The sequence below is a fragment of the Ixodes scapularis genome, unplaced genomic scaffold (assembly GCF_016920785.2).
Source record: "Ixodes scapularis isolate PalLabHiFi unplaced genomic scaffold, ASM1692078v2 PGA_scaffold4__175_contigs__length_147842914, whole genome shotgun sequence".
NCBI classification, from domain to species: Eukaryota; Metazoa; Arthropoda; class Arachnida; order Ixodida; family Ixodidae; genus Ixodes; species Ixodes scapularis.
Window position 1 is genome coordinate 84,553,285 of NW_024609879.1, and position 72,089 is coordinate 84,625,373.

General features: G+C 47.0%; 1 protein-coding gene and 2 long non-coding RNA genes across 4 annotated transcripts; all 3 read right to left on the reverse strand.

Moving 5' to 3' along the window:
* Positions 1 to 7,322: 7,322 nt before the first annotated feature.
* LOC120844520 lies at positions 7,323 to 8,820 on the reverse strand. Its single transcript, XR_005716419.1, has 3 exons — positions 8,773 to 8,820; positions 8,190 to 8,240; positions 7,323 to 7,386 (listed from the first exon to the last, which is right to left on the reverse strand). It is a non-coding gene; the product is annotated as an uncharacterized LOC120844520 (long non-coding RNA).
* A 7,882-nt stretch (positions 8,821 to 16,702) lies between these two features.
* LOC120844518 lies at positions 16,703 to 22,091 on the reverse strand. Its single transcript, XM_040216329.2, has 2 exons — positions 20,312 to 22,091; positions 16,703 to 16,835 (listed from the first exon to the last, which is right to left on the reverse strand). Exons 1-2 carry the CDS (start codon positions 20,904 to 20,906, stop codon positions 16,720 to 16,722), a joined length of 711 nt encoding a protein of 236 aa, XP_040072263.1. The 5' UTR covers positions 20,907 to 22,091; the 3' UTR covers positions 16,703 to 16,719.
* Positions 22,092 to 28,671: 6,580 nt separating this feature from the next.
* LOC115330320 lies at positions 28,672 to 31,259 on the reverse strand. Of its 2 annotated transcripts, XR_005716418.1 has the most exons (4): positions 31,239 to 31,259; positions 31,084 to 31,171; positions 29,643 to 29,718; positions 28,672 to 28,709 (listed from the first exon to the last, which is right to left on the reverse strand). It is a non-coding gene; the product is annotated as an uncharacterized LOC115330320 (long non-coding RNA). The 2 variants fall into 2 exon arrangements; XR_005716417.1 differs by lacking the exon at positions 31,239 to 31,259 and having other exon boundaries at positions 31,084 to 31,208.
* Positions 31,260 to 72,089: the final 40,830 nt, after the last annotated feature.

A 72,089-nucleotide genomic window follows, 5' to 3' on the forward strand; every position in this document is an offset into this window, starting at 1 on the left:
TATATATATATATATATATATATATATATATATATATATATATATATATATATATATATAGTGCGATTGTTAACATCAACACACTAAAAACGCGATAGATAGGCCGATGCCGTTTTCACAGAATATTTGTGGGGCTCGGTGGACATGAGACGAATAAATCAACGTCACAGTACGTTGTCTAATTAGCTTTTTTAATTGACAGTGTAATTGACCATGTTGAATTTTCAATTTTAAAGGGGCTATGAATAAACTCTAGCCCAACTGAAACAATTTGCGAAAAGGTGACGAGTTTTGGGTTATTCATAGCTATGAATAACCCAAAATAATCCGGTGTTTTTGTAATGCAGGTCTCAGCGTACTATACGCTGTTTCAGATATCTGCATTCACAGCAATCAAAAGGACAGGAGGCAAAAGAAACCACGGCTAATAATGGGGACATAAGATCCTCCACCTTGCATGGTCGCATGCAGCGCAAATCAACTTCCGAACCGCGTAAGGGAAGTGATGTTATGAATGGAAGGTCGCTCTGAAATTGGCTGGAGAAATCGGCGCCTTTATGCAACAACCTCAAGCTTTCACCGAAAGTGTTTCATGGTGTAGATTTATCTTGCAAAACTCTAAGAACATCTCAATTCACGTGAAAAGAGATTGACAATTGCAACAACGAACAACACCGTCGATCGAGATTTCCACACTGTAAAAAATCGACGTAAATTTAACGCGTCTTTCCCTCGTCAAAAAAGACGGGCACGCTCATTGTTTCAAAACACGAGGTTACCCTCATTATTTATGTGCCGCGAGAGCCGATCCTTCCAGAAAAGCCGAAATACCAGCGGTGCAAGCATGCGCTGATGAATCAAAGTAGCCTTGGCGACAAGGGAGAAATTGCTTGAGATAGTTTCGGTTTTACACTGAAAAATAAAACCGAAAGTTTAGATAAAACCTAAGATAGACTAAACGGTTTGTTAATTTTTTACGAATATAATAAAGTAACATTATTATTATTAATATATTGATTTGCATAGTTTTGTCTTAAAAAAAAGAAAAAAGAACAAAAAGAAGAGACTTTTGAAAACTGCGCAAGACCATCGCTATTGCAATCAGCTTCCGTTCGGCCGCCGTTGGAGTTCCGGAGAGTTCGAGCATCGCTTCCTTTTTACATTTTAGCCGTTTTTGCGGATATTTTAGATACCTTACTTGCGAATACCGTGTTCAATAATAGCAAGCGATTACTGAGAGCTGTGAGACACAGCGTCGCAAGTGGCGGATAGTCATGGCCGACTGGTGCAAGCGAAGGTGAGGAAGTTCCTTTTGTTTCTGCGAAGTGCGCCGCTGTTTCAAACTTTGTCTTGTACCGTATGCTTGCTAAGCTATGCTGGACTCCCACTATGCTCTACCCGGTTTTATTTCGTTATTTGAAAAGAGCGTATCTTCAAAATTTATGGCTCTCTCCGCAGAGTGAGAAAGATTCGTGTGCGGCGGAACCGAGGGCCAGCCGAGGGCCTGTCCTGGGCGCCGTCCCTACGACGGTCGCCCGACGAGGCTTTTGCGGAGCGTTCAAGTACAGTCTGACGGCAGTTCAAGCTATCACAGGTCATGCTAGTTCTCAGGTGTGGTTCCAACAGTCTCTCGTCAACGATTTGTTTCATAAAGCGTTAGCGTGAAAAACGTTACAAGAGCGAGCAGCATGATTTCTTGCCCGTGCTGATGCCTGTGCCGTAGAGACGGACGATCTCTGCGTATGCCGAAGCGGCACGCTTTCCAGGTTTGCGATTTTATGTTGTGAATAAAGTGAGTTTCTATGTCACGTTTTTTAGTCGCGGCGAAAGCCGCTACAAAAGGCAGAGCAGTTAGAAAAAGAAAAAGCATGAAAAAAATGTTAAAAGGACCTGAATATTCGATGGAGTTGAAAGACTACCAACGCACCAACTCGCCCAGTTATTCTTTGTCAAAGAATAATAGCCAATACTAATATATTAAATAAATGCCAACTTTTAATTGGTTAGAAATTTATAACTGATGCAGTACAGCCCTACCCTGCTCTAGTGCTTTTATGATATCAGATAATGTGTAAATATATAGGATAGTTCATAGCAACCATTTATGTCCGACCCTTATATTGAATATTTTCTCTAAAAGCTCGAAGTTATATAAAAAAGTACTTATCATAAATCAAGCCGCACCACTGAATATCTAATAGCGTATGACTTGTATGTGTGTTCACAGCAAAAGAAAAGGAGGCATTAAGAAAATGCCAATCATTTTGTTTGCTCTGTGTTAGAGCTTCTTTCAGGTATCAGGTTTTCAGAAACGATATTGCCCGATTTTCCTCGCCCTTTTGTCAGGATGAAGTTGTTACTGTCTTGCCTTCCTCACATAGTGGTCCTTTGAGGGAATTATGTGATGTTATATCATAGAGTGGCCATAGGCTAATTTTCTCTTCTCTTTTTACGCAGGATGTAATGGCATACCATCATCACAAAGGAGAGTGTACAGTGAGGCAGGCTCGGAAACTTGAATAAAATGATAAGTAGGATTTCAATTTCTGTCTTATCAATTACGTGAAGAACACTGACCATAATGTTTGTACGCTACACATACATACTTTCAGTTGAAAAATGCAGTGCACCTCTTCTTTATGGCTTTTCTCACACAGTTTCAGAAGATGCCGGTATGTCATTCTCACGAGGAATAGAGCTGCCAAAGATTTCCTCGTTAATTTCCTGACCAATTTTTAAGAGTGCATCTCCCGGTGGTGGCGCCTCTGCATTATCATCATCATTTGAGTTGTCAACGGCGTTTCTTAACATTTCACGAGAATGGAACTGTATAAGATGAAATTTCACAGGTTGGAATACAGCCGTTCAAAGAAACACCTTTGAAAGGTCAGCTTTTTAAATGCAGGCGGCGATTTTTCTGGTCAATTTGAGACCGTGCTCTCCATTCAAAACGCCCGACATACGCGGCGTCCCAGATAACTTGCACCATACTTAAGAAACACCGGAGGGCTCTGCAGGAGTGAAATCAACTGTCGTTAGCAAGTGTCTTGAGAAAGTGCACAGATTTTTTTAATGCGCCTGGTTATGTAAATAACTAAGATTATTGAGCTAACCTTTCGAATATTCTTTTAAGGGCCAATATGTTAATTGTAAAGTTGCCGGGCGCATTGAGAAACACCCATATAAAGTGTTTGAAACATAATACGTTTTCGTGCTTTTTTCCGGCCTTCAAAGTATGCACATTCGCAGCGCGCTCTCACGCCGTGATTGGGGAAGCGAGTTGTCACGCGGTATTTTTTTGTATTTCGCGGGCGTTTTTTTGAAGGCTAGGAAAAAGGAGCATGCAAAGCGCACCTTGTTGAAAATGGTTTAATTGGGTGTTAATGCGCTCTACAACTTTCCATTTCACACCTCGGCTTTTAAACGAAGATTTAAAAAGTTAGCTTGTTACTCTTAATTAAGTAAATAGGCGCACTAAAACAATTTCGTGCACTTTCGCAAGAGACTTTCTAACAGCGTACAGTTGGTTTCACTCCCGGAGAACGCTCCGTTTTTTTTTTTAAGTTTGGTGGAAGTTATCTGGGACACTCCGCATATATGTACTGGTAGTGTACATTTAGTACACCAAAAGCATACATGAAGTGTACTAAACGTGCACTTATAGTATGCTAAAAGTACACTCGAGGTGCACTTATGGTATACTACATATGTACTTGGGGTGTACTAAAGGTACACTATTTTGTTTCATAAAAGTGTGAAACTAGTACGATTTCAGTACATACCCTAAGTTCACTATTAGTATACTTTCAGTATACTTTCAGTATACTGATTTTGAACGACTTTTCGCTAAGGGTCCCTCGAAGAACAGACATGACGAGTCCAACTTTATTGAGACTCGTTATTGACCCGCCACTATTTTCTGACCAAAATTATTGGACGCGCATTTCGCATGAAAACAATCAGGCATTTATTCTTAAAAGAGCAACACTCGGATTTCAAGCTACTGCCCCCTTGAAGAAGTAATGTGTAAAAAGCGACGAGCACCATTCGGGCAAACGAGCACATTTTTACTATCTGGGCTGCTTGCGAAGCAAGCACGATGATGATGATTTGCGGTTCCGAATTCCCAGCACCACCGCGCAATAAAAACTGTTGCAAAACTTTTTTTTTTTTTTTTTTCTAGTCAGTCTTTTTTAGCGAATGGAACGGCCGGCTTTGCGCGCCAAGAACCTCGGGGGCCATGCCACGAGTTTCCTACCGAGATAGTTCTCCGACAGGAGGCACTACTTCTACCGAAAGAGCAGCGAAAGAGGTGGATCGTTCGGACCAATCCCATCACTGCACATGTTGAAACTATGGCTGAAAGCATCGCGCGCCGGTGAAAAAAGAAAAAAAAACAACAACAAACGAACAAAAAAAAAAAAAAACAACAACGAATAAACAACGATGCTTAGAACACAGACTTCAAGACGTGGCCCGTGTCCTTAGGTGCACTTCCGTTCGCCAGGTTGCGCTTGGCAAGGCAGCCGTATTCAAAATGGAGACTGGTCTGGATCAGGATAAGCGTGTAGGTGAACACCGCTCCTGCAACCTGCAAGCAGAAGGGCACATACCGTTTGTCCGACAGGCGCGTGTACGTATACAGGGCAAAACTCTAGACTATATATATATATATAAATGCACTTAAAATGAAGAAACGATTTCTTTGGGATACCATTATCGGCCGTGGCGGATGTTTGGGGCACGGAATCGTCCTGATGTTTACTGAACTAACTAGGGGCGCAAGCCGCCGCCCGATTCAAAAGGCTTGGCGGTTCAAAAGGCTTGGTAATCCATCCGTAATTACCTAAAATTCGTTAACCTTATAACTTTTTTTTATAGATTCGGTTTACCACATTCCAATCAGAGGTTGACAGCGCCTCTCGTCAAACTAGGCCATAGCGGCTGTTAGATATCAGGAAGTTACGCACGGGAGCGGCCCTCGCAGACCTTCAGCGTGTTTGCCGCTTGGGGCGGCTAAGAGATCCACTAACGATGACGTCATGCTCGGGCCTTGTCTCCTAGGTGGTACTGCGTAAGCCCTGCCCCCGAAGTAATGTCAGCGCCCGCGGGTGGCGAGAGACAGCGAGTTGATCTGGCAGGTGGGCAATACGTTGGGTAGATGTAGGACCAGACACCCACCACACCCAAAGCCAAGACTTTGGGTATGGTCGGTTTTATTCCACCATTGCGAAGTGAATAGACATTGGGTTCTCGCATCGGAAATATCTGCATGATGAGACGGATTAAAAGCTGAGTTAGGTGGCCTTACCGAGGGTAAAACGCTCAGCTTGAGTTTGAAGAGTCCGCCAGCAGTGAGCCGATAAGCTTCGCTGTCTAGCGACAGAACAAATGTCTGGATCTGGAAAACAACAACAACAACGAAAGGTTAAATAATTGAAAACTATCAGTTGAATCGCTATGACGAGAAGGCAAATAATAACACGTCCCTCTTTATTTCAGAAATATTTTTGTTGTCGTAGAAGTATACTTGATTGGATGCCGGCAGAACTTTCGATGAAGCATGTTTGGACAATCTACTCTTAAAAAAAAAAAAAGGGTACTGTAGTATTCTCCTTAAGGGGGGGGGGGGGGGGGGGGTAACCGACTTGCACACAGTGCAACCTTTTTTGGAAGTAACGTTACCCCCTGCAACGAGGGTGCAAACTTACCCCCTGAGTTAGGGTGTAACATTGCCTCCTTTTGGAGGTAACCTTAGTTCCTTTTGGTGTTAAAAGTGCATACTTTCAGGGTCAGCCCTTACCTCCTTTAGGGGGAACTTTAACCCTTTTGAGAGGTAAGACGACATAATTGAGGGCGCTGCTTTTACCTCCTTTACGAGGGAACTATGATCCACTTTGGGGTTAAATTTAAACGATGAGGAAAACAGCTCAGAAAACGCGGACTACGAAGAACAAACATGACAGGACAGTGCTGTCCTGTCGTGTTTGTTCTTCATAGTCCGCACTTTCCGAGCTGTTTCCCCTATCATGTATAACCGCAAACAACTGGCCCAGTTCACCACTTTATGACAGGTTAAATGTACACTTAATGGAATCACTTTTACCCTTTAAAGAATGGTGCTATGGCCCTTTGTGGGTGTGATAGCACATGCTTCAAGGGTGGGCTTTATAATAGATGAAGACGGCCTAGTTCTGAAAGTAAATGACAATGTTTTATTGTGGCTGTCACAAACAAAATGGCATCAAAATCAATGACATGACTAGACATTTTATAAAAGTTCTAAGATGAAACCACTAAGCGCAATAAAGTCATCTAGAACAACAGTTTCAGGGCTCTAGTTCGCGACAGTCAATAAAATTATCACAAAAAAGTACATAAACAATCAGCGTCTACCCGGAAAATAACAGTGAATGCTAGGAACATTGCTTAGAAAAGCGAAGCTTCACCGGGGTGAACTCAAGTGACTGAGTCTTGTACAAACCAGAATCAAAATGAACGCACTGTGATGTAACATAGATTCTGTATCACACATATTGCAAACAGCAATACAAACCAAGACAGGACTAGCAATGACTATAGTGCGTTGCAACTCAAGGACAGCAGTACACTATGCCCGTCCTATACACAGTAGTGGAATGAACGCTGGAGTAGAGGAAAGCAGACTCTGGGATTTGCTCTTCTAATGTGTAAAGAAGAAAGGGATCATATCTCCTGCTGCTAATGAGCTGCAACAAACTACCGCGAGGGCAAAAGGGGTCTAACCCACTTCAAATGAATCGCGAAAATCGGTTTTGACCATCTTGTATTTAAACCTTGCAAGCCATCAAAAATCATTTTGTATTTAAACCTTGCAAGCAGAAATCACTGTGAACATGAAACCACAACCTTCGAATGCTTTCAGGCACCGAGTATGAAGTAGACTGAAATAAATTAAGTATGCCAATGCTGCACAAAGCAAAAAGCTGTGATTTTGGAAATTACAAAAATGGAACTATAAAGCAATATCATTGACCTTTTGTAACTCTCAGAATCAACCATCCTGCCTTATGTCAGGATGGTTAATTGGAAAAAAAAAATGACAAAGAAATTCCTAAACCTGCATTAAAAAAGAAAATACTTTTTGGCATTTCTTTTACGTTTGAAAGCAATGTGTTGCACGTGACTCCACATTTGAGTGTTTCAGATCAATTAAGTACTCTAGTGCAATGAATCTGCGCCTGAACTGGTGATGGCACTCGTAGAGATGAAGTAAAGGCAGAATGCAACCAGGACTGCCTCTGCAGGCGACGCGGCTTCGAGGTCCCCTCCACTGCCACATAGCTGGGCGCTTCAGGATTAATTAGGCTTGAGCTGACAGGCCACCGGGTACATTTCACTGCCTGCCTGTAACCAAAAAAATGTGGAAATCATGTGATATGAAGTTGAAACACATCATCCCCAATTTAAAGAAACTGTGAATATTAGATTTTTCTAAAACGCATTTGGAGCATTTCATGGGCCGCTGATTCCAGCATTATAAAGCATCAACCGTACTTGCTTGGCGTGACCAGTTTAACTGTTGGCTAACCACCACTGACTAAAATTATCACATGGCGGGTGGTAATCGTAGATTAGTAAGCACTTTGTATTCACCGGTCATGTTTAAATTTGTCACCCCGATTTACTTAGGTGACTAACAATTCTTAGTCAAAGGGGTACAACTACTGTAGCAGGTTAGTATATACAAGTGCTGATTGTTGGGCAAGTGTGTATTGTACGTGAAAAAAAACATGAGTGCGCTTTAAAACAAGGACAGAGGAAGAACGTACACCACAGAGTGCTACACCACATTCGCTACTCAGCACCACAGCAGACCCACATGACCGCCAACCCTAACTGCCGAACTTCGGCAAATATGCAATTATTTCTCCCGAAGTGCTCTGCCAGATTAAAATTTAATGTATGTTTTATTTAGACGTGAGAAGAACAGCACACAAGGACGAAAACACAGAACAAGAACACGCCGAAAATACACACTCCAGCGCCTTGTGTGTCTTACTCTAATTTATTTACTCGAAGTATACCCTCAATTTTTTCTGGAAAATGAACGAACACCAACACATAAAGAAAATATAAAAATCAAGAACCTCTTTCAAGTGCCCAAAGGCGAACAAGAACATCAAAATAATATATTTGACTACGCTTACCTGCAGTTGCGTCCAAGGTAGCGGGCATCCAGTACCTTCGACGAATTCACCCTACAACGTTGACGCAGGAGGAAAGAAATATATTCAGTCAACTTCAAATAATGCAAACTTGAGCCATCTCACTCGCCTACTGAATGATGACTTTTAAAAATGCCTCATCACACGCAAAAAAAAAGTGCCAAGTCTCTCCGCCGCCAATAACTTAATGACCTTATTCAGTAATATACTATACTATTGATGTTTGCGAAGCGCACGAATAATTTCTGACTGTCGAAAGTCGAACTTCGGCAAATATGTAAATTTTTTTGCCGAAGTAATTCGCCAGATTATAATTGAATGTATGTTTTATTTAGACATGAGAAGAACAGCACACAAGGACGAAAACACAAAATAAAAGAACACCGAAAAAGACACACTCAAGCGCCTTGTGTGTCTTACTCTAATTTATTTACTCGAAGTATACCCTCAATTTTCGCTCGGAAATGAATAAACAGCACACACAAAATAAACATAAAAATCAAGAGCCCCATTTGAAGTGCACAGATGGTAAGAAAATCAAAATAAAATATTGGACTACGGTTACCTGCAGTAAACAGTGCTAAGAACTGTCACGAGATGAGTCCAAAGTAGCAGACATCCGGTACCCTCGGCGAGATCACCCTACAACGTTGCCGCAGGGCGAAAGAAATATATTCAATCAACTTCAACTAATGCAAACTTGAGCCATATCTCACTCGCCTGCTGAATGATCAAACTTTTAAAAAAGCCTGATCACACGCAAAGAAAATGCCACGACAATATAATTGCTGGTCTCGGTGCCGGTAACAACTTCATGAGCTTATTCAGTAACATACTACTATTAATGTTTGTGAAGCGCACGAATAATTAGGTCCGACATTTATATTCGGTATTTTAAGGTAACGTGACATTTCACCAAACTATTTATTAAACCTCGTTAAATTAAAAAAAAAAAAAAAAAAAAACGTTGATGAAAAAAATTAGTGTTTAACACTGACTTTTACAAATATCAACGACGTTGAGAATTAATCGCGCCGGGAAGACAACCACCACCTTATGAGATTTTCAAATATTTGATCAGATCGTCAATTTAACGCCCGACGCGACAAACCAACGGCTCTAAAAACAGAAAGCCTTCTACCCCCTCACGCCTTAAGCGCCGTTCAAAAACTTACAACCGAGTAAGACCGAGAAAAAAAAATTGGTTTGCTTTTGTATCGGTCTCTTAGCTGTTGATGAGAAATTTGGCCAGTGCGGTACAACCGCTAACCTGGGGTTTTTAACGTGCATCACGCAGTAGTGATCACACGAACACGTGCCGATACGAAACTCATCCAGCTCGAAACGGCCGGGGGTGGCGGGGACCGAACCCAGGAGGTTCCCAGCGCAAGCTTTCGCTCGTGCACGCTCCGAGCTGAGACGCGTTACCCACTCGGCCACTTCCTCCCCTAGTAAGACCGAGAGAGACCAGACCGGTTTTTAAGACTCTTACGATGTCTTAGGACTAGCTCCGCAGCATCGCATCTGGTCCTAAGACTTCGCAAGAGGCTTAAAAACTGGTCTGGTCTCTCTCGGTCTTACTCGGTTGTATGTGTGTGAACGGCGCTTTAAACGTAGGCGATCCCCGATTCAAAACGCGTCTTGTCGCCCGGCTCCAGGTTCGCCGGGCCGCCCGCTCCCCCCCTTCCTCCACCCGCACACACACACACTGGAAAAGGCTCCTGGCTACGCCACTGGTTAGCGTATGTCAACCCTCTAAATATGCGCTAGTGTAAGCGACGGTCATTCCTGTTCTTGCTCTTTATGAACTTCGATGGTCTAAACCGTGTCTGCGTTCGCGCCACACACTAATTTTATCGAACGCTCGGCGCCTTCAAACGTGCAAACATGTCCGCCAACCCTTTGTCTAAGGAAGACGGGGGTCGCCTTCCCGGAGCAGTCATAACCGACGCCAACTGCCGCCCGCGCAGAACATTTCCTTACCTGCATACGGTGCACACGACTTGGATTTTCGACTGAAGTCAATGCAGCGCTCTCGGTGACTTCGTAAGAAGAGACTGAGCCAAACAGAACAATAAAGAACGTTCTTGCAATGGGACGCCTCCGTCGAACGTTCGAGAAGAAAGACCGTTGCACTCTAAAAAAAGCCCGTGAGTCTGCTTTCCCCGCACAACACTCGGAGAGCCAATCACCGCAACTTACGGAGGCAGCTCAGCGAATGACAATGCCGAAACATATGTTTAGACCAAAAAAAAGCAGTCTGAGTTGTGACATTATGCAATGCAAGCGTGGCGTTTTGCATTGCTTAATGTCACAACTCAGACTGCGTTTTTCGGTCTAAACATATGTTTCGGCATTGTTATTCGCTAAGCTGCCTCTGTAAGTTGCAGTGATTGGCTGTCCGAGTGTTGTGCGTGAAAGTAGACGCACATACTTTTTTTAGAGTTTGTGTCGGTGGCGTCGGCGGGGAACGCGTTCGGCACCGGGCAGGAACTCTCCCACGCATGCGCGAAGAATAGCGTGCCATACGAGGAGAGCAATTAGCGAACTTGTTTGCGCCTTTCCACACCCATTCGCAGCGCCCAGGCTTTGGCAGCGCCCATAGAGTTATTATAATGTACGCTAGAGGTTCAAGTGGCGCTAGTGTGCTGACGCAAATTGAAGCAGACAGCAACCAGTCGAAAATTGACTTCCGGTAATGCATTTCTATGGGAAAAAGTGAGTGCATTTTCTCTCTGCGCTCGATCATAAGAGCAAATATCCCGAATAATTCGTACGTACTAGGTAGCTTGGAAAATTTCTCAGTCAGGCCGACGAAAGAATCGGTCAGTTACGGTGTTTTTCTTTCAAATTCATCGCATTAAAGACGGTGCTAAAACAGCTTCGTATGTGTATTTATGTGCACTGTCGGACACTGTTAGCGCGAACACGACTTCGGCGCTTTTCAGCGTGGGGGATATACGTGCCAAACGAACGAAGAACATCTGGAAATTAAGAAAGACGGCAAGAACTACGCAGTAACACTGGATCAGTAACTACACGTGCATATACGATCAAAATTAATCGAAGGCCACGTAATCTATTCCTATTTTAAATAAGTAAGTACCGTTTTATTCTTTCTGCTCTGAGCGAAGCTGCTTGTTCTACGTTCAAAATATCACTCGCACGCTCGAAATCTTTGAGAACAAGTGCCCGATAAAAGCTGCCCGGCAGAGAAAGCAATACGAAGAGACAACTTTTATAGCCCACGGACTTTATTCTCTACGTTTTAAATGTTTTTATCCGCTCATGCACGACGGGGTCATTTTTATATAGTGACAGGACTGGCATATTATCAATATATAAGCGTCATCGGATTGCTGGCGAGCCTTGAACACACTCTACATTCCTTTCGATTGTAATTTTGCTTCGAATCGTCGCTTGTTTCTACACACCTGCTGCGGAACACACGTTTGGGACTGAAATGTAGCGAAGTTAAACATCGGTCACTGATGAAGAAAAATGCGCTACCTAAAGCAATTACACTTTTACAGTGTTAATCAAGATACCTACTATTCGGTACGACCCAAATAACCAAAGTGTTCCGTGTTATTTTCCGGCGAAGAGACAAAATGCACGCGCGCTTTCCCATAGGAATACACGGGAAGGCTGGAAAAGTAGACTGGTTGCTGTCTGCTTCAATCTGCGTCACGGAAGTCGCATAGACACTAGCGCCAGTTGAACCTCTAGCGTACATTATAATAACTCTATGGCAGCGCCCAAACAGGTGCACCCTCTGGGAGGTAATACCAGTAATACTATGGTGCCTGGAACCCGTCTCCGACAGGTGTGTTTACCGCGTCTAAACAGTGGTACTTCGATTTCCGCCTGATTACGTCATAGAAGTGTCATGCTGTCGCCGGTCGCGACCCTGGTGGTGTCTCAGCAGCTGTGGTGAATGTGGCAGACGCCTGTTCTGCTGCAGGTTGCTCTTCACTTCGACAGTCCACGGGAGCTACAGCAGCAGGAAGATGGGACGCCTGGGACGCCGTGACGACAGTGACACTTATGTTCGCCTGTGCTTTTCGCCAGCATTTCTACGACCAGCCGCCAGGATCGCGACAGGCTACAGCGTGACACTCCAGCTTCTGTGACGTCATTTGTTGGTGCACTTTGGGACCACTTTTGATGTATAAGCGGGATAGGACGCTGAACACACCAGTCGGAGACGCGCTCCAGGCACCATAGTAATACTTACCTCGTCGGTGCCCCTACGCGGCGAACATCACTTCGTAGCACCGCATTCTTAGTCTGCTGCGCCTGAGGAGGTAACAAGCGGAGCGCTTCCCCCTGGCCGGGAGGAGGGTGGCACAAGTGATCTGTTACCTCCTTTTAGTCCCCTTTTTTCTAAGAGTGATGAGTGTTATCCTATATGTAGACCGTAGATTTTCCGGTTTTAACCGAAAAACGCCGATAAACATCCGCCGATGGAAAAAAAAGCAAACTTGGTTAAAACCGAAAACATAAAAGAAACACCGATTGTTGAATATTTCCGTTCTAGCAACATCCATTTTTTGCCGACATACCTTCTACGAGCGTTTGATTACTTCCGGTTCCTTAGGAAATTTTGTTTCACTGTTGTCAAACGACGACAACGAGCTGCGAGCCTGCGCAAGCATAATTATGAAACCTCCAAACTGTAGTTTTAGACATTTCAATGGCAAAATGGAGCCCATTTTTGCGAGTTTTCGGTTTCTGATGCCCATGGAGCGCCGTGTATTCAAAAACTCCGTCGGCCGCCATTTTCCCATTGAACCTTTCAGAAAATCACTTATAACTTTTGAATAAGGTATCGGATCGGGCTGAAACTTTGGCAATTAAGGAGTCCTATGCGCTGAGCAGCTCTACTCCCACAATCTTGAGTTACGGGTGGATTGGTTACCGGGGCACGCGGGTGGCTCGGGCAACGAAGCCGCACATGCACGTGCGAGTGAATGGTCGGATGTCCGCTCATGCCCGTACATCTCGGTCCCTCTCGCACTAATCGACCCCGACCACCGGGAGCAGAAGGCAGCATCCAAGATGGCAGATCACTTGGATCTCAGGGAGCAGAACCCAGCAAACCCTTCACCCTTACCAAGAGGTATACTCAAGTGCTCGTCCATAAAGCATGCACCGGTGCCGCCCTCACTGCAGACGTCCTGGCCCGATAAAGAGTCTACACCCCAAAGAGAGGGCGCCCACCTGCCACTGATGACCCAGGCAGTACGCCCATCTCCATACACCAGCCCTAGGCTGCGAACCAATGCAGTCAGCTGAAGCTTACAAGCCAGCGGTGACTGACCTGTTCTGCATGCCCTGCAGGCGTCCCTCTTGTAGCAGTCCGACCTATACTGTGGGAGTGTGCAAATCTTCCCGACGAGAGGGCATAATTTGATTTATTTTTATTAACCCCAGTTTACGTGATTACAAGAACTGGATCAATCCGAAGTGTCGTACCCGAGCAAAACAGAGGCCACTACCTCTTTGGGACTTTGCACGCTCTGCTGGTATTGAGCGAAGAATATAATTTGTTTTAGTTAGTTACTTCCTTAATTTTTCTCCTCCAGGCTGTCGAGCCATCTTTATCGTAGTAAAGTGCAACAACCATAACAACAGCAACAACATTGACAACACCACCACCAACAACAATAAAAACAACATTAAAATAACACCAACAGCAACAACAACAACAACCATGACGACGACGACAACAACAACAACAACAAGAGCAGCACAACTACCAGCAACAACAAAAACAACAACAACAACATACATCAACTAAAATAACAACACAACAACAACCAAGCATAAAAATAACCATGTATGTTTACCGCAAGTTTATAATAGTCGAAAAGAAACAAAGTACATCGATTGACTAAGCTTGCAATTGTTTCTGAAACTACTACGGGCGTCGAAGGATTATAATCAGCGATTCAGTGCTCACCTCTTTTCTTCCATTCCGAGGCACAGCTCCACTCTCAAGGTGCATTCTGACGCTCTGTTTTATTTTTTCTACCTGAAAGAAGAGGATAGAACAGTTTCGAACACCAACGCAAAGTAAAGTAAAGCCTCGAATCGTGAATTGTATCGGCGCATATTAGGCAGTTTAATTACTGCCAGGGTGTCAAAACGGAAGGTTTGTCGTTCTAATTTCAGGTTTGTTCACAAAAAAAAAGAGGTTCGTTCCGGTTTTGTTTTGGAACGAAAAAAAATCATTTGCCCGCGACAGCTTGTGTTTGTGTGCAAAAAAAAAAAAAAAAAATAATAATAATAAAAAATCTAGACACAAAAATTAAAAAGAAAACGAAACGTTCATTTTTATTAAAAAAAGTAGGTTATTCAAAAGCTCTACCAAACAAACTCTTAATGCAACCCCCCCCCCCCCCCCCAAAAAAAAAAAGAAAAACGCAAAAAAAAAAAAAAAAAAGATGCGAGAAAAAAAAAAAACGACTTCAGGCATTGAACTGCTCTGATAAAATAAACTTGAGCGCCAATAAGGCCCGCTCCACGATGACCTGTGTGAATGGTACACAAGGGGCTAATTGCGCGAAAGTGCACAGTTCCGATTAGTGTTCTTTTCGGTCTTTCCAGAATGTCAATACATTCGTGGTTTTTGGAAGGCGTGACTCCTTTTTCTAACATTTTGAGCAAGCATGGTACGTCCAGGTCACGGTGGGATGTGTTTCTTTTACCGCAGTCCAGGTGAGCCTAGCTCACTTGCCAGATGAGGGTGTGCGCCAGCCTCACTATGGTGCCTGAATCGCGTCTTCGACTGGTGTGTTTAGCGTCCTATCTCGCCCATACATCAAAAGTGGTCCCGATGTGGCAACAAATGACGCGAGTGTCATGCTGTTGCCTGTCACGATCCTGGCGGTTGACCGTAGAAATGCTGGCGAAAAGCTCGAGCGAACGCGAGTGTCGCTGTCGTCGCGGCGTCCCTTTAGGCATCCCAGGCGTCCCAACTCCGGCTGCTCGAGCTTCCGTGAACTGTCACAGTAAAAAGCGACGTGCAGCAGAACAGGCATCTGCTACATACACCACAGCTGTTGGGACGCCGCCAGGGTCGCGACCGGCGTCAGCATGACGCTTTTATGACGTCATCAGGCGGAAATCGAGGGACCACTTTTTTGGCCGCGGTAAACACACCAGTCGGGGACGCGTTCCAGGCACCATAGCCTCACCTTATCTTTTTTTCTTAATAAACAATTCAAAGGCGTCTTCTGGTCCCTCTGAGTGCCAGAAGATACTGAAGTGCCTGAACATTCCCCTTAACCAAAAAACCGATAAGAACATTTTTCCATTTCACTCCTTGTTTCCCCCTTTGTTCCCCTTCTGCCGGGATAATTATTTTCGTAAAAAAAAAATTGTTGTTTTTCGGTTTTGTTTTTGCCCCGTTCCGACAACAGTGTTGCAAGTGTTAAAAAAAAACAGAATAATACGTTTATTTTAACGTAATACGTGAGACTGGCGCGGAAAAAATGAAGAAAGTTAAGTCGAACGAAAAGACAACAGCAGGCGAACGTCTCAATCTCCTACATGTTCTCTTTTTTTTCGACTTAAAAGTTTCTGAATTTTTTCGCATCACCATCTCTGGTGTTACTTTATGATAAATTCTTCCCATTCAGAAATAACAGCGCACTCGCTGTTGTTACTGAAATATGTTAGTCGTTACTTGGTAACAAAAGGAACGCGCTACCAAAAAGAACGCGTTACCGATTTATGTTACGTCAAAATAAACTGAACGCGTTACCATTTCCGACAAGAAGTAATGCACGTTACTTTTAGTTATGAACGAAAACATTCTACTGTTTTGAGGTTAAAGATATGCATAAACGGCATATTTGAAAAAAACCTTATGTATATGCACAAACTTAACATAATTACGGTTTTGATATTGAACGTATCTGGCATCTAAGTACAAGAATTCATGTCTAAACGCCTAAAAAAAAATTAAAGTTTAATTTTCTTTTTTTAAAGTTTTGGGAAGAAGTAGAAGGAAGATGAGGTAACGGAAGTACGTTACCACTCGAAATAAGAAACGCAAGCATGTTATTCGTTATCATTTTGAAACATGTAACAAGTACGTTGCAAGGTTACCGAAAAGAGTAGCGGAACCCATTTTATCTTGTGTGCCATGATTTTTACACTTTAGAACCTAATATGTTTCATCAGCCGAATTCCACGAAGAAAACCGACACGTTCATTTGTTATGTTCCAGCGTTGCACAAATAATATAATTTATTATAGTTTAATGTATAATTTACTACGTAAATCCATAGGGCCTATTCAAAAGTATGAGGACACCAGACGGGAATCGAGCACGTGACCAGGTGAAGCGGCACGGGTGTTTGGAAAGCCGCTGCGGCAAGAGCAAACCTGCACCAAGCTATACACCTGGTTGACGACTCCGTCGGCGCTCCAGGTGGTCAAGGCCAGGTTCAGGGCGATGAAGGTGACGAAGAGGGCGTGGTGAACAGCCACCGTGACGGGGTTATTCCTGGACATCAGGTAGAAGATGGCGCAGCACAGGCAAACCCCGGCCTTGGCGAACTCCGCGAGCAAGCCCTTGTGGAACACGTCGTTGGTGGCCTCCACGATCCTGCGCAGCTGACGCAGGTCGTCCTTGGTGTCGCTCAGGAACTTGAGCCGCAAGGGGACTCTCCTTCTTCCGCCACTCACTATGAGGAGACAGGGCTGATGGAGCGTGCGGACCGTACTTAGAGCGTTTCTCTTTTAACGCTCAACGTTTCGGACAACGAAAGTCAACTCTTTTCCCTTACTTTGCCAGAGGTGGCTGTAATGAAATTACTTTTGAGAGTACTTTGTAATGTATCTCATTACGTTTTGATGAAGGTGATTTAGTAATGTAATGAATTACCCTAGTGGCGGTAATTATAATTAAAATCATAATTACTTTTTGCATATTTCACGCGTGTTTTTTTTTTTATTTGCCCGGAAATTAACAAAAATTAATACGGTTCTTGCATTTGCAAAAAAATAAGCCTTCTTTAAAAAATAACGCAAAGCAAAGAACAAATGGGGTTTTCGTTTGTGGCCGCTGGTTCGTGTGACGGTCGCGGACGTGTGCCTTTATGTGCGCGTTGCTCGAAGGCACACTAGGTCAGTCTAGAGCAGGGGTGGCCAGGCTGGCCTGGCCTAAGAGCCGCAAACAAAACCACGGAACTTCTAAGAGCCGCGGGGGGGGGGGGGGGGGGGGAGGGTGGAGGGCAAATTTAACTTTTGTTCAGAGTCTGACGGTACGTATGGGGGCACAAGGCTGTACAACTGTACGTATGGGAGCACAAGGCTGTCAAACTACAAGCTGCAGTGTGCTTTATTCTGAAATGTGGGGAAACGCGGAAAGGGGCGAAAAGGGGAGGGGGGGGGGGGGTCCCCTTACGAGCGATCCGCGAGCCGCACTTGGACCAGCAAAAAGCCGCATGCGGCTCGAGAGCCCAGGTTTGGCCACCCCTGGTCTAGAGGGTCGTACCCCAGAAGTCCTGCTGGGTCTGTGCAGCTGGGACCAACAATAGGCTTCCCCAAACATGGCTTTTCTCCCCTTGAAGATTATCTTGCCCCGAAATTCACCCAAAGAAGACACAGCGCAGATGAATAATCAATAGCAAGACAATCCGGACCCAGACACATCCGGGGATCGACAGCGTGCGCGTAGGTATTTCGGAAAAACGTGAACTTACAACACAGACAGACCCAAGGTCAGTCGGTTCGGTTTGGGAGGTCATGTTGGTTCGCCTTATCAGTCTTTGGTTTTTTCCCACTGTCTTGGTGTGGGGTTGACAATTGTTACTTTGCAAATGCTGAGCAGAGTGCGTTCGTTCTTGTTGTTTAGCTTCTCCTTCAAAATATATGAAACAGAAATTTGAAAGTAAATTCATTACATTTATGCGTTATTTTAACTGTAATTCATTATTCGGTGTAGTGGTAATTTGTAATGCAATTTAAATACATTGCAGTCATTTCCAGAAAAAAGTAATTAGTAATGTAATTTAATTGCAATAAATGAGTAATTTGGCCAACTCTGCACTTCGCCCAAGAATAAGATTCGGATACCGAGATGAAGCTAGGGATGGGTGCACAGGACCGAACCCACTACTGCGGACCGCGATTTGAGCTACCTGACCAGTGTTTTAAGTACGACAGAGTTTCTTTCGACAGACCCACCGGAAAATGTTCATTCGTGACAAAACGATTTGGCCTCCTCTGCTCTTTTCCTCGTCGCGAGCATGCGCGGGTCGGGGGTCCCTTTGCGTGTGGGTCATCAGCACGGATATTAGAAGGGTAGGAGAGGGCATGACGTCGGCCGCGTAGCCTCCACAAGCCATGCTCCCTTGACGCCTCGTTTCTTTCTCATTTTCCTCCTTACTCTCCGCACTTACCATGCCAACGTGACCACATCACGTGACCGTAGCTAGCCTTCGTCTTGCTATGGGGTACTAGAATACACCATAGTCTAGACTTCGATCTGATAAAACCTACCGGACGGAGCGCGCGCAACCCTGCAAGGAGTCCTTCTACAATCAACCGTTCATCTCACACGTGACATGTCACGCGCACCAATCGCCAGAGAGATCTGCGGTCACGCTGGGCACAAAATCGTTTAAACTTTTTATGACTAGGCTTCACCAATACTGCAACGTGCCCCCTCCTAGTACTTCTAATCCTTGGATGCTGCGCAATTTTACTGGTGAATACGCGCGCGTGTCGCAGTTGTCTCCGCTCCATGAAATAAATCCGACGCTCGCTGGAAGTGCTCCGGTCGGCGTCGGAGGTCATCGCTGAACAAAAAGGCGCACTGAGGATCAGCGTGTTCGCCGTGCCAATGAGACGCCGGAAGAAAGAGAAAGCGTTTGGCTAGTCATAGAGAAGCAAGGCAGGCTTGTTCTTGCTTCTCTGTTAATGCCCCGTTTCTTGTTGTAATCTACAAGAAGTAGGGCATTAATGTACTGGAATTTACGCTCGTGGACAGGTCCTGCAAAAAGCACCTCGTCAAGATTTCTTTCGGTGTTACCTACGGAGTGTGTGTGGTTGCTCACGTGAACAAGCGCAAAAAATAAGGACAAGAAAGTACACAGACAAGGGCGCACTCGCAACTAACTTGGTTTTAAAACAAAACAAAAAAGAAAACACTAATATATATATGGGGTGTCGCAAAAAATAATTTACAGGTTTTTTTTACCGCAAAAATAAACTAGGCATCGCCGAACGCTCATTCTCCGCCCAAGGGTAGCGCTAGAGGTCACAACCACATGCCAAAGTTTTAGCCCGATCCGATAACTTAATCAAAAGTTATAAATGATTTTCTGAAAATTTCAATGGGAAAATTGCGACCGACGGAGTTTTCTAATACATGGGGCTCTATGACACCAGAATCCAAAAACGGGCAAAAATGGGCTCCATTTTCCCATTGAAATTTTCAGAAAATCACTTACAATTTTTGAATAAGGTACCGAATCGGGCTGAAACTTTGTCATCTGGTTGTGACCTCTAGCGTTACCTTTGGGCGGAAATGAGCGTTCGGCAATGCCTAGTATAATTTTGTAATAAAAAAAAAAAAAAAGAAAAACTAATTTCATTTTTTTTTTTTGTGACACACTGTGGCAGAGCAAAGCGTCATGGCAAATTCCGGTGTAACCTTCGTAACAAAAAAGATAAAGATAGTGATGTTTCACTTATACACTTCTCGTCCTTTGCTTTAATTTCGAAAGCTTTAAGTACTAGCTCTTTAGAAACGTTATCTGGGTACCTAGCAAAAAACCTCCTGTCACTAAATGACGGGTCACAAGGGCGATGACTGTAGTGTGTACATAACCACAGTTTTTTTTTCAAATAAAGGTTAGCTGTGAGTGCGCCCTTGTCTGTCTACTTTATTGTCCCTGCATTTTTTCATGGCGTTATACGTACGTGATCATGAAGCAACTAGCCCAAATTGCTATATTAATGTGTGATTGCCTCTGGTTCCAGTGCGGCGCGTACATTGATTAAAAATATGCGTACGTTTCATGCCCTTTACACATCATGAACTAAAATACATTAAGGCTAACTCTTAAGGTTCCGTCACTCACCGATCAGTTCGAGCGCAGCATGAGCCTCCTCAGCGTACGCGTTCAGCACACGGGACATCAGGAACACTCCGGCCGGCGAAATGTGGGTCCATGCGAGCTGGAAGAGAACTCCGAGCAGCGTGAAGAGACGGCGCACGAAGTGCAGGGCAGTGGCCGTCGTGACCAGGCGCTGAAGCCGGAAGGCGTTCTGATGCAGCGTGAACGCGCACAGCAGCAGGACGATCCACGTGCAGAGGTGGTTCAGCTTCCTCCGCTGACGCAGCGGCCTCTTGAGCTCAAACGCGTCGCACATGTGGATGAGCTCGACGAGCTTCGGGGCGTGGAGCACCATGCTGATGGCCGTCGCGTTCGTCGCCAGGAAGAAACTGGCGGACAGGGCGACGTAGATGTCGCCGTCCAGGGTCGCCTTGGAGCCGTTCCTGAGGACGGACTTGAAGGAGTGGTACCAGCTGACGCCCAGGCCAAACAAGAAGTACAGGAGGTACGGAGACAGCCGTCTCGCCGTGAGTTTGGGGGTGGCTTCGGGGGATGCGAAGAGGCCCTCCACGAAGCAGCAGCCGGCCAGTCGTGTCATTCTTAGAAAACGTCTCAGCATATTGCACAGACGCAAAGCGTCGGGTCAGATGTGTTCACACTGAGCGCAGAGGGTACAGACCCGCGTGATCGAGCTGAAGAGCAAGGTTAAAAGGTCACGGTGAGCCGGAGCTTCTTAGAGGTCCTTACTCAACATAACCATATCTCAAATCTCGCGAGGGACGTGGATTTTAAACAGACAACGTCATGTGGCAACCCTCCCCGGACTTTGCTTGCTCGTGCTGCTGTTGGTTGCAACGCGGCTAGACCCAAGGGAAAGACGGTCAAGAACGGAGCGCAGCTGTCTGACGTCACAGCGCGCACGACCAATAGCGTAAAGAAGGGTAAGCCTGTGCGCTAACACTCCCCTCTCCCTCTATACTCCGCCTACGTAGGAACGGGGCTTGACTAGTCTAGTAGAAACTCCGTCTTAGTTGGTGATCGAGCAGGCACGGACGTATAGAAACGTGCTACTCGTTGGAAACGCGATGAAGAGCCGTAGCACCTTTATTAAATAGGTTGTTTTTAAGGCTGCCAATTTCTCCGAAACCACTTTTTTTTTCTATCTTTCTCTAAGTCACTTGATTTGCCCATACATCCCACGTACCGATGATTTTTTCCCTACGCTATACGAAAGAGCAGCGAAAGGGTTTAGTGCTATTCTTAACCGGAATCGATTAGGAAGCTGTCCATCATCGGCTTTGGAAATGAAAGGTTTACGCCCCCTCCAGCCGAACAGCGAGAAGGACAAGGCGTGCGCAACAAACAACACCGCCGCAAACAAGAGCAAAGATCTGATCCCTACGGTACATTATCGAACCAAAACCATGCCGACGGCTTTGTTGCGTATATTTTTGGAACTTCTTTTACTTATTACAAACTTCGTTACTACTTAAAAAAAGGTAAAAACGGAGGTGTTTGAGAAAGAGAGAGAGAGAGGGATATGGGGGCGAGACAATTTATTAAAGTTAAAATTGGGAAAGTTTAACTCAAGCTTAAGCTTACAGGAGTGACGAAAAACACAAGGGAATCGCAAAGGCACTTAGCACAGAAAAAAAAATGCTTTCTTGCAGGAAAATAGATTTTGAATTTCATGGACGTTAAATAGCAGTTTATACAAAAGATTAACACTTATCGATATTCTTTGTGCTGTAATGAATTTATGATTAAAGGGACCATGAAATGACCTTTTTACTTTTTCCAGATAACTTTTACATTAAACCGTCAGTGTTCACTGAATGCCGAACAGGCATCCGTTTTCGTCTCGGTTTATTAACTTCTACACAAAAAATAATGAAATATCGACTTTTTCTTTCTCTCCAACTGACCGCGAAACAAGCCGTGACGTACGCGGTTTCCGGAACCGGAAGTTCTCTCGGCAGTAGGAGAATGGGAGCGTTAGCGGCGTCGAGTTGGGGTGCGCCGGTAGGTTCTACTGCGCTGATGTCACCGACGTATTTTCTGAATCGGCGCCTCTCATCGCCGCATCACAGCTGAGCGAAATTCAATGCAGCGTTGCCAGATGGTGAAATCCGGCACCAGATTTGGAAAATCTGGTGAAATTGGGGGGGCTACTGGTGTTGATGTACCGGAATGGCTACACCAGACAATATCTGGCAAAAACTGGTGAAAAATCTTGAGAAATAGCTTGTCACTTGCATTAATCAATTTTACACCGTTTTGTTAGCGTTTTGTTAGTGTATTTATGTAACCTATTTATTTATGTTCCATATTCTTATGGATATCAGCGATGGATGTGCTTTATGTGTCAAGAGATTGTCCGTGCCAGTGTGACTGGACTTTGTGTGAAGTGTTATGTGACTAGATGTCATGCTTATCAGTTTTTTTCTTGAAGCTTGACTTCAAAACCTGTAATGAACTGAACTTTATCATGGTGTTGTATTTCGACTTCGTTCTTATGCGTTTCTTTTTCTTACTGCTGAGCAGATAATGTATGCTTAATTTAGACTGCGAGTGTCTTGAAGTGCAATATTATGTGGTCTTTCTGACGTGTCGGTGGCCTTCATTAATTTGAATTTTCCGTCTAAGGACTACCCAGAACCAACATCTCATAAACATGGTATATTAAAAAGTAACAATGCTGATGATGCGCCGCATGTCTGCTTTCTTCCTTTTTTATTGTGCTGCGATGCCTTATATCAATGAACCTCCTGAAAGCTACCCTTTGCGAGTGCATGCGTAAAAAAGCTGAAGGAATTGGAAATACGTAATAGACGCGATATTTTAGTGCTGGTGAAATCTGGTGAAATTTCGGCGAGAATTTGGTGCCGAAGCATCTTTCCAATCTGGCAACGCTGATTCAATGAGATATGTTGCGCTACAGCGACAGCATGGGACTAGTCCCATACGCCGGTATGCCTGTTGGCAAGTGCAGCGAGTCTTCCGGTGAAGACTCCAGAAGTCAACCCAACTGTCATTGTTGGTAAAAGGGCCGGCCCGTGTCATGCCTGATTCACATGGTGCGAATTTGCCTGCGATTTCGCAATTGCGACGCCGTTCTTGCGGCACAACGCAGTTGCGGTGCGAATTCGACTAATTCGCAACTCCGTATTTTGCCAAACTTTCCTTGCGAACGGCCGCTCTTGCGAAGGGGACGGACAGCCAATCAAACGCGGCTCGTGAAAGACGTCACGGTGGTCATAGCAACGTGGGAATCAAAAATACGAAAAATGCGTCACCTACGTCGTCGTCTTCAAAATTCGCTGCGGGGGTGGGGCGGCGGGTGTGCTTCTTCCATGTGAATATTTTTCGCCGGGGGATGTAAGCTTCAGTACGGCATTAAAACGAACTGGCGTTTGCGTACCACGAGAGGGTTGTGGTTGCTTCCTTTGTAAAATTGCAGGCGATAACAATTGACGCTTCTGTTCGATCACTTTGCGTAAGGGACTCGTGGCATAGAAGAAAGACCCTTTCTTCAAATCTTTTTGCAGATGACGCGAAGGTCTGTCTAGAAACTGAGAAACGCTGAACAGAACCTTGTTATTAAAGCCATTTGATAAAAATCGAGCTTCACATTTTTACGTATAGTGAAAATAACTAATTGATATGTAAACGCGCTGGACGCGTGCTACGCGAGCGACACGCGTGTAAAATGGCTTTAATTACAAAGTGCCGATCAGCGATTCTCAGTTTCTGGACAAACCTTCGTGTCAGATCCCCAAACAGATTTCGAGAAAGGGTCTTTCTACTAATCAATGAGTCCCCTACGCAAATGTCACACGTGCCACGCGTGACATTTGTCATAGAAATCCTGTGACAATTTGGTTTTGTGCATAGTTCGCGATTATTTCACCAACATGATTGTTTTGGCTTTTTTTTTTGCATCTGAAAACCTGTTTTTTTTACTTATGTCGTTTCCTTTATCTTCAGTGTTTTTGTCATGTTCGCAATCGCTAATATTGTTTTGAATTAAAAAAAAAAACGCTTAACATTTACGTTAGCTTGTTCATGCTGACCTGCACTGAGGAAGTACAGAATGTGTTTTGCACGTCCAGCGTGTCGTTATTTCATAAAAGTCGGCCGATAAAACGAATTCTGTGTTTTGTAAAGACCCGATTGGGCAGCGTAGGTCCAACGAAAACAGTAAAATAGCACTTTACCCTATGGGGAATCAGCCAGGACTCTGTCGATCTACTTTGGGCTATACTTGCCACAAAAAGTGTCCGCCAGTTTGTCCGTAAAAGGGGCAAAGACCACAACCCATTTTCTACAAAAAGATTGACTGATTTGCAGGCAACAGGTCCGGGGTGGAAATGAACTAGAGAGATGACATGAGGCAGGGGTGATTCAGAAATCAATTTTTTATTGCTGGCTTTAAATGTTGAAAGATAACAACTAACAAAAGACAAAAAAGATGGAATTACAAAAGAAAAAAAAAATCAAGTACAGGCTCACCTTTTTGGCAGACATCAAATATGAATAAAGAGGAACATAACACGTTGCTGGAGTCATGGGGTGCAACGGCGCCAAAAGGCAAATATTTGCATTGTGCGCCGGTGTTGCAAGGCCGCCCACTCATCTACGCACGCCACCGACGATCCGAGTACCCCTTGTCAATGGCCAGAGGAAATCGACCCCTACGTGACCCGGAAGCTACAACGCAAGGCACGACGAGAAGGAAACTCGCCGTGCCTTCTGTTATAGTTTCGTCGTAACCACATAACCCCCTACAGCCCACTCCACACTGCAGATAGGGCAGATGCTACGCTTCTTCGGCGTGTACAAACACACTCCCTCTCAACACTACACTACCTCCAGCACGTTGCGGATCTACCTGAGCCACCTAAATGCACATACTTCCGGAGACTACTAAAATAACTCTCACACACCAAGTTAAAAGGAAGCTGAAGCAGTTTTGTATTTGAGGAAACACACTTAAGTCGCCTTCATTTCACCTCCAGGATCTCGAACATCGAAATTATTTCTTTTATAATTTGGGGCATGGAGGTTGCAGAAAATCATTTTCAGAGTACCACCGAAGGCCCTCTTTCCAGGAGCGTGTCGCCATAAAAGGAGTTCTCGGAATCTTCCATCCAGCAGCGTTCACCACGGCTATGCACGCGTACTCTTGCTATTTTTTTTTTTTTTTTTTTAAGAAGGGCAGAAAAAGATGTTAACACTTGTGCCAGTACGGGGGAATACACCTGGCAAGCTAGGGATTGCATGCGCGGCCCTCGAGTGACACGAGCTTTGCGGCCGAAAGGCCATCTTATGACGCCACGACGAGTCGGGTGTTTTTCGTGTTTTCTCGCGTTAAAGGGGTACGGAAACCAAATTCTGGAGCTCATTTCTTTGTTTCAACACGACGCAGGTAGCAGCACAACCACAGAAACATAAATATTGCGCTAGAAAACGCAAGAAAACATATTTTAAAGTGAATTAAACGATAATCAAAAACCACCTGGTAGTTGGTTATGAAGCTTCAATGGAATGTCGTGACGACAACATGCCTCTGAAAGCAGCGCCGCAGCGGTATGTCCGCTCACTGGTATAGATTGCCTAGGCCTGAACGCAATACCGAGGCGTCTTGGTGGAAAGAGCCAAAACGAAGTGAGCCACCTTGGTTTCAGCTCTCGCGCGACGTGCAAACGCGTGCTTCGGTTGTTCTCAGGTTTGGTGCGCGTGTCTTTGTCGTGAAGTTTAACACACATCATTTTTCTGCGAGGTTTTTCGGCGACTTTACGACGGGATGCCGAAATATTGTGCGGCAGAGGGTTGTGGGAACAGTGTTGTTCGTTGTGAGACGTCGGCACACACGTTTCCGAAGGACGAGAAGCTCTGTTACCTGTGGAGTCGTCTCGCTCGCCCGTCCTTTCCAACGTGGGTTCCCTCGAAAAGTGATCGTCTATGCAGCGAGCATTTTCGGGATGAGGACTACATCAGGAGCCCCAGTGCCCTCCGGTATGTATGGGCCACTAACTGAACCTCTGCCATATTGCATTATCTGTCCTAGAACAACTGTTTGAACATGTGCCCAAATTGCGTGCCTTGATGCCACCGTGAACACCCATACAATACTTTGATGGTATCAACGGTTCCCAGGTGATTTTATAGTTCCTTCTTTCTTTTCTCTTTAGGGAACTCCAGTGCGGCAACTAGCACAAGGCCGTCTTTGGCATCAGCAGCAGCGTGTTGCAAGACACGGTGTGCACTGACACAGACGACGGGCATCTACAAAAATAAAGGTGGGGTCATATGGTGGAACTTGTTTTGGTTGGTATGAGAATGCCTTAAAGGAGATTACTTTACATGGGAACCTTATGTTTGTGTTTATGGCATTGCATGATGTCAGAAGGCCACGTGACATCATTGTCATATGACAACATGGTGTCATGTGACGCCTCAGTGCGACGGTCACAATTTACCGAGTTTATTTTTTTCACAAACTTCAGATAGAAAGTGCTGTTTGTTAAACACTCCATCAAGTGTTGTCACACACTTACTGCTTTTGATGGAATGTCTAAGCCAGATGATTTTTAAATGCATATCAAAAAATATTTACCATGAAAGTTATATAGATTGGCGGAAGCCAAGATACCTGTTGACTTATACATGAAGATATTACTTGAGCAATTCTAGAGATGTACTTCTAGAATTCATGGGATGTCATGAGAGTTTCTTTATTAGAAGCTTTGGCACAATTTCTGAAGTGTTCCAAGTAGCCGCCAATCCAATATTAAATTCAAATATGTGCATTTTATTGTGTAAAGGCATGTTTCTAGAGCTCCACACTGTTCACCAGTTGCCCAGGCATGCATCAAACCGCCGTCAAGGACCCGGTTCGTGCAGACGGATGTTTCGGGGACGATGGTCTGGTGTTCTTCACCGTCTCACGGAGACGATGCGCTCGACACTGATCTGGATCTCTCAGATCTGTGTCCACCAAGAGCAGAAGCGGATTCCAGCTACTGTCTGTCAGAGGACAGCTTTGCTAGGTTTGTATGCTCTTGAGCAATAACTGACCGCATCTTCATTCTTGACTGAGCCACTTGTTGAGATGATGTTTGTTTTTGCAACATAGCCCCGAGAAGGAAGCTCCGTCTTTGGTGCATGAGCGGAAGTTCATCGTCTTCGAGTCATGCCTGGACCAGCTACTGGAGACGTGTCGCTCCTGTGCTGCCCCTAACACTCACATCGACAAGACCGTCCAGGGCTCAAGCCTTCAGGTGTCTACGCTCTGTCGGAGCGGCCATACAGAGACGTGGTGCAGCCAACCTGTCATCAGGCGGAAGCCAGTTGGCAACATCCTGGTGGCTGCTGCAATCCTCTTCACGGGCTGCAGCATCAAGAAGGCCCTGCGGATGCTCAGTAGCATGGACATCGCCTGTTTCTGCTACAAGACCTTCTTTATTATTCAGAAGGCCTTTCTGCTCCCGGCAATCGAGAAGGTATATTGTTACATGAAAACCTTTCTCATCTGGTAGTTTTACCAGTTGTGGATATTAAATATTGACTGGTGACAAAAGCATGATTTATTAGCTTCCAATTTCACTAACACCCTCTTTAACATGCCCCCCCCCCCCTATCATTACAATGTTACATGCAACTTTCCGCCTGTTGAGAATAGTGCTGCAGGTTACCATGTGCCAACCCCTCTAGCAGAGATGTCATTTTTTCCTTTACCTTTTCTGCAGATTCTGCATTGCCATTTTTCTTATCGGTGACATGGGAGTATTCCAGTGCATAAGTTGTCCGGTATCCAGACTGTACTAGAAAATCGAGGTCTTATCACATGTGATGATTTTTTTTTTTAGAAAGTTGAGTTTTGCTGTGAATCGTTCCATGAAGTTAGTACAAATGTGTTTCCAGGTGCCTTTCTGTTCCTGACTGAGCAAAACGTGAAAATTAGTAAAATTTTCTGCAACAATTGGTGATCAAGTATTTGTTGGTAACAGACATGGGAAGCGCACTTGAACAGAGTTAATGGGAGGACTTGCAGCAGAACCAGACTCAGTGAGAAAGGTCAAGACGTGTTGCAAGAAGTATATTTTTCAGTACAATACGGAAACGGACCGTCTTGTATATTCGACCTGCATCACCCTGTTCTGGTTTTGTGTTGTATAATAAATGTGTGTTGATTCCAGGCCGTTTTTGTCTAGCCACATCAGTTATAGCATGATGTAAAGGAGTTCTTCATATGGCAGATACCTTTTATTTCTTGAAACCGACATAACTTCCATCGGTGGATGGGAACTCTCGTCGAATTCGTTGCACGGCGCAGCTGGGCAGTGGCACCCGGTTACCGCGCCCCAGCTTATGGTGAACCTACCAAGTGAATTGCCGGTAGGCAGTGTAGCGGTGCCTCCTAAAATGAGATGATTGCATGAAGTACCAGTCAGTTGCCAGTTCAAGAGAATATAATAGAACCTAACTGCAATTTACAAAAATTTTCTCAATATCTAGTTACATGGGAGCAATATCGATAATGCAGGAAGAAGCATACCTTTGTATTTTTTATTACTTGTCATCACCGAGGTCAATCAGTCATTGGCATTTATAAAAATTTACTTCTCGTTACGCAATTTTGTTATTTTTTCCTTGAGATATCGCACCCAACCATGCTGCAATGATGACCTGTATATGTACCAGTTGCTATCTGTATTATCTGAAATGCTATGAATACAGCGATGGACGAGCTTGAAAGCAAATTTTATTGAGTAGTAAACTCTTCATAGATTGTGCATGTTTACACATGCGTTTTATTTGGTGACAACTATTTTCTGCCATGTTGCAAAAGATAGAGTAGCTGCGATAGTGCTTTAACTGTCAAAGCTAGTTGTGCGATAGCATTTGATTGAGAATAAACACAAAGCCATGTGCTTTTGCAGCAGTGTGTAGCTGAAGCACGGTGGAAGCTACATTTGCCTCGACAATGCAGCACAAAACAGGTGATGCCGAGTACAGTGCAGGCAATACAAGTTACAGAACTCTTCTGTGGTGGTTTATCCTTTTATCTTACAAATCCAGAAAAAAATGGAGCATAAGAAAACTGGAATCATGGAATGTTGATTTCTGAAGGAGAGGCAGTATCAAGTGAGAAAATCATCTTGCTTACATCATGACTTCTGCTAGAATTACAATATACATACTCTTGTGGGCCCCTGTCTCCTGCATCAAGAGGGCAGAAGTACCGGGGCTTGAGGTACTCTAGGTCCAAGATGTCGGTGTTTAGGCAATACAGCTCGAACAAGGGGTGCTTTGTTACACAAGGCACCCCCTGGTCACTGCACATACGCACCACATTGTGCAACTCCCTGCAGCACACCGACTCCTCGACTGTCTGCATTGGTCTGCAGACGCTGCCACAGGAGCACCTGTTAGTACAAAGAGATTTGTTTTTCTATTTATTCACCCTTAATATTCTCGAGACCTACAAAGTGTGTGGTATGTACAAATATGTTCGTGAAAAAGTACTAAATTCGCACAACCTTCACAACGTGTGTTCTTTACATCTTTGGTTGGCAAGCACTCACAGTAGATTACATTCCTTCAGGGAAGATTAGTAGCCGAGCATGTTGAACGGAACATGAAATCGCAGAACCAGCTGGGGATGCTGGGCTCTGTCCATCCCTCTCCTGTTCGATCTCGATGAGCATCGTACCGCCGTGTACCGTTACTACATGACATATTGCACTGACGCAATGTCTCGGCTACAGTGTGAAGCACTGTTGCTGCACTACGGCAGGCAGTCTTCAGCGATAAGTGTGAGCGAAGATGCTACCAGAGCGAGCGCGATGCTTTGAGCGGGACCGCTGCGCACGCGCGAAGGGGAAACGTCGTGCAAAACCACCTCGGGCTTGTAGCATGGTAGCACTGGTTACGTACGCACTTGCGGTGGAGCACCCGGGCAGATTGTGTTGCTACATCACGAAAATAAAAAACGCGAAATACGAGGACAAGTGGAAGACTACACAGGACAAGGGTTTGTCCTGTCTAGTCTTCCACTTCTCCTTGTCTTTCGCGCTTTTTTATTTTTGTGATGTTTACCCAACTAGGCCAACAAATTATTTCGCTAAAGATGTTGCCTGCACGATCCCGCCCACGCGCGGGGAAAGCTCTTTCGAAGGCCACACGCGCTTTTTGGTTCGAAACTTGCGTTTTTATACATCTTTCAGTCCTTCTATAAAAGCGTTTCGCGGCACATTCATTGCCGTGTTCGTGCGTACGTACACTTTTGGATAGCCGCCGTTGCAAGCGTACTTTAGCTACTGATCTTTGTTAACGCGAGCGCTCCTTCGACAAAACCACGTTTCGCAAGCTTACCAACAGAAGTTACACGCTAATACAACGACCTGGTTTAGACAGCGTACTTTCATCATTCATGACAGCGCGGCTAGCGCGCTGTCATTAAATCGTCTCGCTGCTTTATTACACGTGCGCGCGCGAATGCATTCGCGGACTCTTCTGTGACTAGGCTCACCTAGTGTGCCTCAATGTCCTTCTGTTTAGGGTGATGCCACCCTTTGTAGTACCCGATGCCGACAGCACGCGCTCACGGGTAAAATACAAAGAAATCGACGAAAACAAAACGTCGCCGGAGCACAGTCAGCGCCACGAGCGCGTGCAAGGACACGTTCTTTCACGCGCTTCTGAACAAAAAGTAAAAATAAAAGTGTGAGACAAAATGGCCAGATGTCTCCACCCTAAGCAAAGCGCACATGAAGGCACCCTAGGCTCACCAATTCGCCGTGCCGACGCGCCGGGCTGCTGGTGGATGTGGGCTGCCTGGCCAGCCTGGCGTTTCCGGAGAGTCGGACGACTCCTCGTCTGTTGCGGACGACGATGCCGAAGGATCGTACAGATATGGCTCTGAGCCGAATCGCTTTTCCCCCACCATAGCCACTAGCGATCTGTTGATGTCTTCGTCTTCGCTAATGTCATCGTACCCACTGACGCTGCCACCACTCTCGTCATGTAGACACGCCATCGCACACTCAAGGCAGTTGAAGCAGCTCTGACACCTCCGCCCCTCCGCGCCTCTGCTGCCTCTGCTGGCCCCGCGATATCTACAGCCCTTGGGTACTTCGACAAAGCGAGATTGTAACGCGTTGACGCCTCCAAGTGGCAAAACTCGTCACTACGGTACGCTTGGTCGTCCGAGGCATGATGACGTCAAGACGTCTGCCGGATCTCCCGAGATGCATCGCGCTCCTCCATGGCTGATTTTGAAGCGCTCGCCAAAATCGCGGCATTTAGAGCATAAAATATAGCCATCTGCTCAAAATACGACCGTGCGATTATTCATTACAGGCTTAGCTGATCATATTGAACTCATTTCTTGATGTTTTCTCTATATTTCAAGTTTCGATTCCGTATCCCTTTAAGTTACATCTTCGGGGAAAACGAACGCGATATTCATATCAACGGGATAAAACTACGCTAGAATCAAGCTCTATCTCTTTTTTTTTTTTAAAGAAGTGTTCCGGCTTCCCTTTAAGGACTGCGCCTCAGCTCAGGATCTTGCAGAACGTGCACTGAAAACACTCGTCCCACTTATCCAACCAAGGATCTCAGAGGACTGTGTCACTCCTCCACGGGCGGCAGAGTATAAATTACGTCCACCCCTAGTTAAGCACATTAATAGCGTACATGAACAGGGAGAGTCCCTAATTTCATCCCCCTCCAGTAGCACCGGTCTTGGTACAATACAAATGTTTCACTTTCTCTGTTCAAAGTCCTAGTGGGCCTCACACGGAAGCCGTCTCTCACCAGAGCGCCCGTTCAAAAGTAGCGAACTCGCAGCGGCAGAATATTGTTGTAATGGTGGCCTCAGCTCCCTGTTCCACCGGAAATAGGTCAGACGATCCTCACACACAAACACTTGAAAACTTCGTGATTTGTCACCATACCGCTGACACTACTTAGGATTTCAGTCCAGCGCGGTTCCTTTGCCATGACACTGCAGCTTCCTTTACCAAGTACCTGCGGTACAGGTCTCTCACTGCGGTGGCCACTATGTTGCATTTTCGGACAGATTGGTCGACGTGCCGCGATCTCAGCCTCGGTAGGTGGAGCAACGCGTTTGTCTGTTGAGAGACCTCCTTGCGCCACTGGCCATCAACGATGTTGCCGAAGTGGTCGACTTCAATCAGCATTGGCATTTAGCATGTGCAACTTGTCGTCTTGTAGGTAGTTGTGCAGTACACAAGCTGCGCGGACGACTCCAGTGGCGTGGTCTGGGAGGAGGTCGATTGGCCTGCGGAAGATGCAAAATCTAGTAGCCAAAATTTCGAATGCGTTCTGGACGCACCTTCTGGAAATGGGACAAAGACAACACTGTGATTTTTGTTATTATAATGCAAGTGCAACAATTCTAAAGGTTACCTCGCTCTACACAGTCGATAGTTGAATATTTTTAGATAATCGCTGAGGTATCAACCAGGACAGGGCCTCAGAAAGTCCGACCTCAGTTGAAATGCCTCGTCTCCAACGAAGACGGACGCGGCGATAACATGGGAAGATGGCAGCAGATTTGGTGGTGGACAATTCAAGGCAGCTTGACTGAGGTACTGTCCTATCCTTGGTGCCTTGAAGACGCCACCATCACTTTGGTGGCCATACGCTCCAGCGTCTGTGGCCATAAACCTCGACTTGCTGTCCACGACGGCCATCAGCACTACAGAGTAGGTTACCCTGAAAAGCCGAATGTTACGTCACTTCATGCACTCTTCCAAAACATGATATGTGTTAAAGTAAATTTGTAGACCCATAAACAGCACCTTGTAGTTATAGTACAGGCTTCGAGAATCGGCAAGATATGTCCGTGCTTTCCGTCAACGTTCCCCACACAATGAGGAAAATTCCGCCCTGTCTCAAAGCCCTTGGCAATTTCCCTTGGTCTGTGATTCTTGATGGGAGCTAGAAGTACAGCACAAAGTGCATACATGGTTTCACGTTGTTATTTAAAAGCCGTTTATGTAATCTTTACCTATAGTAATACTGGTAATAAATGCATCCTCAAATATGAGAAATACTTGTTGACGCTTAACAATTGCGAATACTTTTGTAACTGGATCTGAAAAGCTGTGTGTCTGTTTTTTTGTTTTTTTTTCTCCCTCGCTCCTTTTTTTCTACGTTCAGCTGGAAACTTTCAGAAGCATGTTTAGCCAACTAGCCCAGCTCCAGGCACACACCACTTACTTTTGTAAGCTATCATATTATGCCCAAGTCAGGCCGGTGCCAGACTGCTTATACAAAAGGCAAAAAACAGTCTGCCGACATCGATCGAACGCGACTCATTGACGCATCTGTGTTTCATAAGCCGCGTGCCAGGCTGCTCCTTTCATTGGTTGCCGTGCGACATCAAAAAGCAGGGATGCTGCGGTGCCTCAAATTACTATTTGTCTGCAAACATAATTCGTAGGATGCGTAATGTGTGACCCCGTCTTTCGAAGGTGGCGCAGTAATAGCATTGGGGCCCTCAACATCCTCAGGTCTGCAGCCCTCTCTTTCCAAGTTCGTCCCTATAATCATAAATCAATGGCTCTCTTTCTTGACAGTACAGCTTTCAACATGATTCATTTAGATATTTCGGCTGCGAATAGTTAGGAGCAGCTGCAAAGGACGAGTTAGCTGCAGTGATTTGTACGCCCGACTCCCATAATTATCTCCAGGTGGGGTGTGACACCCCCCCCCCCCCCCCCCCCCCCCAGGATGTCTTAAGCAATATATATAAACCTAAAGCCAGCCCCTTCTAACACCCCCTTATTTATCTCCAGGTTGGGGGCGACACCCCTCAGAATTTCTTGACCAATGCATCTAGACCTAAGGCCACCCCCTCCCAACAGCCCCCCCCCCCCCCCCCCCCCACCCCCCGAATAATTACAACACCCCCTGATTTAGAATTCTGGATGATTCCGTGGTTTGGTCGTGTGTAGAAAGAGTACACCACCGGGGCAGGGGGGGGGGGGGGGGGAAACCTGAATTCATCAATTTCCCAAGACCACCACTGTGAGTCTTGTTGTTCGTCATGATCTACATCTTTAAAGGCGGTATTTAGGGGACGCCGTATTGGCGCGCATTGTTCGTAGCTAGAGCTCAAAAAGAACTGCTACGTACTGCTGGCAAAGATAAACAATCTTGACGGTGTGAAATATACGTTGCAGAAGCGTTGTGCAAATTCACTAACAGCACGTGCTCTCGGCAGCAACCGGCGAAAGCTATGGCCCCCAGTGAATACCACACGACCGGAATACCACCTCCATTTTCAAGTGTTTTTTTCATTACGAGACACCAGCGACTCTTTCACAGCATGCATGCGACACTAAGGATACGGTTGGTTTTGGATGAGGCGCGTTTTTATTGGCTGTCTTTTCGTACCGTCGCAGCGGCGCTGGTGACGTCTCGAAGGATGTTTGACAATTGACGCAGCTCCGATTATTTCATAATCGCATTGAACCTGCCTGTTTGCCGCAACAGCGCCGTCGCAACTGCGAAATCGCAACTAAAATCGCTCCATGTGAAACCGTCCTCTTTTCCACAAGTTACCAAAAACGAAATCAAATTTCTTTGCTTACCTTCATGTGTTTTGGGCGAAGCACCTTTCATATATGCGGACGTCTCTCATGCACGATGGATGCCCCTGTTGACACTCCAACCTTGAATTGCAGTGCAAGATCCTGCATTGACGTTGCCGATGACAGGTACCTGAATAAAAACAAAACATTACTGTGTACATCAATGTGTGGAAGCCGAGAAACTAGTAATGAGTTCGCCATATAAACCAGTTTAATTTCACCTCGTATTCACTCCAAACAGTTAAGTTTAAAGAGAATACCATTTTACCTCAAAGTGATAGCAAGCCGCACCCGCGACGAAACGGGCTCTCTGACGACATATTGCTTCGTAAGCTTTGTTTCCAGGCGAGTGTGGAGTCTTTCAAAGGCGTTCCGCATTATATATCCGGTAATATCTTCGAAACTGCTCCGGGTCGCTGTGCAGCATAAAAAGGGTCTGCAGAGAAAAAGTATTCCAGAAACCTGTTCGCAAAAAAGCACAAGTCGACTTACCAATGAGTAAAACTCCGATTCTTTGGCTCTGTTTCGCCAGCACGGCCTGACCCGCCATCACCGCGGGCTGCCGTCTAGGAGCGGGAGTTTTTTTTCCGCAGAAGTAGGTATTCCTTTTTACAGAGCAGTCTGAACTCGTCGTCATCAGCGGCCATCATGCTCTATGAAAGTCAAGACGCGCTGCTACTTGCCACCTTTCAATATGGAACATCGTCCACGCGACGAAGCCACCGGGACAACTGTTCGCCTTGCGCGACATGCCAAGCAACGGAACAACTAGCTTGCTCAAGCAGTTATGAGCTGTGACTCTCCCGGTGTCCTTGTCGCGTTCGTCGTACTCGTTGTTTTCGTCGTTTTCGTTGATGCGAATGCAATCGATGCAAACGTCTGAATCGGCCCTAAATATAAGTATACGGCGTACTTTTTACCAGAAGCTAATAAATAAATCTGAAAATTTTATAATTTTGTTAAATATCGAAATTAGTATCGTCAAACGAATTCAAGGGTTCCAACCATGTGCTTCGCAAGTGCGAAAAATCGCATATGTTCTCAATCAATGTGAAAGGAAACGCGAAATTTCGCATGTGCGGTTCATCGCTTCACCGATTTCGCAGGAGAAAATCGCACCATGTGAATCGGGCTTTAAGCCAGATTCACATGGTGCGATTTTCTCCTGCGAAATCGGTGAAGCGATGAACCGCACATGCGAAATTTCGCGTTTCCTTTCACATTGATTGAGAACATATGCGATTTTTCGCACTTGCGAAGCACATGGTTGGAACCCTTGAATTCGTTTGACGATACTAATTTCGATATTTAACAAAATTATAAAATTTTCAGATTTATTTATTAGCTTCTGGTAAAAAGTACGCCGTATACTTATATTTAGGGCCGATTCAGACGTTTGCATCGATTGCATTCGCATCAACGAAAACGACGAAAACAACGAGTACGACGAACGCGACAAGGACACCGGGAGAGTCACAGCTCATAACTGCTTGAGCAAGCTAGTTGTTGCGTTGCTTGGCATGTCGCGCAAAGCGAACAGTTGTCCCGGTGGCTTCGTCACGTGGACGATGTTCCATATTGTAAGATGGCAAGTAGCAGCGCGTCTTGACTTTCATAGAGCATGATGGCCGCTGATGACGACGAGTTCCGACTGCTCTGTAAAAAGGAATACCTACTTCTGCGGAAAAAAAAAACTCCTGCTCCTAGACGGCAGCCCGCGGTGATGGCGGGTCAGGCCGTGCTGGCAAAACAGAGCCAAAGAATCGGAGTTTTACTCATTGGTAAGTCGACTTGTGCTTTTCTGCGAGCAGGTTTCTGGAATACTTTTTCTCTGCAGACCCTTTTTATGCTGCACAGCGACCCGGAGCAGTTTCGAAGATATTACCGGATAATGCGGAACGCCTTTGAAAGACTCCACACTCGCCTGGAAACAAAGCTTACGAAGCAATACGTCGTCAGAGAGCCCATTTCGTCGCGGGTGCGGCTTGCTATCACTTTGAGGTGAAATGGTATTCTCTTTAAACTTCACTGTTTGGAGTGAATACGAGGTGCAATTAAACTGGTTTATATGGCGAACTCATTACTAGTTTCTCGGCTTCCAGACATTGATGTACACAGTAATGTTTTGTTTTTATTCAGGTACCTGTCATCGGCAACGTCAATGCAGGATCTTGCACTGCAATTCAAGGTTTGAGTGTCAACAGGGGCATCCATCGTGCATGAGAGATGTCCGCATATATGAAAGGTGCTTCGCCCAAAACACGTGAAGGTAAGCAAAGAAATCTGATTTCGTTTTTGGTAACTTGTGGAAAAGAGGACGGTTTCACATGGAGCGATTTTAGTTGCGATTTCGCAGTTGCGACGGCGCTGTTGCGGCAAACAGGCAGGTTCAATGCGATTATGAAATAATCGGAGCTGCGTCAATTGTCAAACATCCTTCGAGACGTCACCAGCGCCGCTGCGACGGTACGAAAAGACAGCCAATAAAAACGCGCCTCATCCAAAACCAACTGTATCCTTAGTGTCGCATGCATGCTGTGAAAGAGTCGCTGGCGTCTCGTAATGAAAAAAAACACTTGAAAATGGAGGTGGTATTCCGGTCGTGTGGTATTCACTGGGGGCCATAGCTTGCGCCGGTTGCTGTTGAGAGCACGTGCTGTTAGTGAATTTGCACAACGCTTCTGCAACGTATATTCCACACCGTCAAGATTGTTTATCTTTGCCAGCAGTACGTAGCAGTTCTTTTTGAGCTCTAGCTGCGAACAATGCGCGCCTGTACAGCGTCCACTAAATACCGCCTTTAAAGATGTAGATCATGACGAGCAACAAGACTCACAGTGGTAATCTTGGGAAATTGATGAATTCAAGTTCCCCCCCCCCCCCCCCCCCCCCCCCTGCCCCGGTGTACTCTTTCTACACGCTACCAAACCACGGAATCATCCAGATTTCTAAATCAGGGGGTGTTGCAATTATTCGGGGGGGGGGGGGGGGGGCTGTTGGGAGGGGGTGGCCTTAGGTCTAGATGCATTGGTCAAGAAATTCTGAGGGGTGTCGCCCCCAACCTGGAGATAAATAAGGGGGTGTTAGAAGGGGCCGGCTTTAGGTTTATATACATTGCTTAAGACATCCTGGGGGGGGGGGGGGGGGGTGTCACACCCCACCTGGGGATAATTATGGGAGTCGGGTGTACAAATCACTGCAGCAAACTCGTCCTTTGCAGCTGCTCCTAACTATTCGCAGCCGAAATATCTAAATGAATCATGTTGAAAGCTGTACTATCAAAAATGGCTTCTCAAGAAGTTTACACAACAGAGAGCCATTGATTTATGATTCTAGGGACGAACTTGGGAAGAGAGGGCTGCAGACCTGAGGATGTTGAGGGCCCCAATGCTATTACTGCGCCACCTTGGAAAGACGGGGTCACAGATTACGCATCCTACGAATACAGTTTGCAGACAAATAGTAATTTGAGGCACCGCAGCATCCCTGTTTTTTTATGTCGCACGGCAACCAATGAAAGGAGCAGCCTGGCACGCAGCTTATGAAACACAGATGCGTCAGTGAGTCGCGTTCGATCGATGTCTGCAGACTGTTTTTTGTCTTTTGTATAAGCAGTCTGACACCGGCCTGACTTGGGCATAATATGATAGCTTACAAAAGTAAGTGGTGTGTGCCTGGAGCTGGGCTAGTTGGCTAAACATGCTTCTGAAAGTTTCCAGCTGAACGTAGAAAAAAAGGAGCGAGGGAGAAAAAAAAACAGACACACAGCTTTTCAGATCCAGTTACAAAAGTATTCGCAATCGTTAAGCGTCAACAAATATTTCTCATATTTGAGGATGCATTTATTACCAGTATTACTATAGGTAAAGATTACATGAGCGGCATTTAAATAACAACGTAAAACTATGTGTGAACTTCGTGCTGTACTTCTAGCTCCCATCAAGAATCACAGACCAAGGAAAATTGCTAAGGGCTTTGAGACAGGGCGGAATTTTCCACGTTGTGAGGGGAACGTTGACGGAAAACACGGACAGATCGAAGCCCTTGCCGATTCTTGAAGCCTGTACTATAACTACAAGGTGCTGTTTATAGGTCTACAAATTTACTTTAACACATATCATGTTTTGGAAGAGTGCATGAGGTGACGTAACATTCGGCTTTTCTGGGTAACCTTCTCTGTAGTGCTGATGGCCGTCGTGGACAGCAAGTCGAGGTTTATGGCCACAGACGCTGGAGCGTATGGCCACCGAAGTGATGGTGGCGTCTTCAAGGCATCAAGGATAGGACAGTGCCTCAGTCAAACTGCCTTGAATTGTCCACCACCAAATCTGCTGCCATCTTCCCATGTTATCGCCGCGTCCGTCTTCGTTGGAGACGAGGCATCTCAACTGAGGTCGGACTTTCTGAGGCCCTGTCCTGGTTGATACCTCAGCGATTATCTAAAAATATTCAACCATCGACTGTGTAGAGCGAGGTAACCTTTAGAATTGTTGCACTTGCATTATAATAACAAAAATCACAGTGTTGTCTTTGTCCCATTCCAGAAGGTGCGTCCAGAACGCATTCGAAATTTTGGCTACTAGATTTTGCATCTTCCGCAGGCCAATCGACCTCCTTCCAGACCACGCCACTGGAGTCGTCCGCGCAGCTTGTGTACTGCACAACTACCTACAATACGAAAAGTTGCACATGCTAAATGCCAATGCTGATTGAAGTTGACCACTTCGGCAACATCGTTGATGGCCAGTGGCGCAAGGAGGTCCCTCAACAGACAAACGCGTTGCTCACCTACCGAGGCTGAGATCGCGGCACGTCGACCAATCTGTCCGAAAAAGCAACATAGTGGCCACCGCAGTGAGAGACCTGTACCGCAGGTACTTGGTAAAGGAAGCTGCAGTGTCATGGCAAAGGAACCGCGCTGGACTGAAATCCTAGGTAGTGTCAGCGGTATGGTGAAAAATCACGAAGTTTTCAAGTTTTTGTGCGTGAGGATCGTCTGACCTATTTCCGGTGGAACAGGGAGCTGAGGCCACCATTACAACAATATTCTGCCGCTGCGAGTTCGCTACTTTTGAACGGGCGCTCTGGTGAGAGCCGGCTTCCGTGTGAGGCCCACTAGGACTTTGAACAGAGAAAGTGAAACATTTGTATTGTGCCAAGACCGGTGCTACTGGAGGGGGATGAAATCAGGGACTCTCCCTGTTCATGTACGCTATTAATGTGCTTAACTAGGGGTGGACGTAATTTATACTGTGCCGCTTGTGGAGGAGTGACACAGTCCTCTGAGATCCTTGGTTGGATAGGTGGGACGAGTGTTTTCAGTGCACGTTCTGCAAGATCCTGAGCTGAGGCGCAGTCCTTAAAGGGAAGCCGGAACACTTCTTTAAAAAAAAAAAAAGAGATAGAGCTTGATTCTAGGGCAGTTTTATCCCGTGGATATGAATATCGCGTTCGTTTTCCCTGAAGATGTAACTTAACGCGAGAAAACACGAAAAATACCCGACTCGTCGTGGCGTCATAAGAGGGCCTTTCGGCCGCAAAGCTTCTGTCACTCAAGGGCCGCGCATGCAACCCCTAGCTTGCCAGGTGTATTCCCCCGTACTGGCACAAGTTTTAACATCTTTTTCTGCCCTTCTTAAAAAAAATAGCAAGAGTACGAGTGCATAGCTGTGGTGGACGCTGCTGGAAGGAAGATTCCGAGAACTCCTTTTATGGCGACACGCTCCTGGAAGGAGGGCCTTCGGTGGTACTCTGAAAATGATTTTCTGCAACCTCCATGCCCCAAATTATAAAAGAAATAATTTCGATATTCGAGATCCTGGAGGTGAAATGAAGACGACTTAAGTGTGTTTCCTCAAATACAAAACCGCTTCAGCTTCCTTTTAACTTGGCGTGTGAGAGTTATTTGAGTAGTCTCCGGAAGTATGTGCATTTAGGTGGTTCAGGTAAATCTGCAACGTGCTGGAGGTAGTGTAGTGTTGAGAAGGAGTGTGTTTGTACACGCCGAAGAAGCGTAGCATCTGCCCTCTCTGCAGTGTGGGGTGGGCTGTAGAGGGTTATGTGGTTACGACGAAACTATAACAGAAGGCACGGCCTTTTGTTATAGTTTGCCTTGCGTTGTAGCTTCCGAGTCACGTAGGGGTCGATTTCGTCTGGCCATTGACAAGGGGTACTCGGATCGTCGGTGGCGTGCGTAGATGAGTGGGCGGCCTCGCAACACCAGCGCACAATGCAAATATTTGCCTTTTGGCGCCGGTGCACCCCATGACTCCAGCAACGTGTTATGTTCCTCTTTATTCATATTTGATGTCTGCCAAAAAGGTGAGCCTGTACTTGATTTTTTTTTTCTTTTGTAATACCATCTTTTTTGTCTTTTGTTAGTTGTTATCTTTCAACATTTAAAGCCAGCAATAAAAAATTGATTTCTGAATCACCCCTGCATCATGTCATCTCTCTAGTTCATTTCCACCCCGGACCTGTTGCCTGAAAATCAGTCAATTTTTTTGTAGAAAATGGGTTGTGGTCTTTGCTCCTTTTACGGACAAACTGGCGGACACTTTTTGTGGCAAGTATAGCCCAAAGTAGATCGACAGAGTCCTGGCTGATTCCCCATAGGGTAAAGTGCTATTTTACTGTTTTCGTTGGACCTACGCTGCCCAATCGGGTCTTTACAAAACACAGAATTCGTTTTATCGGCCGATTTTCATGAAATGAACGACACGCTGGACGTGCAAAACACATTCTGTACTTCCTCAGTGTAGGTCAGCATGAACAATCTGACGTAAATGTTAAGCTTTTTATTTTAATTCAAAACAATATTAGCGAATGCGAACATGACAAAAACACTGAAGATAAAGGAAACGACATAAATAAAAAAACCACAGGTTTTCAGATGCAAAAAAAAAGCCAAAACAATCATGTTGGTGAAATAATCTCAAATTATGCACAAAACCAAATTGTCACAGGATTTCTATGACAAATGTCACGCGTGGCACGTGTGACATTTGCGTAGGGGACTCATTGAATAGTAGAAAGACCCTTTCTTGAAATCTGTTTGGGGATCTGACACGAAGGTCTGTCCAGAAACCGAGAATCGCTGATCGGCACTTTGTAATTAAAGCCATTTTACACGCGTGTCGCTCGCGTAGCACGCGTCCAGCGCGTTTACATATCAATTAGTTATTCTCACTATACGTAAAAATGTGAAGCTCAATTTTATCAAATGGCTTTAATAGCAAGGTTCTGTTCAGCGTTTCTCGGTTTCTAGATAGACCCTCGCGTCATCTGCAAACAGATTTGAAGAAATGATATTCCTACTATGCCACGAGTCCCTTACGCAAAGTGATCGAACAGAAGCGTCAATTGTTATCGCCTGCAATTTTACAAAGGAAGCAACCACAACCCTCGCGTGGTACGCAAACGCCAGTTCGTTTTATGCCGAACTGAAGCTTACATCCCCCGGCAAAAAATATTCACATGGAAGAAGCACATCCGCCGCCCAACCCCCGCAGCGGATTTTGAAGACGACGACGTATAGGTGACGCATTTTTCGTATTTTTGATTCCCACGTTGCTATGACCACCGTGACGTCTTTCGCGAGCTGCGTTTGATTGGCTGTCCGTCCCCTTCGCAAGAGCGGCCGTTCGCAAGGAAAGTTTGGCAAAATACGGAGTTGCGAATTAGTCGAATTCGCACCGCAACTGCGTTGTGCCGCAAGAACGGCGTCGCAATTGCGAAATCGCAGGCAAATTCGCACCATGTGAATCAGGCATTAGTCGTTTGCAAAACGACGTAGATGGAAACAAATTGCCGCGGCGTTTTTCGCGGCCTCGGAGATGCAGGAGCGAGCCGACGATAAAAAATACATGTTTGAATTACGAGTGTCAGCAAGAGCCCCGTAAATACCTGTTCACACTCGGAGCGGACGCGCGCGTTTGATGGAAGTGCCGTATTCGCGCTGTTGGTAAGCGCTTCGGGACCGATCTTTTACGATTGCAACTCGATACTGACGCGACACTCGGCAAAGAAAGGTTGGACCGGCATTGCACGTATACCTCCCACGAACTGTTATAGCTCGACAGTGACGTGCAGTCTGTCAGAATAAAAATGGCATACCAATAACAAAGTGTACATACCGTGTTACGAAGGTAATCCATACGGCGTTTATATCAGCTCGATATTACACAAAACAAGAAGATAGAATCGGCGAGAGTCCCTTTTCGACGAGCGTTCGTCAACACTGCCTCGGAAAACAAGGGGAAGAGATTGAGCTCACCTCTTAATCTAAAATTGAGGTCAGCGATCAAACTATAATACGGGAAGGGTCCACAAGGGTAGCGCGGGCATATTCCATTTAGCAGTGCCGGTCGTAGGCAGACGGTCTTGCGACGAAGCAACGAAGCGCCGAGTCGGAGTGCCTGCAAGGCCTATATTCTGAGCAGCTCGCTTCGTCGAAGTCGGTGGATTCGTGGCCAGCGTTCTTGTTCGTCGTGGTCTGTTTTAAGTACTTTTTTTCTTGCTGCTTGAAGTCGGCACGCGCGAGAAGAACACGTAGAAAAATAAACGTTCAGTCAGTCAGAGTTTTGAGGGGAAGGAAATCAAAGGAAATAAACGTTCATCAGTCGTCGCAACCCAAGTAACTGTCGGCCCTGCCCTACTGCGCACGCGCAGCCGTTGCTTCGTTTACCACACGACAGATGGCGCTTGACTCTCACCATTATCAAATTTGGCAATTTTCGCCACACATCTCTAATTATGCTACAAAATGTGGATCTTGTGGGATTTCCCTTGCTGCTACCCGTCTCGGAGAATGACACAGCCACACCGGTTCAACAATACGTAAACATTTAATGACCGCTATCGCCTGCGCCGCGATCCCAACCGCCCCCGCGCATCCGCTGCGACGGCCTTTTATCCGCGGCGGAGCGCCGCTCGTGTGGCCAGTTGCCCTTGGCGCCCTCGTGGTCAAGATGACCACTTATGATTGTCGGAGGGGCAGCCTGGGCCAACCGCTTGGAATCGCCAGGTTGGCCCACAATCTGAATATTATTTAACAAAACTTTTAGGAAACATTCCCCGGCTATTTATTGTTTACCATCGCGGTGCTGGTGAGGTAGGCTCTTTCCCAATAGGCGACGTGGATTCGGCTGACGTGCTCCGTTTCCGCGGATGCATCATAGTGAAAAGGCGAAAGGAAGAAGGCGCAAAAGAGTCCAGTTTTCTTTTAAAAGTTCTGTAGCAAATAATTTTTTTTTGGCTCCCTATTTTTGTGTTTTTGCGTTTCTTTTCACATCTTTTTCGACGTGCGGTGGATGAAATTCGCTTTTAAAATCATTTCATGGTCCCTTTAAGTTGAATGAGTTAGACATTAGTTTTCAGGGGATATTAGGATTATTAAAAAAATAATAAGCTACACGGCAGAACTTGCTAAAGTTTGTCAGATATTCTTAAGGGGCTAATCCGCCGATTTGTTGAGCTACCCAGGCTACTGAATACCCGTGCTTTACTCTTTCACTGGCACACGTTTTAGAATTTCTAAATTCGAAGTAGTTATCGAAAAAAATGAAAGCCGTTTACAATTCCCTGTAACGCCGATTAGAGCACAGCTCGTGAGGAGGATGGAAGCGTACTGAGGGATAGTTGACTCCTTGAGGTCACGTGACCTCAGGGGGGTCGTGTGACGTCAGGGGGGTCACATGACCACGGGGGAGAGGGTCACGTAACCTCAGGAGGTCACGTGACATCAAGGTGGTCACGTGACTTCAGAGGGTTACATGTCCTCGGGGGGTCACGAGGCCTCAGGGGGTCACGTGACTTAAGGAGGTCACGTCACCTTGGGGGGTGACGTGGTCTATGGGGGTCACGTGACCTGGGAGGGCACGTGACCTCGGGGGGGTCACGTTACCTTGGGGGTCACGTGACCTCGCGGTTACGTCGACGCCGACGGCGACGACGACGGCGACGCCGCTCAAGCCGATAACGGGCCCCTAAGAGCTGCTCTCTAAAACAAAAATCTCAAACTGAAGGTGATGCCAAAACCAGCATTCAAAATCCCTCGCAGTTTCTTGTGGAAGGACGTCATTGGCACTTCCAGATCGAGTAGGTAGCCTAGAAAACAGAAGGACGTCGTTGGCATCGCCAGATGGAGCAGATAGCCTAGAAAACAGAAGGACGTCATTGGCACTTCCAAATCGAGCAGGTAATCTAAAAGACCGTCAGTGGCACTTTCAGGTCGAGCAGGTAGTCTAGAAGACAGATGGATGTTACTGGCACTTCCAGGTCGAGCAGGTAGTCTAGAAAACAGAAGGACGTCACTGGCACTTCCAGGACGACCAGGTAGTCTAGAAAACGGAAGGAAGTCATCGGCACCTCCAGGTTGAGCGGATAGTCTAGAAAACAGCATGACGACACGGGCACTTTCAGGTCGCGCAGATAGTTTAGAAAATAGAAGGACGTCACTGGCACTTATATGTCGCACTGGCACATCAAGGTCGAGCAGGTAGTCTAGAAAAGAGAAGGACTTTACTGGCATTTCCAGATCGGCAGGCAAGTCTAGAAAGCAGACCGTGTCGCGCGCTGTTTTCCTGCTGCTGAGCCAGTGCTGAAGTGAGCTGCGGTATTCATTTCAGGCCATCAAACTTTTTGTAAATAGTTGGGAACAAGTGCTACCGCCCACATAGTGAGTTGACTTCACGCTTTCAATGTCAGACAGGCAAATAAAAAATAAAAGAAACCGGTGACCAAATATAAAAATGCATTCGATTTACAAATAAAAAAAAATGAAAGCCGTCTACAACACCCTGTAAAGCCGGATTAGAGCGCAGTTCTTGAGGAGAAGGATGGAAGGGTACTGAGGTGACTCCCTGAGGTCACGTGACCTCAGGGGGGGTCACGTGACCTTAGAGGGAGTTACGTGAAGGTAACCCTCGGGACCCTCGTGACCCTCATTTCTCATAACCCTCATGACCCTCGTGAGAGTAACCCTCGTGACCCTCATGAGGTAACCCTCTTGAGGGTAACTAACCCTTGCAACCCTCGTGATCCTCGTGAGGGTAACCCTCGTGATCCTCGCGACGGCAACCCTCGTAACCCTCGTGCGAGTAGCCCTCGTAACCCTCATGAAGGTAACCCTCGTGACGTCACTATGGGAAAGTACCCATAATGCAACCCGCGCGTTGCATGCAACTCGCACGTTGCATGCAACGCAAAGCTATGCAACACGTTGCATGCAACCTTCGCATGTGTGTTGCAGGCGCGTTGCATGCAACACACAAATTGCATGTAACGCGTGGATTGCATGCAACAAACAGGTTGCATACAACGCGCATTCAACGCGCGGTTACGCCGCTTGCATGCAACGCGTTGCATGCAGTTTTCGCAAGCGCGTTGCATGAACTCTTTGCAAGCGCGTTGCATGTAATCTTCGCATGCGCGTTGCATGCAACGCACGATTACGCCGACGGCGACGGCGACGCTGCTCAAGCCGGAAACGGGCGCCTAAGACTGGCGCTTTAAAAATGAAAGTTTTTTACAACTCCCTGTAACGCCAGATTAGAGCGCAGCTCTTGGGGTGGTTGGAAGGGTACTGAGGGATAGGATGGTAGGGTACTGAGGGATAGGTGACTCCCTTAGGTTACGTCACCTCGGGGGGGGGGGGGGGGTTACGTGACGTCAGGGGGGTGACGTGACGTCAGGAGGTCACGTGACCTAAGGGGGGTGACCCTCATGACCCTCGTGAAAGTAACTCTCATAACCCTAGTAACCCATGTAAGGGTAACCCTCCTAACCCTCGTGAGGGTCAGGAGAGGCCTCGTAACCCTCGTGAGGGTCAGGAGAGGCCTCGTAACCCTCGTGAGGGTCAGGAGAGGCCTCGTAACCCTCGTGAGGGTCAGGAGAGGTCTCGTAACCCTCGTGAGGGTTACGAGGGTTGTTACCCTCACGAGGATCACAAGGGTTACCCTCGTAGCCCTCGTGAGAGTAACCCTCGTAACCCTCACGAGGGTTACGCGCGGTTACGCCAACGGCGACGCCGACGCCGCTCAAGCCGGAAACAGGCGCCTAAGAGCTGCGCTCTAAAACCAACAACTTATTTTTACGTATTATTTCGGTTATTCGTGTGTCGAGCCAAGTTTAGGATAAATCAAAGATAATAAAAGAAGAAACCGGCTGAGTTTAAAAGAAGACCACAGTTTGACAATATGCAAAATGATTATTGCACAAGATAATAATGATACACATTCAGTTAGCATAATAATTGTATATTGGGTATTACATTTTAAAAACGTTCTGGCGAAGTTTAGGTAGTTTAAAAAGTTAGAAACTAATTGGCGGTCATGACCTGCGATCTTCAAGAAGCGAGAAAAATTTACGCCTTAATGACTTAATCAATATGTTGAAAAAAAAAACAAAAAAAAAAAAACAGCAACAACCACATAACTTGCGGTTGCTTGCGAATCAACCCAAGACATAAACTCAATTGTCACGTTCGATGGCAACCCCGTAAAAAGACAGAACACTCCATCCTGGGAATCAACGTCAACTCCAAGCTTAGTGCGGAACCATGGATAAAGAAAATGATCTCGGTACAGAAGCAAGGAACGGCTATGATCCTCATGATTACCAGTAAGCGGGGCAAATTTGTTATGCGTTTCAGAACTTATGTCTTGTAATATTTAAGGAGGTCTTATAGTCTTTTTTAGTGGGATATCTTGGTTAACAAACATGAATATGGGAAGGTGATCACTGAGCCCATAACTAAGAACACCCGCAGTGATATTGCTCTCATCATGGTTGGTCACAAAAAGATCGATCAATGTTGATGATGAGCTTGTAATTCGTGTCGGGAATATCAAAATCAAATTTGGGGGTTTTACGTGCCAAACCAACGACGGGCATCTGGCACGCCCCAGCGGAGGACTGAGGATTAATTTCGACCACCTGGGGATCTTTTGACGTGCAACCGAAAGCTCGGTTACACGGCGCCTTCTCCGCAATAAGCCTCCGTCAGATTGCGGGCACCTCGGCCGGGATTCGAACCCGCCTCATGGGGATCCGTAGGCTGGCGCTCTCGCCTCGGAGCCACCGAGGCGGCTGTGTCGGGGGTATAATCACATTACAAAAACTATTAGACGTCAGTAAAACAATCAATTCATCTTTGAGGAGAGTCTTCTAACATGTTTATATTGAAATCACCACAGAGAAACAACTGACATCTTTCATCATTGACAAAATAAAATACATTTTCTAAAAAGCTAATAAAGGCCGCAACGTTTCCAGTAGGTGGGCGGTATAAAACTGAGTAGATATCACGGTTTTTTTTTTAATACAAAGCGCTTCATAGTCCGGCGTCACAATAAAATAATCGCTGAGCAGCTCAAATCCAGAAACACTAGTCTGCAATATGACACCGCCACCACGACCGTAATCCCGATTAAGGACAAAATGACTGTAACCCGGTAGAACAAAAAAAGCATCATCATCTCTGTACCACGTTTCGGTGAGCATGACCACATCAAAAATGGAATCTAGTGACTCGAAAAGCAACGTGAGGTCTTCGCCTTTTAATCTGGCGGATTGCACATTTAGGTGAAATAAGTTCAATGATTTATTAGTCCGCTGTTTTAAATATCGGTTTAGGACTTCCATTGTCACCATTCCAAGATTTCCAGCCATATCGGGGAAGAAAAATCAAAACATTGAAGTTTTCATAAAAGTAGCTTTCGGCTAGCAGATTTTATCGAGATCTCTTTCATCGGAAATTGTAACGATGGGGGCATTCTCTGCCTTAGGAGCAAGTTTGGCATTTCGCACCCAAACGTATCGCCATTGCATCTCACGCTTTCGTGACGTTGCCATTCCGAGTAGTCTTTTCAGGGTGGGGCATAAATGCTCGTTTACGTAAACAGGCGTGGCATCTGGAAGACCTAGGTCCCGGCATGTAATCCTTCTTTTCTTTGCCTTATCGAGAACAGCGTCTCGTTTTTGCTGCCTTTGAAATTGGACTATGACGTTACTTTTTGTCACCTCCCTAGTCGGAACGCGGTGGCAAGTTTCGATGTCGGTCAAGGTAATTTGCTCTCCAATTAGATTTCCGATTTGAAATATCAGATCCGTGATGCTTTCCGTCTCAGTCTTTAGTATTCCCTTCACCTCAAGGTTGTGGCACCTCGAATATTGTTCACACTGGAGAAGTCTTTCTTCATTTTCTTTTAATGATTTCGCCATCTGATTATATTTTTCACCGAGTTCCGTGTTTGCCCTTCGGAGGGCGGCGTTCTCGACTATAACAGACTCAATCTTTTCCTTGAATTCTTCAAAGTCCTTATTGATGAAGTTCATCCCATCGTTTATTCCCTTCAGCTCTGTATGAATGTCCCGAAGTTTATTGCGGAGATCCCTTCCTAAGGTTTCTCTCATTATCGTACATTCTTTTTTAAATTCTTCTTTCAGCTTAGTCATTAATTTTGTCATATCTTTCGCCATGACAAGACCCGAAGAAAGGCAAACACATTGGTAAAAAACATTTGCAATCAAGTTGCACAAAACGGGAGGCTATATATCTTTTTAAGACTAATTATTAAAATTATTGCGTGACATATAAAGCAACAAAAATGGCATCACTGCACAAATCATGTCTTGGTAAATGCAATGAACTTCTTCCACAACCGACGCGCCCCATCGCGGCGAAATACCACGCAATGCACTCTGGGAACTAGTTGGCCACTCAGTTTCGGTTTCGACTGAGCAGCTTCATCTCATGCTATCATGCCGCGACCGAACGCGCTGCTTGCGTTTTTGGTTATCTGACTTTTTACGAATGTACAATACACTCATTCTCGAGCGATAGAAGACGAGGACCGGGGCACTTTCCTTGGTTCCCAAAACACCGGGTATTGTGCGTGCGTATACAAACGTAGTGAGACGTGGCTTACCACCGAATTCAGAAACCTCACTCAAACTACACTCAAACTGAAGGGCCCCTCCACTTCCTCAAGGAAGGCGCGAGGGCCGGCGCTGGCCAATCGCGAGGACGGATCCGCTGTCGCGATTGGCCAGCGCCGGCCCTCGCGCCTTCCTCGAGGGAGTGGAGGGGCCCTTCAGTTTGATTGTAGTTTGAGTGAGGTTTCTGAATTCGGCGGTTAGTCACTTCACCACACGGCTGCATCTTTGAGCTCAATTTCAATAATCCCGTCCAGTACCAGTGTACTACAACTGAAATTTGGTCACGTTGAGCCTTACACGTATTTTGTGTGCAAAACGGCTGCTCTTTGTTACTTCATTGGGCGAAAAGCAAGCCGCATCCTTACAGGAGTATCAAAGTTGAGCCCAGCGTTGACGCATGAACGCAATAAATCCGACCTCACTACTGCACTAAAGTTACTACGATGTCTTCCTTGTGTCATCATATATCTCCCACTCAAATTTGATGCTGATAGAAGATTAAGTTTTCGCAAACGCTGAGTCGGCTAGCTACGACGGAGGCCATAACAGGCCTCCCCTACTCCTCTGTAAGGCTTTTTGGACGAGCTTTACTGACGCCCAAGATCTGTGCCTGAACGGTGTGTGAACGGTATTCAGTCAGGAAGAAAGCAAACACATAACAAATATTGTGGCCGTTAGCAACCGTCCAATGCGCTCTGAATAATTTCGTTCGTTTGGCTCACCACATAGGGGTTCATGCCCGTCCGACGCACTTCCGGCAAACGGTGCGGCATTCTTCACACAAGTGCTCAACTTTTGCTTTGTTAAAACGGTTTGTATGTGCGAATGTGCCCATACGATTGCAGGATAACTTTATGCGCATACGCAATGTTGAATATCAGTGGAATGCAAGCGGGTGGGAACTTCACTTCGTGCTGTGCTGCAGGTCAGTACAGGTAAGAGATAAGAGGTGTGTTAAAATCGCCTCCGAGTTTTACCTCGCGTACTCAGGTGTACTAAGAAAAACAGTAATTGCAAAAAACTTACATTTCGTGTATGGGCACGAAACAAACTAATTTCCTGATCAACATCACTAACGTAAACGATGTATGCATACCTATTGGTTGCTATACAGCTTGTTGATTCGTACACAAGCAAGATCCCCGAGCTTCGCAGCGTCGAGATTCCCAGCACCGGCTCGTCCACATACCTCGAAACACCAACAGAAAGGTTTAAATACAAAAATACAACAAGCATGTCTTAAGACAAGCTATACGTCTCAGGCTTGTGCTAAAGCTTCGAGGTCTGGCCATTTAGGTTAGTTTAGAGACCACAAATGACGCTCTCGGGACCAGAAAACATGTGTATAATCTCTTGTCGACGTGTCGATCGAAACCGAAACCATGCCACTCTCCTCCCTGACCAACTAGTTCCCAGAGTGCAACGCGCGCCGTGCTGCATGCAGGGCTTTATGGAAATAGTCTATTCCGTTAGAAGCAAGCAAGGCAGCAGCAGCAGCAGTAGCAACAGTAATTACTTGTCAAAAAGAGAAGTACAATTACTAACCTGCAGAAAATTTACAAGTCGTTTAGATGATGCCGTTTGCCACCGCCGCTGCTGCCAAGTGAAAACGCCGAAGAGGAGATCCCGTGCTTTTGTAGGCTCTGGCTGGTGATGTCGACGCTGGTGGACCAATCAGTCGGACTGTCGTTGTCTGCAGTGGCGCTGTGGGTGATCATGCCGCGGATGATAGGGCTGAGCGTGCAGGCTTAAGAATGTGACGATGCAGCGAAAACTGCTCCCGCACTGGCGATGCTCCCGTGATCTGCAGAAAATTTACAAGTCGTTTAGATGATGCCGTTTGCCACCGCCGCTGCTGGTCACTTAACAGATGAACTGGTGCAGGCATATTTCAAGGGCAGGCCGATCTCGCGGGGCCGAAATCCACAACCTCGGCAGTAGCGAAACGTGGCTGTCCACGCCAGTACACCGCAGACGAACTAAGGGAGCGGAAGGACGACATTCATGCTCTCGCATTCACAACTCATGAGAAGTGCTTAGGTGGCCTCGGAATTTTTGTTTTGAATGATCTTGAAGTTTATCGGTTCACGCGCTCTCACCGCATACGTTTTCGATGTTGGTATTCGTTGTGTCATAGCCACTCAATTCCTCAGTGTGGCGGACAAGTTGAGTGGCCATGGTCGCCGTCGTTGTACATTGTATCCGCAGTGTAGTTGTGCACTCATACACGTGTATGCTAGTGTAGGCTTGATTGTGGCGTTTTCCCCGAAGTCTTGAAGCTGATCGATCCACAGCCATCATCAATCATAGAGCGTCATCGGTTTCGGTTCAGCCAACGTTACTAAAACATTCGCTTGGGAAACGCACCCTAAAAACCCGGACCGCTCGCGTCCACCGATACCAAACTAAATACTATAACAGCGCCACCCTTTAGCGAGTAGACAAAACATGATAGTTCATTTATATTGCTACTGCGAAATGGCAATGCGAGATGGCGCTACCGGGCCCTTACGCGACTCGACCTGAACACTGGGCGCCATATTTTTGGGTGCTGTCTTGAGCGCATGCTCAGAACGAGCCCACATTAATAGGCTGCTAAGACCGGCAATCTTGAGGGTGCGGAATGTACGTTACAAAAGAACTGTGGAAACTTGCCATCAGCACGCGCTCAGCAATCGCGCACACAGCTATGGCCGCCAGTGAATACTTCCTATACATGCAGACGTTCAGTTCCCGGAGTGGCCGCTGCAGGATAAATGGCGGCGTTGCGATCACCATTAGTTCGGTTCTCGACTACGGATCGAGACCACTTTTTCAAAGCAAACTTTATGGCAATTTCCCAACTGAATTTTTCTGGTAACGTTGGGCTCAGCAGACAGTGTGTTATTAATTTGGACGCGAAATGACGATGGTTTGGTTTCACTGATAAATGTTAAAAGCCGCGATTTTATTATATTTTTAATTATTTCATTGTTATGCATTTCAGTGTGATAATCTTAGTAATTCAAGCATAGATTTCAATCGCCACGATTGCGCTACGATCATCATCATGAAGTAAAAGCTGAGGGTGGCATGTCAACTGAATAGGAAGAACCGCTGATTCTGAAATCCGGCGATCCGGTGCTTCCACCTTTTGCAAGGCATTAACGGGGCTTCTAAATGTATTTATTGTTTTTTCTTGAACATCGCCGACTTATTTCTGAAGGCGCTACGTCTTTGGTGGCCTTAGTTTGCTTTCATTCATATTTGTAGTGGAGCGCGTGCGGCGCAGTAAACTGACAAATCAATAATGGTTAGAGAATGAAGGTACGATTTTCTTTTGCTTAGAGATACTTCACGGTTACATTATCCTACGTGATTTTACGCTGAGCAATGAAAGTGTTTCGGCACTTCCATCACTCGAAGATGTCCTCAATTCCAGAAAAGAAAGAAAGCCAGGCCAGGTTTGTAGCCTAGAAGTGGGCACACCATGGCTGTTGTACCGGAATCGACAACTTATCAGCACGTCCTTCGTGCGGCCGAGCTGAGTGGCACCACTAAAGTAGTAACTAATTTATTTGGCTTTTTTGTAGTCATATCTGAAGCTGCTCTGTCGCGCGCTCAGGTGCAGTCGTCATGCATGTGGCCGGAAAATTGGTAAATTTTAGTTTACAAAGAGTAAACTCTAAAGGTGAGTTGCATATAACAGTCCTGAAGAAACATCTTAAATGAAAGCCGCGTGGTCTTATATGAACTTACAGAAAGCAAGAATGTGTTATATCTGTAAGTGGGCTTGCCTTGCGTATTTGTAACCGTTGTTGTATATATACCTCAGAATTTTCTGGGCCTTCTTTTCACCGTAATAGCGCTTTGTTTTTAACTTACTACAATATCACTGTCTGCAACATTTCAGATGGCTGAAAGCCTGTGTTTGGATGATTGTCACTACTAACCTTTATGACTTTGCTTACAGAATCTCCCAAACAGAATTCATGACATGCTTTAGTACGGTTTTCATATACATGGCTGGGGCACCAACCGGCAATTTCGGCTCTTTGCGAGTGCAATAGTGCACTGTTTCATGCTCACTGCTGTAAGTCCCTGGTTCACATTAAGTTTAAAGTTCAAAAGCAGATGTTTCTGATGATCGCCCTGTACTTAATGCAACATCACAAACGTTCTCACCGTGCTGGCGAGTTTTCAAACAGTCTCTCGAAATTATTTGCCAACTTTGCTGGGCTGCAGTATATTGTAAGCAATTTTAGAAAAAGGACACAGTTACTTGCTACTATTTTGCAGCTATGGCCGACCCAGTTTTTCCAGGATCTGCTTTGCCAGGGGGTTGTTGGCCTCGGCCTGTGCGTTATATTGGAGCGCAAACATCCGCCACTCTGACGGCCATCATAAAATGGGGACAAGACTACTGATGTAATATCGACAATCTTCCCTCTCTTGGTTTGCAGCGCCTTCGGCTGGAACCCCGCATTTTACAGAACAGCCCCCCTGTATGTTGCCGCAGCGCCTCAGTGATTTGTTGTGCACATTCGATTAGGGATGGTAACCAAAAATGAGTATTTTTTTTTTTATTTCAGGTGCGTCTGCTAGCTCCTCAGACACATCCCTCTCTGGCACCCAAAGTGGTGCACAAACCCTTAAAACGACATGTTTATCGGTAATACTCCTAATAAAGCTTTATTTCTTTCAGACAAGCTTATTCCGTGCCTATGTGTTCTCACTATAAAAACCGTACTACAAAATGGAACCTCTTAAACCCGCCGCTGCTTAAAGTCGCCACTTGTAACGAAGAAAATTAAAACAAAACAGGCCGTTTAGAGGCCGGTGGTTTCTTCCTCAGTTGTCTTCGTAAGAAGAAAGCTGAGGAAGACGTCACCGGCAGTGAAAGGTCCTGTCTTCCCCCTTCGTTAGATATCGAGACATCAAGCAGCGCCGGGTTTAAGAGGTTCGATTTTGTATTATATTACTCGTAAGAGCTTTTATTCGCAAGTAAGTTCACTATAAAAGCTGTAATGTATAGAGATAATCGCGTATAAAAGAATACGTAATGTCCCAATAAAGTTCAGAAAACATACGCTGTGGGGCATCCCGCGGATGTTTTTCAACGACTCACTTGGGACTTTTTCAGAACCTGATTCGGATACCTAGGGGACACCCCTAACGTCCCAATCTGGACGTTCTTAAGATGTCACCTGGATGTGTGTGTTGTTTGAGTTTAGGATGCCCCCTGAATGCGCGTGTTGTCTGAGGTTTGATTTCGCCCCACCATTTAACAAAAATTTACCGAAAAAACGACACTACACTCAAAGCATCCTTTAAGATAAATGGAAAGAAAAACAGCCCATCAACTGAGTTCTATTTTACTCTATGTTGTGGCAAAAAATCGCATAAATAAGCCGATGAACAGTGTCATTAACGTTTTCTCAAAGGTACCTTTAAGTGGTTAATTTATCATACTAAACATTTGTGAGTGTAAAATTTTTAAAGAAGTTCCAGAAAGGAAAGCCTGTTCTTCCCAATGCCCGGCAAAAAAATAAATACATACATTGACGGTTTGACGCTACGTGAATGTTACCACAAACGCTCGAATCAATTCTTAATCTGCTTTAGGGTGTTAATCTCTAAGAATATTTCAAGTTTTGTATTATCTGGTCCCATATATAAGTGGAAGCTTTAACCGGACGGTTTGCTTGCATTTTCCTACCGCGAATTGGAAAAGGAAGAAGTTTTTATTTATTTATTTTTTCATTTTTTCCCAGACATTTACACAGAGGTGCATTGGTCACGCACTGTGACCAATGCACCTCATAGAAACACCTTTGTGAAAAGTTCCATGGCACTCTGTTCACTCGCTTACTTATTGACCCAAGTTATTGTAGCCCACAATAGCCAAGTCTAGCCAAGTTCCCTCCATACATCCACAGAGTCACCTACCCAGGTAGATGCGCTGCCCCAACAAGTCGGTATTTTGAGTTTCTTAGCATCTAGACGGCATCGTCGGTACCGCGTAAGAAAAGGTCCACGGAGAAAAAGAATGACACTACAAGAAACTTCGTCTGACGATGGCTTTATATGCGCATTGAAACATTTAAATTGTAATGGGAAATATATTAGTTTCTTGGTGAGATCTGTTACGCCAAGGCATCTCGGCCGCTACTGCTAATAATCAATAAGCCTCATGAGAAAGGAACCCTTCCGAAGGGCCACATCATGCTGCGCTGCTTCCTGGTGGTCGTGTTGATAATGATGTTCACTTCTCCCGTGGATAACACTGTCACAGAGTCCGGGCTGCCGAAGGTCAGCCTCCCCTGGGAAGAGTCGTAGTCGTCCACGGACTGAAGGGTTTTCATGTCTTTGTTGATGCAATCCAGAGAGCTCTGCGCTGGCTGTAAGACCTCGGAATTCAAGACCCCATCCCTCCAGAATGCATCCTGGCCGCTAGTGGCCCCGTCGTGACGGCGGTTGGACGGTCCTAGCTTTCGCACTACCTTCTGTTTCGGCTGTCTAGCTGTTTCGGATGTCGCCTCAGAAGACGGGTTCGTTTCTTGGTATGGAGACGTCGACACTGAAACCCCTGTTTCTGGAGGTGGAATCCAATCGTGGCGTTTTCGGTGTACACTCTCGGTGAACTTTTCAGATAAACATTCTGATGACGTGCTTCGATATGACGATCTCATGTCTGTTGGAAGTTCTTCTGGCGATAACGAGTCCACCTTAGGACGCTGCGTTACGGAAAGCGGTGGCGTTTCAGCAATAGCCTCGGAGCTGGTCGTATTCCCTTCTAACGGTGTTGGACTCGACGAGGGCAGCGATTTCTTCGGCCGAACTTCTACAGTTTCTGAAGGGGAACCGTTCGGGTTGGTTGCTTGTTTCAGGTTTGATGGAAACCTTTCAGTCGAGGAAGGGGTCAAAGGCGCTCCGCTCGCTTTCGATCGCAAGTCAATTTCTTGGTAGTTGTGTTGGTCTCTTGACATGTCCTGAGGTGGCATCTTCTTAAGGCGGACCATCTGCCGAAGTGAACTGACCCCTGACCCACAGTCGTTTCCGAACTGCGACGTTCCGCGCCAGTTAGTTGTGTTGGTCTCCTGTTTGACCAGTTCTAGCCGGTCAGTGCTGACCGAAGCGTAACTGTCCTGCTGAGAAGGATCCCTCGTGTCTAGCCGCTGGCGCAAACGGCCTTCTTGGGATGAACAGATATCGCGGAAAAGCTGGTCTACCTGATCGTCGACATCGAGCGTCGCGCGCATGGGCCACAAATCACGCGGGAGCAGTGAGTCATTCAGTTGCGGCTGGTCTCCCGTAGACAGTTCGTCTCCATCATCGCTGCTTTTCTTGAAAACAGGATAACGGACCTCCAGAAGCATGTTCACTACGTCAGAGTTTTGGACGATCTTAGATGTGCCGACCTCCTTGCTGGTTTTGTTGCCTCCTTCGGGCTTCGAGCCTGCCTCTTTGCTGCTCGGCTCGAAGTTGGTATCGGGCCCTTGCTCTATTGAGGTCGCAGCGTCTTCGATAGAAGCGGCGTTATGCACACCTCTGCGCCTTTTCTTTCTACGCTTCGAGGAATGGATGCTCGTTGCGACCTTGGGCGAATATCTGGAGCTTGAGTCTGGCCGGATATCGATAACCGGGTCAATAGGGCCCGGAGGTGTAATAAATTCGGCAGTGTCACTGACGTTATGTCCAATGGTGTCTGACTTGACCTGAGAAGAACCCCCTAATTGAAGATTAGGCCCATGTTTTGATTTCACATTACTTTGATGGTAGGCTAATGGCTTACCACTTCTGTCGCTTTTCTTCGTATGCTTGGTGGCCTTGGTGGTCGGCATAATCTGACCTAAGTATTTTCGTTCTGCTTCAAGTACGGGATCCGTCGCAGCCGTAACTACTTCGGGCGAGTGCGGGATTATGCGATCTGCGCGCTGTTTACTTTTAAATTTCGGGGAGGCGATATCTTGTATCACCTGCGGAGATCCCTTTCTGACTTCGTTGGGCCTATCGAGCTCCTGGCTCACCCCAACTCCGGACGAGCCCGGGGACTTGGAGCGTCTCTCATTCCTTGTACGTCTGGAGACGTTGGCACCTGGAGCCGCGGGCTCGGATTTCTCGCAGGGTGCAACGGGTCCTGGCGCAACCGAAGTCCCTCCGCCTTCAGTCGGGTCTGCTATCCTGACCTCTTGTTGATCTTTTATTGTGGATATGTCCGCACACAATGCCAGGTGTGAAGATATGTTAGAGTCTACGTCCGCTCCAGGAGATAGCTTCACTTCGCTGACTTTTTGAGAGCGTGGTGCTTCCGCCAATATGGCGCACTTGGCGCTTTCGCTGTTCTGTTTTTGCTTTGAAGGACCATAGTCAGACGCATTAGACGTCTTCTTTGCCAGAGCAGGATCTCGTCCATATTCTTCTGGAACGCATGCTTCGGAAGATGCTGTGGCTCTGGCACCTTTCTTTGTCTCGGGCCAACCTGTACCGGACATCTGCAGTATTTTGTTTGATTCGGCGTCAGCAGCTGTTGTCTCCAATCGACTATCGACCTCTAGGCCAAACGATTTTGTTCTTTTTGAGCCCTTCTTGATTTTGTAATTAGCCTTGGGAGGCATTAAATTATATGTATTTACTGGGTAATCCACCGGGGTTAAACTTGATGGGGACTCATGAAGGATGTCCTCAAAAGAGCCGCCTATTGCACCCTTGTGGTGTTTGTCCTCGGTGGTAACTCGGACCACACTCGCGCCTGAGTATTTCGAGGTAGGTTTCGAGAAGTCTGCCTTATCCACGGTAGCACCACCGGTCAACTCGGCGCCCATCTCACCCTCCTTCTCCAGATAGGCCGAATCGCTGGAGCCTGACGACCGACGTTCTCTCGGCAGAGTTCCACTGTAATGTCTACCCCCACTCAGTGCCTTGAGGCGCCGCAGTGAGTCGTTGTCTCTAATGAACGCTTCGGAGAAGCTCTCCTGACACCAGTCTTCGTCTTCCTTGTCGTCAAGACTCGACCGAGACACGTCGGAAGTGTTCAGGGTGACGGCTTTGTGGCGGGGAAGCGCGCCATGTAAGTCAGCCAGCGGCGTCCCAATCGTCTTTGACCAGCTCTGCCCTGCCTTTTTCTTCTTGGACGTGTCGGATATGATGGACCCTCTCCGACGCGGTTGGCTAGTTCCTGCCGTGTCCATCTTGAGACGGGACGCGCGCATAAGCCTGAGCCTTTCCTTGCGCTTGCGCTGGCGCCGTTTGATGGTGTACAGGTCCCCTTGGAAGGCGAGCTCGTTGCACTGGGAAGTACTAGGTTCGGCGGAGCTCTCGAGGAGCTCGCGGTTTGCCCTGTGCGAAGCCGCGTCTTCGGTGGGTGGCGTGTCCGGACATAGGTAGAACTCAGAGGAGGCCCGTTCGTCGACGTCCTCGGGAGCGGCGCTGGCAAGCCGCGAACCAACGGCCGAACTGACAGCGGAGCCGATGGTCGTCGACAGGCGCCGGACCGGAACGAACAGGTTGCGCAGCGCGCCAGAGTCCCAGAGCTGCACCAAGACACTGCCGTATTTTTCGTAGAAGAGCGCAGGGTGCAGGGTCCACGCTATGCCCGCCATGTCCCGCGGTGGCGCAGAGTCCTGGTTAGAGCTGACTTGCGCTGTCCCAGTGGTGTTCGACTAGGAATGCGCGGCTCGGGCACTTGCTCAGCGCGACTGACGCATAGTCGCGTGCCGGCTGGTTGTCGTTGCCTGATTGGCTGCGGTTGGGTCGTTGTCGTCTTCATTGATTCGGCTGAATATTGACAGTTTCACAATTAAATAATAATAATAATACATCATTTTTATTCATAAATGCACCTATGTCTAAGTTGATTACGGGTTCGACCGAAGTCAGCAGGGGCTTATTGAACCTGACCGGGCATTAAAAATAAGACATAACAATAATATTAATAACTATATTAATCCATTTTTTTTTTTTTGAAAAACAGCGCGAATATTACACGGACAAGAAGGAGGAACACACAGGACGAGGCGCTGTGTGTTCCTCCTTCTTGTCCGTGTGGTATTCGCGCTGTTTTTCAAAATGAATTCATACCAACTCGCCCAACTTTCCATTCTAGTAAAAAATATTAATCCTTGATGAGTCAGGAGAGCCGCGGCCCCGCAGTAGAGTGAACTAGAAACGACGGAGTGAGGCGAGCTGCAGGCTCCGTTCAGGCTTTCAGCTGCCCCTCGAAATGTGGAAAGCGATCAGATCAAACCATGCCACTTCGATCGCAGCGCCATCTTCGCTGCGATCGAAGAAGGCGACAACTCAGGTAGGGTTCATATGGGCAATATAGCGCCTTAGGGACTATATTGTATTTTTTTATGATTTTCACTTCAGAGGAAACGTCAAAGCACCATGTCACGACGACGTGACGTTACGACGACGCCACGACGTCATCGTCGACTACAACGTTACGCGACGCCAAGATGCTGTCGTAAGGATATCGCGACGTCGCGTCACGTCGAGGACGACACAATTTCGCGACATCAAGTTGCTGTTGTAACGCGGTCGTGACATCGCGTCTCGTTGAGGACTACGCCGCCACGCCACATCAAGTCACCATTCTAACGCGGCCATGACGTCACGCCGCGTCGAGGACGAAGTGGACGTGGTCGTCGATACCAACGTTGACGTCGACGCCCCACTGAACGTCAAACATCGCTATAACGTCACGTTAACGCCGTCCTGACGTCGTCGTCAACGTCAAATTCACAGCGACGTCACGACGAAGCCTTGACGGCGTATAACGTCGTCGCCTTCGCCAGAATCGACGTCGACGCGCCGTCACGACGAAGTCTTCACGGGGGATCGGTGGCCGAGTGGGCTAGAGCTCACCAGCTCGGAGCACCTGGAGCGAAAGTTCGCGCTGCAAAGAACCCCCCCCCCCCCCCCCCCCCCCCCCCTTTCGATCTGGATGAGCATCGTACCGGCGTGCGGTCGTGTACCACTACTGATTGGTGCACGTTAAAGACACCAGGCTAGCAGTCGCACTGCACTGGTAAATTGCTTATCTACAGCGGGGTAACAAGTCGCCCGTGGAGGCAGAGTAAACAAGTTCAGGTGAAGAGTGAATTGGGGTATAAGTTAACCCCTGACTTTGACTTTTGAAGTCTTGACGTCGTGTAACGTCGTGGTCGTCGACGATGAAGTCGACGTCGACGTCGTGAAGTTGTTGGGACGTCGTCGTGACGTCAAGTTGCGTCTATTCGACAAGGACGTCGACGACCTGACACCAAGCGTCTTTATGACGTCGCATTGACGCCGTCGCAAGGACGCCGTCATCTTGACGTCGCGTGACGTCGTCGTTGTCGTCGTCAACGTCAACGTTGACATAGACGTCGTTGTCAACGAAATATGACGTTAGAAGCAAGTCTTGATGTGTAACGTGCGTTGCCAACGTCGATGACGACGTTGACGTCGAGGCGTCGTCGTGAGGTCGCATGGCAGTTTGACGACAATTCAAGTCGCGGTGACGGTATGTTTTGACGTGACGCCTGACGTTTAGTTGGTACAAAGATAAAGACGTCACGGTTATAACATTGATAGCCCGGCGTTCTATTCTTACAATGACCTTGACCAGTGTGCCGGTCGAGCTTGACGTTGAAACGCAACGCGTTTTTCATAGAAAAAGGCTAATCTGAACCGCTTCGCTTGTAGCGCCCGAAAGGGCGCTATGAGCGACGTGGCTTTAGAGTAAGGGCGCTACGAGGGGCATGGCTTTAGAGTGCCTTCATACTCACGCGCGCGCGATTTTGATTGAGTGGTGACATCTGAGCCATTTTCCGCCCAATCTTTGTTTTATGCATTTTGAAGTGCGCGCAATCTGGTGTCTCAGCTCCAGCGCGCAGTTTTGGCTAATGCATAGACGCCATTTTACCGCTTAAGTCACGCACCGAGTGCGCGAGAGCGTCACGCGCTGGCACATTCAGGGCAACAATGGATGTCTTCACCCTCAGGCAGACAGACATCTAGGCACCCTACGTGGCTTTAGGGTGCCTATAAAAGCCGTCTTTCTCAGGGTGAAGACATCCATTGTTGCCTTGAATGTGCCAGCGAGTGACGCTCTGGCGTACTCGGTGCGTGACTTGGGCGGTAAAATGGCGTCTATGCATTAGTTAAAGCAGTCCGGGGTTCACCAGGTACCGAGGTAAAGTGTACAGAGCTCGACACTGTTAGCGCGAACAAGCGATCGCCGGTTTTTGCAGTTTTTCTCTTTGAAACCAAGGGATGTCATCCAGGTTAATATTGCTACGGAAAGAGCTCATTTAGTTCTATAGTGTAAGCGATAAAATTTCGTGCTCGCTAATACTATTTAGAAGTAAAATGCGAAAATGCGCCGATGTCGTGTTCGCGCTAACGGTGTCGCGATGTGTACGTCCTTTGTAAAGCCCCTTGATAAAGGTGTTTTCACAAGTACCGCCAACCATTGTTGTGGAAATGCGCAAGACGCGTGCCACGAGCGGGCGCTCCGCCGCCATTCGCTTCCAAGGGCCGCTCATTTCAGTGCTGCGCCGCCATTTGCTTCCAAGGGCCGCTCGAGACCTGGGCCACTTGCGCTCGCGCATTTGGCGCTACTTGCAAAGACAAACGAAAACATATCAAGGGGCCTTAGTCCTTTGGCCGCAGCAGATCAAGAAAATCGACTTCTTTTTAGCAGCAGTGACGCCGTTGACGTTGAGAAATGTATGAAGTCGTTCCACGTAAGCAAACCCTCGTCGCCTCCTCCCTCGAAGGCTTCAGTCCGGCCGAACGTTGACATTATTTTTTTATTCTTCCTCGTCGCCATTTGTTACGAGTGCGGAACGCGAAGAAAAGACATCCGACCTGGAGACCTATGTTGCACTTTTTGGATTCCCACGGCGACTAGGGAGAAAAAAGTGACGTCAACAACGCAAAAAACGCAGATTGGATATTTCTTCTGCGGAAATTCGTCATCAGCGACTCTCACTAACCAGCATCCAACATGCGTTTGCTGCGTTGTTGACGTCACTTCCTTCTCCATAGTCGCCGTGGGAGTCCAAAAAGCGCAACATAGGTCTCCTGGACGACAGTTCACAGGTCTGTAATATCCCATAAAGAGTCCACTGCCGTCCTTCCTACACTATATTAGAAGGCGGTGCAGGTGGTGCTACAGTAAGCGGTTAACACATTTCACTGAAAAGTTTTTGAATCAAGGTATTCGCTTCCATAAAATGGTTGCATATGTTGTTAAAAAAACATGTATATATCTTCAGTAATAATGCAATAACTACACGCTAAAAAAAAAAAAACTGGCCGTTTGGCAGCGTTTAAGCACTCGCGCATGTAAAGCCCATGTTGTAGGTGGTGTACCGGTTTAGCCACCATTAAAGGCCACTCAACGAGGTAGAAGGCCTTAGAGCGATAAACTGGCAGCTGAAAGTGACCCCGATTGGCCGCCGCCATGTTGCACATTTTTGACCACTAGACACGTGACCTTATAGCTTTACATCCAGATTTTAACGAAGTACCGCGCACAAATAATTGCTTATTGATCTTTAATAACAGTACCGATGAGGTAACTTATGTTTATATTCGGCTATGCACGCGCTCGCTCCGCGAAGCGCGTGGCATTGCTACACCCCCCCTTCCCCCCCCCCCCCCCCCCCCCCCCCCCTTAAGACGCGTATCGTCTTTTCACCTTAGGTACGAGCGCGGCCGATGTTATGCGCGGAGGGGCCAATCAAACAGCGTAAGAAGCGCAACGTCATGGCGTGCGCTCTGCTCTTGACTAGCCGGCGGAGGAGCAGTGCACAGAGAGACGGCGAATACTGGCTGGTCCTATCAACTGCAGAGAGCACGTCATGAGGTTGAGCCCCTTTCGCTGTTTGATCGGCCCTTCAGCTTATAACATCGGCCGCGCTCGGACCTAAGCTGAAACGAAGTATAGGAAACAAAACAGCAAAAGAAACAAAAATAATGGCAAACTGCGGATGCTTGTAAAACACAATCCTGTTGAGCGTAGTACGGAAGCACAGTTCACAGTCATTGAGCGTAGTACCGCTTGAGTCTCACGACGCGGACGACTTCCGGTCGTGGAAGGCGGCGTGATGAAGTCCGTGTTCCGTCAGGCATCACCTCGTAGCTCAGGTCCCCGATTCGCCAACTCCACCGCGAAGTTCCTGTTCGCTCTTGCCTCGACTTGCGCTTCTGCCATTTCCGCCGCTCTCGTCGGGACAGCCTGCCCCCCCCCCCCCCCCCCCCCCCCTACCTTTTCGGGAAAACTAGGTGCGGTGACGTCTGGAGATGGCGTTGCCGAAGACGACCGAAGTAAAGAGCCTTCAAGAAACGCCGGAGCTCTCCACCTCTCTCGACATCACGCATCGCAAAGACGTTCCTTCAACGGTGCCTTACAACCTAAACGTTGTTATCGACGGCCACGACGCATCGGCACTCGTGGACACCGGAGCAGACTACCTAGCGGGGATAGACCGCACGGCCGGCAGGACGTGGCCGGCTAAGCAGAAACATGACGCCGTCGTTCCTTTCGCTTCAGGAACTGAAGAAGAAGTGTTTTAATGTCTCGTGATGGCAATCGAGGTAACCGACGACTACCGCTATGAAATCTGGTAGCGCTAGCAGCCAGATAGAGATTGTAACAACTCTCCCCCCTTAGAACATTGCAAGCGTAAAAAGAACTAAGGAGAGTAGCGCTGCACGGGTCTTCTAGCCCTTGCGCTACGTCGCAGATGCGGTGCGCTGCTGGTTGTGGCGAGGACAGTGCTACTGGTGTCCATGGGTTTGCCAACATCGGCAGCTGTGCCAACTGGTACCATAGCAACGGAATCATGTGGAACCGTAACTGGATCAGCAGTTTGGATGGTGTCTTCTGTTTGTAGTTCTTGCGGATCTGCGGCAGTCTCGGGCTGAAGTGGCTCAGTGACTGCTGCAGTTGTCTCCGTCTGTCTGGGCCGCAGGTGGTAACCATGACGATGCGACACTGTACCGTCGTTGAGGCGGACTTGTGCTGATGAGTTACTGGTGGCGCCTATCACACGAGCAGGCAGTCATGTCGCACCTTGACGGAAATTCCTTGCGAAGACTTCCTCTTCAGTGCCATATGACGGACCTTGCCGGCACCCTTTATCCGTGTACAGCTTCTGCTTTAGCTGTTTGAGTAGTACTGACGACTGGAGGCTTGGCCGGAGGACATCTAACGGTGTTTTAAAACGTCTCCCGGTCAGTAGCTCGCACGGCACTCTGCCGGTGACCTCATGCGGAGTGGTCCTGTAGTGGAACAGAAGTCTAGATATCTGAGTCTGGAAACACAAAGATGCACTCTTCTTAAGTTTGTTCTTGACAGTTTGAACAACACGCTCCGCTGCACCATTTGAAGCTGGATGATAGGGTGGTACAAGCATGCGGCGTATACCGTTGCGTGTCAAGAATTCCAAGTATTGTTCACTTGCGAAGGCAGGACCATTATCTGATACTATCAGATCTGGCAGTCCATGCTGGGCAAATGCTACTCGCAAAGCTGTGATAGTAGCTTCTGCCGAGGTGGATGGCACGGGGAAAACTTCTACCCACTTTGAGAATGCATCCACAATGACTAGGAACGTTCGCCCCATGAATGGGCCTCCAAAGTCAATGTGAAGCCTTGACCAGGGCTTTTGTGGAAAAGGCCAGGGTGTCTGCTGAACCGGCTGTGGAGCCCGTTGATGAGCTTGGCAAACTGTGCAGCTCTTCACGTTTTTGGCAATATCATTGTCAATACCCGGCCACCAGACGTGGCTTCTGGCGACCATTTTGCTTTTCTCAAAGCCGGAATGGCCTGCATGAAGAAGCTTCAGGACTCGATCTTGCAACACTTGTGGGACTACCACTCGTGCTCCCCAGAGCAAACATCCGTCATGAAGGCTTAGCTCAGTACTCCTTGCGCTGAATGGGTTCCCTTCTGGTCCCAATGTAATGCCCTCTCCTCTCAGGACAGCAAGCATCACGTTACCCAGAAACGGGTCATTCTTCGTTGCTTGAGCCACTACAGCAGGTGACAGAAGACTGGGGTAAGCCTCTTCGAGCATAAAGATTTCAGCTGGCACAGGTTCTGAAACACTGTTTGTCGTCACTGGCAGTCTACTGAGTGCGTCCGCGTGTCCCAAGTCTTTCCCCGGTTTGTAGAGAAGCTGGTACTTGTAAGCAGAAAGCTTGAGAGCCGACCTAATGAGTCGAGGCGAAGCGTGGACTGGAATCGGCTTGTCAGGACTCAGCAATCCAAGTAGAGGCTTGTGGTCTGTGAAGGCTTGGAACGGGTTTCCCCACAGGTACTGGTGGAACTGCTCAACACCGTACACCAAAGCTAATGCCTCTTTGTCGAGCTGGCTGTAGTTTTGTTCGGCTCGGGACAAGCTTCTGGATGCGAAGGCGATAAGTCGTTCTTGACCATCGGCTTCCCGGTGTGCCAAGACGGCGCCAATCCCGTACGGTGAGGCATCGGAACTGAGACACACAGGCTTCTCTGGGTTGAAATGAGCGAGAACCGGAGCTGAGGTCAAGAGGTGCTTGCTTGACGTGAAAGCTTCCTCTTGGTCTTTTCCCCACTCCCACTTCTTCCCGTCAGTGAGAAGCAAGTGCAGTGGACGAAGACGTCCAGACAGGTTAGGAAGGAATCGTCGGAAGAAGTTGATTAAACCTAAAAAACTTTGAAGTTCCTTGACATTTCGTGGTGCCGGGGCATGTAGGACAGCTGCCACCTTGCCGAGACCTGGCGACAGTCCTTCCTTGCTGATGATATGCCCAAGGTATTCTACCTGAGGCAAGAAGAAGAGGCACTTGTCGGATCTCAGCCTGAGTCCAACGTCCCGAAGGCGAACGAGAACAGAACGAAGATTGTGAAGGTGATCTGAGTCGGACGTGCCAGTGACAAGAATGTCATCAAAGTACACAGCAACGTGTGGCAGTCCACGGAACAAGTTCTCCATCTCCCGCTGGAAGATAGCTGGAGCCGACGAAACCCCGAATGGAAGACGGGTGTACTGAAACAAACCCATGTGTGTCGAAATGGTCACATACTTCCTGGAGTCTTGCTCGAGAACTACTTGCTGGTAGGCATCTCTCAAATCTAACTTTGTGAACTTCTCGTCCCCGGAAAGTGTGGCCCACAGGTCTTCGATCCTTGGAATGGGGTACTTCTCCAATGTTGCCACTGGATTTACGGTAACTTTGAAGTCACCGCAAATCCTCACACGGCCATCCTTCTTGGCCACAGGAACAATGGGCGCAGCCCAGCTTGAAGTCTTTACTGGTACAATGACACCCTCTCTTTGTAGGCGCTGGAGCTCTTGTGTAACCCCATCCTTCAAGGCAAAAGGTAGCGGACGTGGCTTGAAGCACTTCGTAGGAGCATCTTGTGGAACATGAATAGTGGCTTCCCTGCCCTTGAAGGTACCAAGGCTTTCCTCGAAGACTTCCGAAAACTCGTGAGCCAGAGTTTCCACATCAGAGAGAGAATGAACGGTTGCCTCCACCTCCGAGAAATTGATTCCCAGTTCTCGAATCCAATTGCGTCCAAGCAGTGTAGGGGAACCATCTCCAGTAAGGAAGAGAGGTAAAACCGCCTCCTTGTCTTGGAACTGTACTCTTGCATCAATTTTTCCTTGGACCGGAGTCAGTTCCCCGGAATAACTTCGCAACAGCACCATAGATGGCTTGACAGGTACGGCTGGAAGTAACTCCTGAAACCGTTTTTTTGACATGACGGAGACAGTCGCTCCCGTATCCATCTCCATGCACAGTGGCTTGCCGCAGACGTTGACAGTGACGGTGAAAGGCGGTGATGGCACAGAGCTGTCAACCTGCCACATGTCAAAAACCTCGGACGATGTCACCCCGCTATCTTCAGTGTTGTCATCCAGGACATTCATTGGAAGTGTATGAGGAAGACGGGACTTGCGTCCTGGCCCTGGAGAACGATGCTTCGCAGGTTTGTTCTTGGACGACGGAGCGTCCTTCTGTTTTGAATTACACACCTTCGACAGGTGTCCCCGCTTCCGGCAGTAGTTGCACGTAGTATTCACATGCTTGCAGCTGGACGCAAGGTGTCCATCTCCGCAGCGGTAGCAGGTGACGTCTCCCGCCGGTGTCGTGACGCGGTGAGTCGTGAACGCATTGGTGCTCGAGCTTGCCTGGCAAATCTCTCCGGCGTCCTTCTTCGCTGCTTCCATGGCCAAGGCGGTCTGCACGGCATCCTCGAACGTGAGGTCCGGCTGCTCCAGGGGTCTGGTCTGGATTGTAACGCTGTTTATTCCGCAGACTATGCGGTCTCTCAGCATGTTCCCTAGCTCTGTTCCAAAATTGCAGTGCTCCGACAGGCTCTTCAATGCTGCAACAAACTTGCTTACGGTCTCCCCTTCCGCGCGAACACGCGAATTGAAACGAAACCGTTGAACGACAGCAGAAGGCTTGGGGCAGTAGTGACTCCCGAGAACGTCAAGAACCTCGTCTAAAGACTTATCTTGTGGTTTGGCGGGCTTCACCTGGTCTCGCAGTAGGGAGTAGGTCTTCGCGCCGCAACAGCTGAAGAAAATGTCCTTCTTCTTGGTATCGTCGACGTCGTTCGCAGAAAAAAAAGCTTCAAGACGTTCGACGTATGACGGCCACTCCCCACCTTCGCCCTCAAAAGGTTCAATTCTGCCGAACGTGGTCATGGCGAGCTGAGAAGCTTGAAGAATGCCTGGTGCTCGCGAACTTGCACGTCGTGAACTTGCGACGTTCGAAGAACTTGAACGAAGTCTTTTTTCCTCGTCGCCAATTGTTACAAGCGGGGATAGACCGCACGGCCGGCAGGACGTGGCCGGCTAAGCAGAAACATGACGCCGTCGTTCCTTTCGCTTCAGGAACTGAAGAAGAAGTGTTTTAATGTCTCGTGATGGCAATCGAGGTAACCGACGACTACCGCTATGAAATCTGGTAGCGCTAGCAGCCAGATAGAGATTGTAACAGGTGCCTTACAAGCTAAACGTTGTTATCGACGGCCACGACGCATCGGCGCTCGTGGACACCGGAGCAGACTACCTAGCACCTCCACCAAAAGGTCAGGAATGACGATTTATAAGGCGACGAAAGCTGAAGCAAACTAAACGTTTAATGGGGCGAACCTTTGTCCAAAACAAAATATTAAAAAGAAGACTAGCGTCGCAGGCTTCGATGGCGGCGAAAAAGCAGGATAGAACGCGACAGGAGTCAGTCTCATCCCATCGAACGCTGGGGTGAGACTGACTCCTGATCGCCACGTGGAGCACCTTTCGCACCCGCGTTTGTTTCTGGAACATTCGCCGTAGGACTTTCGTTGCGTAGCTCAATCAGACGACGATGTTCTCGAACTTACGAGAACGCCAAGTTGAAAGAATAAATAAATGTACATTCCGCTCCTTGGAACCGAACCTGGAGCCTCCGCGCGATATTCAAGCGCGGTAACCATGCGGTCAGGCAAGCGCTCGCTCGGCGATGCGCGTGGCAATATTTGGGACTGGTGGCAACAACGAGAGAGAATAAATCTTTATTAAAATAAAACACTCAAAGTGTAGATTTTAGCAGCTGAAGGACCTGCGCTGACTACCACAGACAATTGATTGAAATTATGAGCATCATATAAATTTGACAAAGAAATATGTATATCTGTTTATATACCTCTTGAGTATGAGAAGGTATTCACGCTACCTGGTCGTCGGACCGACAGCCTCCAAAGCGCTGCCCTGTCCCTTCCAAAAATAGGCCGCAGTACAGCGAAGGCATGCCGGGAGCATACAAAGAAAAATGGGTGAATACCAAAGAGACAGGCTACTTTCTCGTTATTTATAAAAAAATGTTCGGTCCTATTTATTGTTAAAATAAATTTTGCCTTTGAAACAATCGCACTGACATTATTATGTGTTTTTAAAAGATTCCCTCCGACAAGCTTGGTTGAATTCAGATGAAAGCACTCATTTAAATAATAATAATTTACCCAGTGACTTCTACGGCCGCTCCTGTCATGAAGCTACTCTTCGGGCTGCACATGAACGCAATCGTCTCGGATATTTCTTCGGGACGGGCCTTGCGCTTCAAGGCGGTTTGATCTATTAAAACAGCCAACATGTTCGCAGGCACTTTTTCGAGTAAAGGCGTATCGACGGGGCCCGGTAGGATGGCATTGACACGGATTCCCTTGGTCGCCACTTCGAGTGCCACTGCCTTGGTCAGAGAGATGACACCGCCCTTGGAAGCCGAGTAGGCCGAGAGCCCTGGAAAGCCCCCCGTTCTCGCAGCGATGCTCGCGATGTTTACGATGGCGCCGTCCGTGACGTTCTTGGTCAGCATCGACGTCACCGAAGCTCGATTCACGAGGAACGTTCCCTACGTGTGAAAGACGTCAACTATAGAACACTTCACAAATTGAGTGCCATCTGTACACGGTTTCACCTTATGTTGAAGCGCAACGAAGGCTAGAAGCACGAGCTCATAGCGTTGGCAACTGCACTTAATGCACGTGATCTTTTGCCTCCGAGATGTGCCCTAGAGCAAGGAGCTCGCGTTTGTAGTCTTTCCTGCGGTACATCATAAGGTGAAACAGAGGATAGTGCATGGTTAAAATATGTCTGAATTATACGCAGCTTGTATGGGACGCCATTCGTGGCCATACACAGGATCTTATGCGCCGCAAGCTTTTGGTTTGCCACGATAATTTCATACCGCAGATTTTGTAGTTTGAAGAAACCAGTAAGTAGAAATAACCGTCAGTACCCAGCAACGGCGACACTTGCAAGATCTGAATTGCATGCTAAAGACGGGTTAATCCGTATTGGGGAGGAGGAGCGACCGTGACGCCCCAAGCGGTTAACCTAACAACTACACGGATGGGGACAACAAATACAATGACGCAGCGTTCGGCCGACATAACCGAACGCGGCGTCAGCGTTCGGATGGAGTTCGTGTTCTCCGGCGAGGGGGAGGAGGGGCTCTTTTGTTTCCACGAGGGGCCTGCATGAACAATGCAGCATGCACGATCCCAGCTCAGCACAAAAGCCGAAGTGGGTCAAGCTCGCATTCTCTGAGGATAGATCCGGCACTTAACGTCGCTTCGTCGATTGTTAGTATTTTTTACATTAAACTGCGCCCCGCGCTCTATTGTAGAAGATGACATGGCCATGCCTATAAGGCCTGTCGGCATGTGTATAGGCCTTGTGTTGAGTAAACACCGAGCGTGGGGAAAACAAACGGGTCAGAGCGCCCCCTATAGTTCGACCTCCTGCCCAATAGTGCCTGTTCGTCCAGGTCAGAAGAACGAACATTGCGGTGTTTTCCCTTCACAGTTATTGCTTTATTTATTTTAGTTTCGATGGTATCCAGAAACTACCACTCTCAATGAGGCGCTTAATTGAGTAAACCTCTCGATGAAATTCACCCCATATGTGCTGCCATGAGCTGTCAAAGGCGTGCCGAAACCGAGCATTCCAAGAATCTACATGACACCATCAAATGCATAGCCCATAGAAGCCTGTGATTCTCGTCACGGTAATATAAAAAAAATACAGTGCTCTAACCTCTAGTACAGTCTACTAAAATCTACAGCACGCGCCTCGCTCAATCTCAACACTACCTTGTAGTCTAGTACACTGTATCTTAATTCAATGTTTATTTGATGAGTTGAAGAGTTTGGTCTCATATCGGTGAGACCGGCAACTTCAAATCAAGTAATGTGCTGTATGAATGATGTATAACATCCAGTTATAAAATCAGAACAGCATGAATAATACTCTCAGTTACCATACACGCACAAAAAATTACACGGTGAGAGAAGCGATTACGCAATAAATACATATGTACATACGTACAATAAATTACTGTAGCACCAGTAATAAAATTACAATAAAAACGCAGTTATCTTTTAAGGGCGCGTCGTACGTCTTCGGACCCTTGGAATAATACCTAATATTTCTCAACTATCTTTGTGTCAGTGAAAAAATCACGTAGTAAAGTTGATGCCCTCTTCTGTTTTTTATGTTCGGCCAAGGACCTAAAACTTTGGCCGAAGAAAAAGAGCGATGGTCGAGTATACTTAGTCCCACTCGTAATCGAGTTAGCCACTGGTCGTATCTTGTACAGTCCATTATTATGTGCTCGACGTCTTCCACGGGATGGCCACACGTGCAGCTCGGTGTTTCCACCTGTTGAATTCGGCAAAGAAATCTGCCGGTGTACGCGACATTTAGTCGTAAGCG

What these genes read in the sequence shown, in the direction of transcription:
- LOC120844518 (XM_040216329.2), bottom strand. Translation starts at nt 20,906, where the DNA reads ATGCTGAGACGTTTTCTAAGAATGACACGACTGGCCGGCTGCTGCTTC. An exon ending in TGCTGCGCTCGAACTGATCG is followed by an intron (nt 16,836 to 20,311) that starts GTGAGTGACGGA and finishes GACCTGCGTCAG; the next exon opens with CTGCGCAGGATCGTGGAGGC.